The 72,089-nt window shown below is 42.9% G+C and overlaps 1 protein-coding gene and 1 long non-coding RNA gene across 2 annotated transcripts; both read right to left on the reverse strand.

Annotated features, from left to right (window-relative positions):
- Positions 1–11,688: 11,688 nt before the first annotated feature.
- Sh3bgrl2 (SH3 domain binding glutamate rich protein like 2) lies at positions 11,689–48,961 on the reverse strand. Its single transcript, XM_090338532.1, has 4 exons — positions 48,755–48,961; positions 24,506–24,691; positions 17,530–17,610; positions 11,689–14,526 (listed from the first exon to the last, which is right to left on the reverse strand). Exons 1-4 carry the CDS (start codon positions 48,797–48,799, stop codon positions 14,515–14,517), a joined length of 324 nt encoding a protein of 107 aa, XP_090194658.1. The 5' UTR covers positions 48,800–48,961; the 3' UTR covers positions 11,689–14,514.
- A 14,314-nt stretch (positions 48,962–63,275) lies between these two features.
- On the reverse strand, positions 63,276–68,637 carry LOC150060047 (uncharacterized). Its single transcript, XR_016536428.1, has 3 exons — positions 68,429–68,637; positions 63,936–63,952; positions 63,276–63,820 (listed from the first exon to the last, which is right to left on the reverse strand). It is a non-coding gene; the product is annotated as an uncharacterized LOC150060047 (long non-coding RNA).
- Between the last annotated feature and the right edge of the window lie 3,452 nt (positions 68,638–72,089).

Below are 72,089 nucleotides of genomic sequence, written 5' to 3' on the forward strand. Positions count from 1 at the left end.
CTGCAGTCTTCCTCACATCATCTCCCCGCCCCACGCTCCATCTCCCTGCCCCACGCTCCATCTCCCCTCTGACAACCAAACCCAGGGATTTCCTCAACAAACAAATACAAGATTTGACACTCTTACTTTTTTTGTTGTTTGTGTTGCCTGTGACGGAATCATTGTAAATACTTGCTGCAAGTTTGTTGATGTTTTTTTTAATGGTTGGTTATTCCTGGTCTTTTAAATTTTTTCTTAAAGTCTGGTACTCTTGCTCTTGCTCATTGGCTAGCACGCTACCAACTGAGCCATCCTCTGAACACTGCATTCATTGTGGGTTGTTTTGTTTTGTTTGTGCCAGTCCTGGGGCTTGAACTCAGGGTCTGGGCACTGTCTGAGCTTTCTTAAGGCTAGTGCTCTATCACTTGAGACACAACACCACTTCCAGCTTTTTTCTGTGTATATGGTACAAAGGAATTGAACCAGGGTTTTGTGCATGCTAGGTAAGCACTCTACCACTAGGCCACACTCCCAGCCCATGACATTGGTTTTATTAGCATAAATTGCATAAGGGAATTTCATTTTTGGTAAGTCCTTATTTATGTCTGCAGTGTACTTTGATCAGATTCACCTCCTCTGTCACCAGATTTGATACTTACACTTTAAATGTTTTTTAATGTCAACAGTAAGGCTTTTCAGATCTTAACATGACCAAATCACATGTGGAATGTGTTAAGAGGACTTGGAATAGGATTGTGACAAGGGTAGAAATCCTGGTAGGATGTTCATGGTTATGGACTTGTTTATCACCTGATGTCCATCCAAATTTCATAGCATTAGATATGTCAGGTCTTCAATCATCTAGTTCAATGGACCTGAATATACCCATTATATCTAATTGTTGCCAACTTTTCATCCACCCCAGTCCCTTGAACATGCAATTGCCTCTGACTGGTAGGCCCTTCTCAGGAAATACTGTTGCATCGATTGACCAACCAGCCATGGGTTTTAGCCTGTACATGACCTCCACTTACAAGACTTTTCTGGCAGACTGTCCAAGATTGAATTAGATTAAGTGGCCCTCTACTCTACTGACGTACTGTTTTTCACTCTGGCCATCTTCCAGTTAAACCATTAAATACATACATATATAAAATAACAGATCCATTTGCATATATTTGTCCCCACAAGCATTTCAGGCAAAGGGTTGGAAAAGGTCAGGAGTCTCAGTTCTGAGACTCATCATTTTCTTGTCAGAATTCTTGTAGCTTTTGTGAGACAGGGAAATAGATACCAGCTATGGAGTAGAGTCAAGATAAGAATCAAATAGAATTTCCATAATTGTGGGGAAATAGATGTTCTACAAGCTCTGCTGTGTGAAATAGTTTAATAATATTACATTTGTTTCATATTACTTAACAATTCACCTTTGGGTCTTTACCATAAAGATCTTCTTTTTTTTCTTAATGAAAATCTAACTAAAAATTACATGAGGCTGCAGGTGAGAGAAGAGGACTATATCAAAAGGCTTATGAAAAATATACATGGTTCTCAAGAAATTATCTTAATATTTTCATTGGCTCATCAACTGCTTATCTTCATTCTACATTGATAGCTCCTTTTATCATTAGAAGTGGCTAAGCAAAAGGTAAGTTGAAATACATTTGGATGTTTGATCAGTTTGGCACATACTTTCCTCTATTACTGGAAAGCCATGTTTTGTTTTGCTTTTCCAACAATAGATATCATTGTAGAAACCTTTAGCTAAGTCACTGTGAACAGCCTCGCATCCTGAGCAACCCAACCCCACATCTGTCTTATCCCAACTGCTGAGCTGTGTTAAACACTTACGAGCTTTACATGTGCCTTTTGCTCTGCTTACATTACACCAGAGGTTGGCACCTGTCATTCTAGCCACTCAGAAGGCTGACATCTGGGGTTGTCAGTTTGAAACCAGCCCAAGCAGGAAACTCTGTGAGACTCTTATGTCCAACTAAACAATGAGAAGCTGGGAGTAGAGGTGTGGCTGAAGTAGTAGAGCAGGAACCTTGAGCAGAAAAACAAAAAGACAGCTCCCTGGACCTGAGTTCAAGCCCCAGGAGGGGGACAAAAGAAAACAAAACAGCTTCGGCTTTCAGACATCTGTATGACTCTTCCTGATTATATCCAGGTCACCTGTCACCTGCTTAGCCCCCTGGCCCCACTGCTTGTGCTGAGTTACCTAACATTACAATCTTGTACTTCCAGAATCTGGTTTCTTTGCATGACCTATGAAACATTCATTCTACAGCTGACTGATGGGATTGGTTCATACAATGCTTGTGGCAGGAAGAACAGTACCCCACCACCACCACCTCCCCAATGAGGTCCTGTGAACATGCTGCCTTACACTAATGGAATCACTTGCTTTTCCTGGATTACTGGGCAGGAACCCAGTGTCTGAGGAGACAGGAGACATCAGATACATTCAGCAAGCGATGAGCCTGGAGCCAAGGAATGCACGGGACTGGGATTTTTGGGTTTGAACTCAGGGCTTCATGTCTTGCTTGGCTTTTTCACTCAAATCTAGTGCTCTTCTATCACGTGAGCCATGCCTCTACTTTCTGATTTTTGTTGATTAACTGTAATTAGGAGTTTCCTGTCTGAGCTGGCTTTGAACCTTGATTCTCAGATCTCAAGCTTCCCAATTAGGATTATAGGGGTGAGCTACCGGGGCCTGACCTCACCTTTAAAATTTCATTTCAGGTCATACAGAACGATCATTATGGGCAGATGGGCCGAACGGGAAGAATATGCGTCTACACCATCATACACTGAATCATGGGACTTTCTCCAGGCCTGCAGCTGATGCAAGTGAGCAGATGCGAGGCTGCCTGGTGGAGCCAGCGGAAAACAGACAAAACCTTACCAACCCCTGATGCTACTTTGTGAGGCCCATCTTGGACTGCTGGTTTCCGGAACTCTAAGATGTGTTTGTTTGTGTTGTTTCAGACTACCAAGCCAGAGTACTTGCTTTATCAGCAACAAGAAGCCATTAGGGTGTTACGTTCCCAAGCAGAGAGCATGATAGAGAGCCCTCCTGGCCTCATTTGCCCTGTTTTTCCTCATCTCTCCCCCCCCCTGCTGCCAGCAGCAAGGACAGCCACAGGCAAAGGCCCTAAGCCTGACCTCCAGGGTGAGCTGTCCCCCAAGTTCTGGGCTCCCGGCCAACACAGCAGCAGGCCCCACCCCACACAGCCACTTCAGCAAAGAATGTCTTTCTTTCTCTTTTCTTCTTTGGCAATTACTGTGGTTTGAACTCGGAGCTTTTCACTGGCCAGGCAGGTACCCTACCACATTAGCCACGACCCCCAGCTCACCCTATCCCTGCACCTTCAATTACTTTTGAGATAGAGAGGGTCTTGCCTTTGGTCTATGCCATCCCATTTTGTTCAGGTGATTCTATTTAAGCTTCTCTCCATAGCTGGGATGACAGACACCCTCCCACACAGTTACCATTTGAGATGGGGTCTCCCAAGCTAGCGACCCCAGCTACCATCCTCAACTCCTCCCGAGTAGCAAGAATGATGGCTGTGAGCCACAGACACCTGGCAACTTCACTTCTATTGACAAACAGTGTAGGGACCTGTTGGTGCCATGGGAAATCTCTGATTCTATGATTTACTTTAGAAATTTCTAGAGTTCTCCAAGCATGGCAGTGAGCTAAGTGTGTGCATGATGTTTTCAGTGTGTGTTCCTGACCTCTACACGAGCAACAGACAACTCCTTCTGGAACCAGGTTTCCCAGTCTGAGGTGATCTAAATCCCTGCACACTGTAAAGGACTTCTTAAAAGGCAGACTTCACTTTCGAAGCCATCTTCACACACGTTTAGCTTCTGGGACAATGGTTCGATGTCATCATGCAGCAGGCCACTAGGTGTCGCCATCACACAAGTCCTATTACCAGGGCTCCCATCCCTGTACCCACCAGCCGTGTTGGGCTATTTATTCGAGATTATTCAGTAAACATGTATATATTAGTCACAGAACATTGCCATTTTCCTTTATTCTAGCCTGGTTCGTATTCTGTATAAAACTCAAAGGGAGTAAATCATGAGCCTACTTTTCTTATAAATTTTTCTCGCTTGTTCTTTATATGTTTTTATTTTTATTTATTATGTTTTTGACATTAGCACTACAGGCTGCATTTCTTCCACTGTTTTCACCTGAGATTAGTGCCAGCCCCAGACTACTTATCTTTCTCCTCCTTCACCTCCCAAGTAGCCAGTATTATAGGTGTGTACCACCATACCGCCACAACTATCCTTTAAAAGAAAAAAAAAAACTATTCATAAAACCTGCACATACCATAGAGATATTTTTTTTGCCAGTATGGGGCTTGAACTCAGGGCCTGAGCGCTGTCCTTGGACTTTCTCAAGGCTAGAGCTCTACCACTTGAGCCACAGCACCACTTACAGCTTTTTTCTATGTATGTGGTACTGAGGAATTGAACCTGGGTCTTCACACATGCTAGGCAAGCACTCTACCACTAGGCCAAACTCCTGCCCCCATAGAGATCTTTTTTTCAAGTGTTTTCCTTACACACCACCATTTCAGTATTTTCCCTTCCGACTAAATTTGTTTGAATTTTTAGAAACCATTTTCAGTGTGGGTTTTAATGCAAGTGGAAAGAAGCAAGCATTGGAAGGCAAATACATGGAAATCCTGAAAGCTGGCTAGCCATTCGCTAACATTGGGGCTTCTCTCCCTGAAGAATTTTGGAACTCACACATGCATGATGTCTTGCCTAATATGAGCAGTGAGCTCATATTAAGGACTATATCTAGTCAATAATAAGCTATCCGACTTCAGTGAAGCTTCTAGAACCAATTCTTATTGATTTCTGACTTCACAGCAAAAATTAAGAAGCCCAAGGTTGTCTGTAAGAGCAATAACCAAAGGTTGTTAATGACGGCATGCATGGTACGAGTTAAGGGCTCATAAACGTGCATGAAAATGAGAACATCAATCATAGTGGAAAAAAAAAGCAGGTAGTTGCAAAGTAAGACAAGTTATTATCAGTTCTTGGCATGCTCTCATCATAAACCAGCAGTACCGCTTCCCTTTGGCTATTGGGGAAAGTAGATGGTTGAGTAATTGTCTCAAAGTTCCTGGCACACATCAAAACACCTGACAAATTCTGGGCTTAGAGCTGAGAGCGGCTCATTCGCAGATCTGGCAGTGTTGTTAAGCTAGCACTGACTTACAGACATCTGTAAAGTGGATGCTACAGGGCCTGAGGACAGACAGGATGCAGAGGCCGGTAGTCCACCCTCCTGATCAACACAGCCTCTTCTCTGCAGGTGAACTGTGCCTCACCCATCCACAGACACCAGAGCAGGAAGTCTCCGAAAGCTTGAGTGACATCACCACTCTGATTTTCTATCTGCTACCTCACATGTCTCTATGGTACTGAAGTCCCGAGGCAGTGAAGAAGACAGACAGGTGGGTCACTCCAGGGCAGCTTCACCAGCAGGCAGTGTGATTCCCTCAATGGGGAAGGACTTTCCTGCTACTGTGGAGCTGGCCTCAGTTTCAAACTGTGGCCCTTTCACCTGAAGAACATGTCACTGCTAAAAACCATCCCGTCACTTTATGACTAGGCTAGAAATCCTATCTGAATTCAGCCCCTCATTTATAATGAGAAGATAGTGCAGGAACAACTCCTCAGGTAGAGAACCAAAGGTGGTGGCCTGGTGGGTCCCAGCCTTGGGAAAAGAAATGCAGCCGAGAGCCCCACTTCTCTTTTCCTTACTAGTTGGTTCTGACATGGCCTAGAATGGCATAGGAGTGGTTAACTATAAAGACAAGAGAGAAAGGACGGAGAAACTGGGTGAGGGTAACAAAACTAGTTCTGACCAGTTCCGTTCCCTACGCCAGCCACTGAGCCACACTCCCACATTCCAGATCTTGAGGTCAACCTGGTGATTTCATTAATGCAGTGACACCACACAGATGGACAGGGAGGAAAAATGAGAACTAAAACGAATGGGCTAGTAATCAACTAAATTATATTAGCATGAAGAATGTCTCTATATCTAATTTGGACAGGTTGTCCCACCCCTCCTCAAGAGCTAGGTGTGTCATTCATTAGAGGGACAAAGTGGCAGGCTGAGCAGCTGCAGGGAATGCAGATGGCTGGCTGTGATTCCATTACTCTTATTTCAGAGAAGATCTACAAACAAAATAATACCCCCAACCTTCTTTCTCTTCATAATATTGTTACTGTCAAATTAATTCCTGCAAAAAATAATGTTTTCTCTCCAACTTATTATTCCAAAAGAATAGTAAACTGGATAAAAATTCTGGCCAAGGAAAAGAAGAACTTTTCCATAACACAACACACTGTTGTAATTTTTGGCAGGGAGACCAGGAAGAAAACATTTTTAAAGGGCAGATTATTCATATATTCTCATGAGCTCAGATGAGTCTTACAGAGAAATCTAGGCGTGTCATTAATATTCAGCACACTTCTGCAGATTAAAGACTATTTGTGTGGCTCATTAATTCTCTTTAAAAAAAAAACTGCTAAGACTTAGTTCCCAGATATATAGGCTAATTGAACAGGAGATGATGGAAAAACAACACACTGGACACGCTGAGATGCCACACAAGAGGACAACCCATATTACTCTCTCAATTCTGTTTTTCCAGTAGGAAAGAACCTCTTATTTCCCAATACAAGCTAGAAAGCTTCAAGCTAGAAAGGCAAAAAGCAAGATGACAGAAATACATTCTGGCAGCAAGATCAGAAAACTTTTTTTTTTTTTGCCAGTCCTGGAGCTTGGGGCTTGAACTCAGGGCCTGGGCACTATCGTTGGACACTTTTTGCTCAAGGCTGGTGCTCTGCCACTTGAGCCACAGGCCCACTTCTGGGTTTTTCTGTGTATGTGGTACTGAGGAATCGAACCTAACACGAGCAACTCTACCAGTAGGCTACACTCCCGGCCTCAAAATTTGTTTTCAGAGATGTTCACATTTCTTTTCTGTATTACAGTGAAGGAGCTATTTTGTCAGAATCTAAGAAATATCTTAAAGACTTATGTTGCCTATAAATTTAAGACATTGGTACAGGATCCTGCTGTCCAGTAAAAATGTAATGTAAGCCAAAAGTTATAGGTGCCTGAGTCATTCCTGTAGTCCTAGCTACTCAGGAGGATGAAATTTAAGGATTGTGGTTTGATGCCAGCCTGGGCAGGAAAGTCCCTGAGATTCTTAATTCCAATTAACCACTAAAAAAGCCATAAGTGGGTGTGTGGCTCAAGTGGTAGTATATTAGCCTTAAGCAAAAGCTAAGTGACTACACTCAGGCCCTGAGTTCAAACTCAGGGACCTATGTATGTATGTATGTGTTATGACGTATATGTGCATATAGTAAGCCATATATGTAATGAATTTTTTTTTTTACCAGTCCTGGGCTTGGGCTCAGGGCCTGAGCACTGTCCCTGGATTTTTCTCAAGGCTAGGGCTCTACCACTTGAGCCAAAGCACCACTTCTGGCTTTTTGCTACGTATGTGGTACTGAGGAATCAAACCCAGGTCTTCGTGCATGCTAGGCAAGCACCCTACCACTAGGCCAAACTCCCAGCCCGCAATGAATTTTTTTAGTGCTACAGCTAGAAGGAAAAAGGTGAAAATGTGAATATGTAACTCGGTATATTCAAAAAATGTTATCACTTGAATATGTCATAAATATACAAGGAATTAATGAGACTTTTTTCTTTTTGGTTGTGGGGCTTAGACTCTGGGCCTAGACGCTGTCCCTGAGCTCTTCAGCTCAAGGCTAGTGCTCTACCCCTGGAGTCACAGTGCCACTTCCAATTTTATAGTGGTTAACTGAAGATAAGAATCTTACGACTTTAGTGCCTGGGCTGGCTTTGAACCTCGATCCTCTCAGCTCTTAGCCTCTTGAGTAGCTAGTATGACAAGTGTGAGACATTCTTTCACACTAAGTCTGAAAACCCTGGGATGTATCTATCCTTTTAACACATCACAGATTCACCTGGGCACGTTCCAAGTACCCTTGCTGTGAGGTTTGTTGGTACCAAACTGAGGAGTACTGTGTTCTATGAAAGCTTTTGTTCCTGTAAGACTGGATATGTTCACGTGTTGTGTGCGTGCGTTTGTGTGTGTGTGTGTGTGTGTGTGTGTGTGTGTGTGTGTGCGTGTGTGTGCGCACGCGCACACACACCAGTCCTGGGGCTTGACCTTGGGGCCTGGACGCTGTCCCTAAAGCTCTTTTTGCTCAAAGCTAGCAGTCTACCACTTGAGCCATAGTTCCACTTCCAGCTTTATGTGGTTAATTGGAGGTAAGAATTTCAAGGACTTCTTATGCGCCAAACCATCGTCCTCAGAGCCCAGCCTCCTGAGTAGCCTGGTGCCGGGCTCATATATTTTTTTAGTTAAAAGTTTGATTGTAGCTGGGTGCAGTGGCTCATGCCTGAAATCCTAGTTATTCAGGAGGCTGAAACCTGAGGATCAAGGTTCAAAGCCAGTCTGGCTCAAAAGGACCTGAGACTCTTATCTCCAATTAACCTGTAGAAAATGGGAAGTGGGGGTTGGTCCAAGGGTAGGGCAGTAGCTCAGGGACAGTGCCCAGGTGGAGTTCAAGGCCCACAAAAAAAAAATTGATAGTAGTGAAATTTATTTTTGCAAACAGGGCCCAAATGATTGTGAACTGCCATGGTGTGGAGTACTGTTTTTTATAAGAAGGTCTAAATGATTTCTCTATACACTATTCAGTTTTTAGCCAATCCACCCTTAAGCACCCGAGTCCTCGCTCTAGGAGAAATGTCTCAGCAGAGCCCTCAGTTTTGGAGTCTGGGCACTTGTGCTAACCACTGGTCAGTTCCCAATGTGAGCACACTGCCATGGTACCCTGGGTGGCACCAGAACCCCAGATCCACAAATCCACAGCACTCAGCCTTGGGGCTAATCAGGTGCAAATGTCACATCCAGAACATTCTTTCTCTGCCTAACCTATTGCTATGGGGCTGTTATATTTTACATCCATATATTTAGGCATACTGAAAAAATATCTACATATGCACACAAAGTCCTTGGGGCTGAGAGTGTAGCCTAGAGGTAGAGTGCTTGCCTAGCATGCACAAAGACCAGGGTTCAATTCCTTGGTACCACAAATGTAGAAAAAGCCTTAAGTGGTACTGTGGCTCAAGGGGTAGAGCTAGCCTTGAGAAAGCCCAAGGAAAGTGCTCAGGCCTTGAGTTCAAGCCCCAGTACTGGCATCAACAACAACAAAAAGGTTTTTAGTGAAACTTGTAACAGAAAAACAAATCTTAATATTAATGGTAATCACTTCCTGCTAAATAATTCAAACTAATTAGCCTTAAAATAGTTTCATAGAAGAGATCTTTCTAGAAGAGATAGGTTCCCAAAGTCCACCATCTCTTGGCTGATGGACAAACTAAAAGTTAGCACAAAAGAAACTGTATCACATTAGGCCAGGCACTGGTAGCTCACTCTTGTAATCCTAGCTACTCAGCAGGAGGAGATCTGAGGATCAAAGTGTAAAACCAGACAAGACAGGAAAGTCTGTGAGCCCCTTATTGCCAATTTACTACAAAAAAAAAAAAAGCCCGAAGTGGCACTGTGACTCAAGTGGCAGAACGTTAGCCTTGAGGAAAAAAGTTCAGGAACAACAAACAGGTCCTGAGGTCCCTAGGACAGACACAAAAAAGAAAAAAAGAAAACTAAAATATATAACATATATACATAACACAGATTATATAATATATATATGACATATGAAATATATGATACATCCACTTGTTTTCTCCAAGCAGATTAAAGACTTATGGAAAAAGCTTCAGAGGGTTTTTACATTCTGAATCTGGTCATTCTGTGTTTGCCAGTACTGGGGTTTAAACTCAGGGGTTAGATGCAGTCCTTTAGCTTTTCTTTTTTTTTTTTTTTTAAGGCTGGTACTCTATTGCTTGAGCCACAGCTCCACTTTTGGTGCTTTGCTGGTTAGAAATAAGTTTCATGAACTTTTCTGCCCAGGCTGGCTTTGAACCATCATCCTCAGAGTTCAGTCTCCTGAGTAGCTAGGTGGGAGCCACCAGTGGCCAGTTCTCTTCATTTTACCAGTCAATTCATGGGATGGGGGGAATCAGAGGAGCACTGCCTGGCAGGTTCAAAGCATGGGCCCTTGATCTTCAACACCATAAAAAGAAAAAAAAAAGTTAAATCAGGTACTACCGTGATGTAATCTGAAAGTACAAAGAAATTCTCTAAGTTAATCACCAAAAACTCCCAACAGAAAAAAAATGGTAAAAGACACGATGAATGAAACAAATCTTGTAACTAAACAAGTTCACTTTATTTTGATTAAAATATACCAAACAAGCCAATGAGATTCTCCCCAGCTTGGCAGAGATCTGGCTCTGGCAATCCCACATGCTGGCTGGGATTGGTGTCCACACACGCAGAGAGATGTGTGGGCCTCATGCTCTGGAAAGCAGTCTGACCTCTATAAAAGCAGACCGTGGTGCACACCCACTATCATGGACATGTAGCAGAAGCCACCAGCAGAATGGCTTTTTCTCTTCCCAACAAAGATTCAGTTCCCTTACCAACACCTGGGGAAGGAAAAATGGTGACATTCACAGTGAATAGTTACCAGTGAAAACTCCCACTGCAATGAACAGACACAAGAAGGGACAGAAGAACATCTTTAATTCCATTTATTGTTCTTTAAGGACACATACATGGAGGCAAAGAGAACGAAGGGGAAGTCTACGCTAGCCAAGAACGTGGGACAGGGAGCAGGTTCAGGAAGAGTGCACGGGCTCTAACAGGAAAGGCAATCAGGTGGGAGGCAGGCACACAGGATTCTATTATTATTGTCATTACTCGTCATACTTGAGTATATATACTTATATTAAATGTGCACACAAGCGTATATATGTATTCCAGCGCATGTAAGAAAATGTACAAATCGGGATGGTTTTAACAAAGAAAAGACTACAAGTCCTAATTCAGACTGTGGCTTGTAGTCTGGAGTGCTGAGAACTTAAATTAACTATCACTTACCACTGGCTATCACTGCTGCCCCTCATGCTTGTGGGTGGAGTCTTCTGTCCTGCTCAGAGAGGACAGGGCATGGTAAAGGCCCAGTGCATGTCGACAAGAGATGACAGAACTAGGAAAACTCTGGCTACTTGGGTGCTAGGCAGGCAGGGCCTATCTGCTAATCTGGTTTCATGGCTGAGCACATTCCTGCAAACTTACAGCTCGCTCCCTCCTCCTTTCCTCCACGTTTCCTTAGAGTCAGCAATGAAACTGGCCTCAGACACTGCCTTCAGAATTGACTGTCTGCCTCAAGGGGACCCTCAGCATATGCCACCTTGTCTGTTCCCTGTGAGTACTAGGGAACCGGGCCCATAAAGTCCATCTGAACCCAGCCAGCGCATGAGCAGATGGTTCCACCCTCCGCCCCGTCTCTGTGCGAGGTGACTCTGTGATCCCAGGTGCCTGCCTCAGATGGACACATCCGCGAGGAACCTGCAGCTCTGTGTGTGTACTGCATGGATGGGGCAGAAAGACAGCTTCCAACTCAGTGGAAAAGATTCCTTGTCAAATGCATAGCTGAAACTAGGAGTGACACACGAGGTGATTTAAAAAAAAAAAAAACAAAACACTTTCTGAATGCACGTTATCTGCAATTTATTCTCTTTTAATTCTGAGCACGAAATCTGATAGAAATATAGAAAACTAAAATCTAAAAACAATAATGACCCAGATTGAAGTGGACCCTGTTACTTAAGGAAAACTGCTAAATAATGCCATAATTTTGCAAAAAGAAAAACCCTACAATAAAGGCAAACAAAATAAAATTTAAAAATAAAACAAAACATCCCAAAATGACTCTTTGGTACCTTTCAGTAACAAAACTTGGAACTATTTAGTTCATTATCAAACTGATGCAATATAGAAACATCTACATGTGAATGCTGAATCAAAATACAAAATCAGAAACAAATCTAAAATATATTAGAGTTTGAGAACAAAGTATTTTCCTTTTTTCCTTTTTGATTTCAATGAAACCCTGGTGTTTGGAAGAGCAAGTGTTTTCTGAAATGAATTTTTCATAGTCCGCATACAACTAACCAGGAGTGTGGCACCTAACATTATAGCTAATTTTAAAATGACAGCAAACTTTTTGTTCCAACAAGCCTATCACAGGAAATTAAAGTTCTGCCTTGAAAAACCCTTGATATCCTATCTGTGCCTGCAAGTCCATCTCCTTCCTAGATCTGAGCAACTGCGATGATCAACAGCTCAAGGCAGCTGATTAAACAGACTCAGAGCATTGCTTCCACTTGGAACTCAGCTGGTAACAGTACAGGGAAGGACCCAGCACACTCAGAACACAATATGGTTGCAGAGCAGGGTGTGGGTTCACTGTGGAGCCTGGGTATTGTGGTAAAGACCCTACATGGTGCTTCTAGCCCACTGTGACAAGGACAATGCCACCTGAGATTGGTCCCCTGTGTATCTTTGCTGACATCTCATCTCCTAAAAACTGGCAAGAAAACCTCATGCAACTGTGGTAGTAATTTAGCACTACCACCCATCTGGTAGGTGTAATATAATTATGCTAAGTATATTATGGCTAATCCAAAAGATACATGACAAACACAAGTAGCTTTCTGTTTCTTCACAAGCACAACACTGACCTCAGGAATTAGAATTTGCAGAGCCTCCACCTTACCAGCTTGATTGGCACTCTGTACAACACAGTCTTCAAGTTGCTGTATCTTAAAAAAAGAACTTACAAGAAGACTCACAAGTACCCCAAAACATTCCTAGACAGTCCCTGGGGGCTTATCAACTGGAATCTGACCTAGATCAACCAATCAGTAAGTGCCATGCTCTGACAAGCTTTCCTCAGACAAAAGAAACTTGTGGATCATGAGTGTTACAGCCAAGAAGAATCTGCCCACACTCTTCCTCTCGCCTGTGCTGTCATCCTTAGGCCTACAATTTTAGCTTTACAATTCTAAACATTCTTTACAGTTGTTTACATGTTGCAAGATATGGGGTAGAGGAGATTACATTCATTTGTTACTTTAATTTCTTATACATTTCCTTTGTAGAATAAGAGATCCAGCATGAAGACTTGAAATAATCAAGGATTTCATTCAGTTCTCTCAGAGTTTGTTCTATTCAAAGCTGTTCCTATGTTTGGCAATTAAAAATGCTAAAGTTATTAGGATACAAAAAAAAGTAGTCTTTGCCCTAATGACACTGACAGGGTCAGTGTTTATCAGAACCACTCCAACTGTTTTTCTCACTAAGTACAATTTGGAGTACTCTAAACAGCCCTTTCTTATACACATTGCTCTGATGCCACTTGTGCTTATACATGGAATGAAAACATGTGTCTGTCTTACTCTGAAAAGACTGAGATTGTGCACTGGCCATGGAGATATACAAAGAATGTTAGGAAACACTGAAACATTAACACAGAACAAAAATAAATTATACAGCAGTACTGGTATCTTTACATGTACGTGGTACTGTAGATGGAACCCAGGGACTCATGTATGCTAGGTTAGAACTCTACCATGGAGCCACAAACTCAGCAGCACAGATAGCTCTTAATATGCTTCATTAAGGATTCACAAAATATACCTGACTGAGATTTTCCTCTCTCAAAAAAATAGAATTCCTTCACAAAATAGAGTAAGTAGCTGCTAAGGAAGCTGCATTTAAAAATCTACATGCACTTATGTACAAGTAAATTGCTAGAGCTGAGAAGGCGTTCAGATACTAGTCAGACAATTGTTCCTATTAACTTACTATTTAATTAGTGCACCACTTAGAATATGTTTTTCAAGGAGTCTTATGCATTTAGGTGAATCTTTCCCCACACAAGAGGAAAAGCACATCTTCCCAAATAGCATTTATTTTCAGCCCTGTAATTTGGTTGCAATCACACATAATATTGCAACGGTGATCTCTAGAAACATCTGTAGGAGCTTCAGAGGATTTGGGACAGGGGCGGGCGAGGGCAGTCTAGAACACCTCACTTTATTACAAAGCACTAGAGCAGTGACATGTGTGATTCAACAGTAAAAATCTTCAACACTCTTTGTCCATTAACATTGCTCTTTATCTTCCTTTCTGATTCCAACCTTGAGTGGTCTGGCAGACTAATCTCGAGGTACAATGCAGGCAGCTTAAAGAGGAAGCAGGTTTATGCAACAGTCTGAAGCAGATCCAGCACGGTGGCTCTGCTGGCCCAGGCATTACAGAAGCACCCTGTAACAGGTGACGTCCGCTCAGCTCAGCGAGACTGCAGGCAAATCTGAAACTAAGAAGAACACCGTCCCACACGGTCCAATTCGGTCTGGAACAATCACGCAACCCTAGGTCCACATCCTCCAAGAGCGCCTCTCGGGAGTCGGGGAGGTTCCCGGGGTCCAAGGGCCCGGCTCCAGCGTGCCACCGCTGCCTCTGCTTACTTGCGCTACGGCTCAGCCTGTTCCAAGAGGGAAGAAAGAGAGCTCCGGTTACCGTGTGGCATGGAGAAGATGAGATGAGAAGATGTGCCCGGCAGCGGTCTCGGTGGTCGCCGTCGTGGCTTGTGTTGAAATGTCAAGAACGCAGATCTTGGAAACCATAATGAGGTCCGCCCTGTGTGAGTGACCAGGCCAATCCTGCGTTTCAGGGTCACAGGCACGGCCCCCGCGTACCCAGCCCATGCCCGTGGTTAGCCCACAGGCCTCCCACCTGCCGGTTCCCTGTGGAGCGGCACGGGGCGGCAGGGGAGCCAGGCGACCCGGTGGTCACTGCCCCCAAACATCTTCCCAGGCCAACCTGAGGGCTTCCACCTGACAATTCTGGCGGGCCTCTAGTGAGGCAGGCACACGGTGAGTGGCTGGCCATGACCAGTGCCCACAGGGAAATGCTCCTCCACCAACGTTCAAGCCCATCCAAGCTTATAAGAAGGGGAAAATCTACTTTAAACATCAGCAACCTGGGTTACTTTCACATGCTTCCCAGCCAGTGTGGTCTGCAGACCACCATCTGCTGGTCCAGTCTCTCCCCTCTGTCTGCTTGGAGGGTGGTCCTACAGCCAGAGGGTAATTACAAATGCCAGCAGCCATCTGTGCTTCCTGGCTGGCTGTCCAGCCTTGAATGTTAGGTGTGTGCAGTGCAGCAGGAACAGGGAAAGGAGAACAGAGATCAGTGCACCTGGCACTGGTGACTCATGACTGTAATCCTAGCTACTTAGGAGGCTGAGATCTGAGAATCGGGGTTCAAGACCAGCCTGGGTAAGAAAGTCCGTGAGACTCATCTCTAATTAGCCATTAGAAACTTGGAAGTGGCACTGTTTCTCAAAGTAGTAAAGTGCTAGCCTTAAATGCAAAAGCTCTAGGACAGTGCCCAGGTCCTGAGTTCAAGCACCACAACCAACAAACAGCAAAAGAAAGCAGTGGGCTCATCTTTCCGTACATTAAATCTGTGAACATTCCATAAATGCCTCAAACTGTAGACTGTATAATGAATCACTACCAAGGTTAAAACACAGCCTCTAGGAAGGGGAGGCGCACTCCATGGCTCTGAACTATTCTCAGTTCCCTCCTGCCAGGGAGGCACATGGACTGCCATTCACCTCTCAGGCCTTGAGTGGCTCCAGAGAGCGGGTGGGGACCCTGGGCCACCACCACTGTGCTGCATGGTCCTGCTCCAGAGGGCCTCAGGCCTTGTTACCCTTGCCAAGGCTGGTGTTAGGGCCACCCCCTCCCAAGTAATTCCGCCACCAAAGGCCACATTCAAATGCACTCTCTGTCCATTCCAGATGTCTAGAGATTTCTGAGGGAATAAATTATAAAAAGAATAAAAATATCGGCCCACAGAATGCCTAGGGAATGGGTTGGGGGAGAACAATGAGGACACACACACATACACACTCAGTTTTTAAAAAGGTTTCTACATAGCCAGAAAGGCCTTGTGGGGTTTTGCATTCATTAGACCACCCCTATCCCAGTTTTCTTTTTCAATCCTTCAAAGACAAATTTGATTGCATAATATCTTTAGATGAAATGGGTTATACAAATACTCTAATTTTTCCAACAAGTATGCAAACGTTCTGTCTTTATAAAAATAGCTTGAAGAACCTGTAAATACTTTATGTGTGGGTTCTGCCTCTGCTTAAAACATGCGCACAGAAGCCACCCACCACCATCTGTGGACTTTTCTTGCAGTAGAAACAAAGCAAGCATTGACAGTGCTCAGCAGGGCAGTGGCAGCAGTGCTGCTTTGTCATTTGTGTCACTGATGGTGGCCTCCCTCTTCTCACAGGTGAGCCAGGACAGTCTCCATTCCAGGAGCCCCTAGAGACCTATTACTCTCAGCAGCCAGGCTCCTGGGATGCATGCCACTTCACCTGAGTTAAACACACACATGCTGGACTCAATTTGAAATACTGACAAAACTTCAATTACTAAAAACACAAAGACTGCGAAGAAATACATAAAAATGTCCATGTGGTGAGCTCTGAGCCTTGCTTTCTATGTTCTACTTTATAGTTTCCTTCTGTTTTTTTTCCTCAGTTTTTCTATAGGAGCCTAGCCTACTTTCATAATAAGAAATAGTGTACATTTAAAAAAGTGAAATAATCAAAATGTTACCTTCCTTAATAAAGAAACTTTTTTGTTGTTTAAGAGTGAATCCATGTGTTTGACAAAGTGAAACCCACACCATGGCTAAACATGAAGCACACTAAGTCCTTTGTGTTTGCCAAAAGATATGACTTAATGAAGAAGCTTACAGAAGTACTGTGATTGGCATTTCCCCAAGTCTGTTCTTGTATACCACCTTTTCTTCCACAAAAAGTTAAGCCTACAAAAGTTCTTTCAAAGTGTTTTTCAAACTTTTGAAGTGCAGTTCTTTCCAGCGTGTGGGGGATGGTTCCAGGACCCTCCTCGGGGCAGGGGATGGTTAGGTCTTTTAAACAATATGCCAGAGCAGTTGCATATGGTCCATGCACACATATGCTTCTAATCATCTCTAGATTACTTATGAAACATAGCATGATTTAATGCTATATAAATAGGTGTCATGTGGTATTATTTGAGAAACAATGACACATAGTATCTGCATGTGTTTATACAGATGTACTTTTTTTTTTCAAATATTTTCAATCTATGATAGGATGAATTAATCCACAATGTGGTGCCTACAGACCCACAGAGGTTAACTGTAACATAAATTAACAATTTAAAATAGAAGTTGTTGCCTATTTTAATAAGTAGAATTTAATCATTCTTGATGAAAGAATAGGGTGTAAGTTACAAACTAATACTCTAATATGTGACAACAATTGAACATTAGAAAAGAAGTAGGCTTAACATAATTAATGCACTGGAGAAAGCAGGCACTAAAAGCTTAGGGAGACTTTATAGGTGTCCCTTTGACCATAACCCCTAGGACAATTCAAGAAAGATGAACTCTAAAGAATAAAACATAATTAACCTACCTTTGAGGCCAATCGTGGTTTCAGGCCTAGGAATGAAAAGACTGTGTTGCTTTCCTTTGATTCAAAAAAACTGTCATAATCCTAGGGGAAAAAAAAGATGATTGGACAAAGTCCACAAATAGAAGCAAACAATTACTTTTATAGCTGGGTGCTTTTGAGAAATTCTTTATGGAAATAAACATATCATTGCTCTGAAGCGATTTAGAAAGAGCTTCATACACTTACTAGGATTAATCTATTACAATATAAAATCTTCTTTGTAATAACAATTGAAACAAGTTTTCCATCTAAAACCTGACGCATCATTAAAATTTGTCAACAGATATGAAATAGGAACTTCCTCCATTTTTTCTTCATATGCCAGACTAATTATATATTGTGGAAACTCTGACCTAAGATTTTACATGAAGTCTCCAATCTAGAAGGTTGCCTCACAATTTCACTTCATATTTTGCTATCCACAGCTTAAAAAACAAAAAGGCTGTATAAACAACAGCTGACAGGGCTCTAGGTGTCAACACAAGTTGCTTCCATTCTGCTTTGAAGTCTTCCACATTCTTTTGAGACTATATCTTCAAAGAGAATAAAAAGATCAAATAAAAATGAAAGGAAACTATATTTGTTATAACATTTATCTTTACCTCAATCACAGAATCAATTTTTTTTCCTTTTCTTACTTTTACAAGTTCAGCCTTAAAGAAATTCTGGTCAATGTGTACATCCATTCTTTCTTTTCAAAAGTTTATATACATATCCTATGACTCTTAAAATGGGCCCCACATCTAAAACCAAAGCACTTCAGGACTCTTCTCATCCCTCAACTGCTTTTTTGTTGGTTTTTGTCAGTGGTGGAGCTTGAACTCAAGGGCCTGGGCTGATCACCTATAGCTCATGGTAACATCTAGAACAGTAAGAGGGGGTAAAAGTCTCTCCTACAAGGCTGTTAAGGACATTATCCAGAAACTCCATAGGCTAGTGCAGACAAAGCAAGTACTGGAGATGATGTTTTTAAGATTTTTATTGTAAAAGTGGTATACAGAGAGGTTATGGTCACATAAGTCAGGTACTGAGTCCATTCCTTTTCAAACAGTGTCACCTCCTCCCTCATTTTCTCCCCGGATTTTCCCTCCCAACTTCCCTCCCCACAAAGTTGTACAGTTCATTTCCAACATAGTGTCTGGTGAAGAAGATCTTTCCCTTCTTTGCCCTTTCAATGTTCCCTAGGAGAGCAGCTGGACCATGGCAGCCAGAAACACCTGTGCTTCATGAAACTGAGGTAACAATAAGGTGACAGGGCATAACCAAACAGGAGGTCACAGGAACACAAGTGACACGTGGACAGCAAGGGAATGGTGGCTAACACCAATCTAAATGAGTCAAGGGAAGGCTGGCTCACCCCAAAGAATACAAAAAGCAAAATGAGATAAAAGACAACTTTCTAAACATCACGGGAGCTGTCCCTGCGGATGCTGTTGACATGGGGCGAGAGGCTCCTGCTGCAACTCCCCTCAAGCCTAAGGGCAGCCGCTGAGCAGAACTTCAAAAAAAAAACCCAAATAGTACACACTACTAGTATGGGGGGGTGTCATTTTGAAAATTCCACAGATGTGTACAGGGTACCTTGGTTTTATGGGTAAAGTCTATGATGCTCTCTTGTGTTTTGTGAAATCTTCCAATCAGGTAAGACGCATTACCTGTAAGCCCCCAACACCTGGCTTAATACTTTTTTAGTACTAGAGAGTTTACCACAACATGATAACAGAATACTTTTTTCAGTACATAGTCAATAAAATCTAGTAAAGAAAAGGTACAGGAGATGAGCATGGCTAGAGTTAAAGGTCATGAAGAGACTCCCTGGATATTGACACATGTCAATATCGCTCTTAGGCCAAAAGGATTTAATAGAACAGGATTAGGTGCCCTCCTCTGGGGCTGCTCAAAACTTTTGCAGGAACCAGTGTTTGTACACGATATCAGTAAGAACATAACATGGACCTATTTATACATACAAAAGGAAGTGTGATATAACTTCAGTAATATTGTGTGCATTAGTATGTCAAACATAAGCATGGAAAGAAGCTACAATTTCTTCTTTTAAGAAAAGAGTAAATAGCATGCAGATTATTAATATCTATGCTTCTTGATTTTAAAAAGCACAGAGTGGAAGTAACTTAGAACTGACCAGACAGAACTTCCTGAGGGGGTGTATCAAATAACTGGTGGGGGGGTCACAGGAAGAAGGCAGGGAAGGCCCTCTGTTTACTGAGCTTTGCTGTGGGGACCTTGATATTAATGTGGCCTTCTTGTCTCACAATGTTTTGCTTTTCACTCCCTTAACTGCAGACAGCCCTGGAAAATAAAAACTCTGTAGAAAAAACTACCTCCAGCTCAGTACCAGTGCAGGTGTCCTGCTAGCTGTGCAACTGGGGTGGCCTCAAAGTGTCTGCATGAAGCTTTTCAATATTCACAGCACAAGCCACGGTTTTCATGACAGTCACGTCCCGGCATTCATCACTGTGGAATATTGAGGCAAACAGCTCAGTCCGGTGAAAATGGGAGATTAAACATTTATAGATGGAAGCATAAAAACCAGGGCTATTCTGAAGAGACAGAGTGTACACACTGCCTAGCTGAGCTGCTGGACTTCCAGGCACACAGGGGTGAGCCAGGGCAATGTGGGCAACTGTGCCCTCTGCTCCACTCTCCCCAGCTTTGCCCTTCCTCACAAATGCAACCATGTCACCAAGAATAGCAAACCACTGGGTGGAAAGGATTCTCCTTCATCTATGAGCTCGACAGATCATTTATACACACAGCCTTGGACACAACAGATTTTCAAGTTCAGATGCGAAGTCTCCTGTGGAGAGACAGGTATGCTTCTATGTGAGGGCCTGCCAGATTCCAGCATGGCGGTTTAGGAGAAGGCTCATGAAGCTCACATTTGATCAGTTTGACTTTGGCTTTATTGTAGTGGGAACACAATACAGAAAAGCAAAGTACAGGGATGTTTACTTTTAAACAGCCTGATTCCCACCCACAGGAAAACCTTGCTCATAGTGGAGAGCACTACAGTGGACTGGTTAAAATAAAAATAATAATGATAATAATAGCTTATGCTAGTGTAGTTTTTCTACCTATCCATCCATCTCCAATTAACCACAAAAAGTCAGAATTGGAGCTGTGGCACAAGTGGAAGAGCAGGAACTAGCTTTGAACACAAAAGCTCTGAGACTGCAGCGTAGGCCCAGAGTACAAGCACCAGGACTGGCAAAAGAAAAAGAAAAGGAAAAGGTGCAGTCTGTATAGAACTTGTCATTTGCAGTGTGACAGGATTCCATAGGTTAGCCAGCAGATGAAACCCCCAAACTATGTCTGGGTAAAGCAGTACACAGGAGCAGGGAGATGAACAAGGTCTATGAATGGTTGCCCTCAAAAGCTTTTTGTCAAGGTCATTATACTTGACCTTGATAAGAGCAGACACTGTCCTTAGCACTGTAGAACAGAGTCAGATGACAGGATACACTCCAGCAGCGGCTGTCACCATCATCCCCAGGGACAAGCTGCTGAAGCAGGGAAGATGCCATTTATCTGGGAAAGATCCATGGACTCCACAGAGCGAAGATACAGAATGAGGCAAGAGTGGTAAATGGAGCAGGCTGCAAGGGCCCAGCCAAGGCCAGTGAAGATAATGGTGGAGGTGAAGGGGTGAGGGGGCCACAGCAGAAAACTGCTCGTCCCAAAGGGGCTGGAAGCAAAGTGAAACCCTTCCTAAGCACACACGTGGGGGAGAGCCAGAGAAACGGCAGGCCTCCCTATAGGTCCATGGCCAAGAGACTGACCAGTCATTCTCTTAAAAAATTAAAACATCCCCTGAGAAAAGACCTACAGACATTATTGGACCCCACAGCAAGAACACTAAGGGCTCCTCAGGAAACAGGCCCAGTTTCACATCTGGAACACACCTGGCTTCCTATAAGGCTCTTAGTGCCTCAGCTCTTAAACAAAAGACAAAGGTCACCAGAAATCTAAAGAAAGTCCTCTAAGCACGAGAAAAGACCCAAACATGTCAGACTTGGGGAACAGCTCACAGTACCCAATGTGTGAAGCCTTGCATTCAATTCTTGGCACCCAAACAAAATGATAGCGAGAGAAAGGGGGGGAGGGAGGGAGGGAGGAGGAGAAGGAGGGAAGGAGGGAGGGAGAGAAAGGATTAAAGGTTCATGAGCTAGGCAGGGTAGGGCCTGATAAGTACTTAAATGGAAGAAAAAAAATCAGTAGAAATAGGAACAGTACTGATAACAGAAGACCAAAGAAATGATATTTAATACGATCATTAAGATCTCACATTCATATGTTAACACAATGTTATTTAAAAAAGGAAAAATGAGACAGCAACTAAAGGGGTGAAAGATGACAGAAAGACTCAATGAAAGAGCTGGTAGCTGGTGACTCACACCTGCAATCCTATCTACTCAAGAGGCTAAGGTCTGAGGATCACCATTCAAAGCTAGCCTGGGCAGGAAAATCTGTGAAACTCTCATTTCCAATTAACTAGCAGAAAACCAGAAGTGATGCTGTGATTCAAAGTGACAGATCACTAGGCTTGATCCTAAGAGTTCAGGGACAGCACCCAGGCCCAGAGTTCAAGCCCCACGACCACCAACAACAACACTAAGAGCTGGATGTAAGGGCTTACCCCTGCAATCCCAGCTATTTGGGAAGTGGAGACTGGGATGGTGGGATCTGAGGTCAGCTCAGGGCCAAACAGGAGACCGAATGTTAACCAATAAGCTAGGTACCACTAGTACAAACAGAATTACTCAGGGTCCAAGGCTGAACCTTTCTTGCTGGGTACAGCAAGAAAGCATGTGATCCCATTGAAAGATATCTAAAACAATATGTGAGAAAATAGCATAATGAAACGCACAAAAAAATTGTTAGAAAGGGAGGAGGAGGAAGGAGATGAGTTAAGGAAAAGCAATAAAGATGAAATGAATTAGAGCAACACACGTTATATAAATGCTGTAAATATCGTGTTATGCTAAGTAAAACACTTTTACACATGTTACTTACACTAGTAACTTTTTTTTAAAAAGCAACTGAAAGTACAAAGGGCTGGGAATATAGCTCAAGTGGTTTAGTACCTATCAGCAAATATGAGTCTTGGAGTTCAAATTCTGGTACAGACCCCAGTATAAAATTCAGTGAAAAGACAGAGGTATAAAGAAATCAAAAAGATCACAAGTGGAACAGAGATGATAGGGAAAAGATGAAGTATTAGAAAAGTTAGTATAAAAAGGGAAATGGTGTGAGACATTCCAATCGCAGCACTGGGGTCACAAGATAACAAGGTATCCTCATCTGCATTCCTTCCAACCCAGAATTCCACACCATTCACTCTCCTCAATCCACAAAGTCAGGGTAAAGGCATTTTCAGACCAGCAAAGTGCAAAGTCCAAAGGAAAGAAAACTGCCGCAGTTTTGGATTACACATTATAGCATTGTTTTGTTGGATTTTTTTTTTTTTGGTTGGTTGTGGGGCTTGAACTCTGAGCCCTGGCACTGTCACTGAGCTCTTCAGCTCAAGGCTAGTGCTCTATGATTTGAGCCACAGCACCACTTTTGACAGCTTTATTTTAAAATGTGCAGTTTACAAACATTTTCAACCATTATTTTAGTCAGCAAGCTAATAGTGCATTCTGCATTTAAAAATAGAATATGTCCTTGGTCACAAGTACTTTCCTCCAGTAAAACAGAATAGCAGGATATAAATCCATAAAATAATGACCTTTACTTCTATATAAAATGCACTTGAGGATGGCTTTAGAAAATTACAGTGCCCAGAGCAGTAAGACAGATACTGGAAGGTGAAAAGCTGAGGCTCAAGGAGGAATGTTCCAAAGATGTTCAGCCAACACTAGGGAAAGCCAGGTTATGTCCAGTGACACGTGCAGGAGTATCCTCTTGACGCCACCAGTCAGATGGCTGTGTATCTTCTGCTCGGGGCTCCATGCTCTACAGTTGCTCTTTTACACATCTGGAGGTGATACCTCTGAAGCCACTGAAAGCCTTTGTCTATGCCACTCCTTTCCCTCCCAAGGCCACACAGCTATTTATTTCCTCTCAAGCATCTCAGCACTACAGTCCCCTCTCCTTAAAAATCACTGCATCCCCCAACATCAACACTGATGCATAGACTTTAAGAGTCAAAACAAAAGGCAAATCCTAACTTACTCACCAGTAGAAGGATATTCAACACTTTTTTCTTTCCAATACGGAATAAAACCAGGTACAGAGCTCACAGCTATAATCCTAACTACTCAAGAGGCTGAGATCTGAGAATCATAGTTCAAAGCCAGCTTGGACTGAAAAGTCTGTGAGATTCCTTATCTCCAATAAACTACCAAAAAATTACTAGCAGTGGCACTGCAGTCCAAGGGATGGAATGCTAGCCTTGATCACAAAAGCTCAGGGATAGTGCTTAGGCCCTGAATTCAAGACCCACAACTGGCACGCACACATACGTACAAAAAGATAAGGAATAAGAAACAAACAAAACTGACTTCATCTAGAATATTTCAGATGCTCATAGTGAGCTCTCTGACTCACAGGAAAAGATCTCTGGCTTATCATCAGCTGCCAATAGTACTTTATATACCCCAGAGGAAGAGATTATTTGAGAATAATTTATATTGCTCCACACATCTTCTCCCACCTGAAAGGTAAGTTTCTAAATATGGAACTTAATAAACATATTCTACTTCCCTCCTCACCTCCTTTCCAGTCTAGGAAGACTGGCAAGCACATTTGCACATCACAGGCCACTCACATGGTCTGTGTCACTGGATTCATATCCTCTAGCAACCTCATTCTGCTAGACCTGAACAGACACTGAGAAAGCACTGAGTGAAGAGATCAGGCATTCAACTGTACTCCAGGTATAAGGAAATGGTGTGAAAACAACCCAGCCACTTACCCCACAGTAGCGGTCGCCGTTAAATATCTGCGGAGGCAACGGGTTGCCCTGAGTAGGTTTCTTCTCTGGGGGCACGTTTTTGTACATCCACTGCCTTTGTTCTTCTGACATTGTGATATCCACCTCCTCAAACTCTATCTTGTTGGCTTCCAGAAATCTAACCACATCCTGCTGCTTCTTCTTTATCTGGAGAGGACAAATAAGTAAAAAGTACTGCTAATCTGAAACAAGGAGTATATATGACCAAAATGGAACAGTCTAAAGTTCACATTGTCAGAGCTGATTGGTTCGGAGGGAGAAAAGAGAGGAGAGGAGGAAAAGAACAGAGGGGTTGGATGTTTCCATAGAAGTCATCACTGGATTCCAGAAAAGGAGTAGACAAGCTGTAATTCAGTGATTTCACATCTCATCTGCCCAGAGCACAGGGCTCAGTTAGGATAGATGGAACAGATGAAGTGAGAGACGGACCTAGCTCCCCAGGCCCCGAGCCCCTCCACTCTTACCCCGCACCTTTACCTCAGGAAAGCTCCCTGGTCCTACACCCTTGAAACCCAGAAGATCCCACCTGAGACATCAACACTTCACTGATTCGTAGGAGCAGCATTGGTTTTACTCCTCTCAGCAGCCATGGCCTGATGTTCCATAACCATAATTACAACCATGAAAGAATCCTGTCCTCAGTCCACAAGAGGAAAATGTTCCCTACTCCTATGGCGAGAGGACTTTGTGAGCGTCATCTTACTGTGAGCGGTTTTTCATTTCCCATGGTCGGGTGAGGCTTCAGTCACTAGGGGTCAAGTGTGCTCTTGAGTTGCCAAAGCCTCTACAGGCCTTCAAAATGTCCCCTCTCTTCATTTACCAGCTGTGTATGCATTAATTTACACAGGTCAACCATGTCCAATGACTCCATCACAGCATGTAAAGCTTACTATGACAAGCTTACCTGTGGCAAGTGATTTTGGGTAATCTGCATACAGAGCAAAGCTCTTCACATACTAGAAAGGATGGGACAGGCCCTGCCTTATCACCTGCCAACAGTGTACCTCCCAATTCCAGAGCACAGGGATTTGATTTCCATGTAAGTTTGAGGGATACCAACATTCAGACTAAAGCAGCATCTTTAATTTATGAGCCTTGACTATATCTCCCAATACTTCTGTACATGAAAGCCACATGAATCAAACCCAAATGGCAAACAGCAAAACTCCTTCCTCAGGCTCCTGCTGGATCTGTGCTGACCTGATTTCAGCAGGGCCAAACAACCCTGCTGTGGCCAGTATCTGTGTGCTAACTTGAATCACAGTCATTAACACTAACTACCTTCAAAAGCCAGGAACGGTTCTCTACCAACCTGGTGATAACTGACACAGTACTGCAATGAGTGAAATGTAAATAATAACATCTCTTATTTTAAACGAGGGAGGCATGGTGTTCAAAGAGAACACTTCAGTCCTGTGCAGTTCAGAAAGGAAAAAAGGGAGATACTTGCAATGTACTGCTAACACTGTAATGAAAAGTTCTCCAAGACACATCAGTATATTTTACATACACTGTAAAATATAAATATATATATACTACACTGTAAAATATAAATATATATATATACTGTAAAATATAGAGAGCTCTCTAACGAGCTGTCTATCTCTACAGAGACAGATTAGGTTCCCTTTGGGGGGGGGGAATGAAAAGAACTGAGAATCAATTTATATCTGTGTTTTAAAAAATTCTCAAGGTATAATACATCAGACAAATGCTTAGTATCCAATATCTACAGGGAACTCAAGAAACTAATCCCCCCCGCCCCAAACCCAACAAATCACTAAATGGGCAACTGAACTAAAGAGAGACCTATCAAAAGAAGAGATTAAAATGACAGAGATTAATAGGACAAAATGCTCATCATCCATGGTTATAAAGGAAATGCAAGTAAAAACAACCCTAAGATAACACCTTACCCCAATCAGAATGGCCAATATTCTGAACTCAGACAATGACAAATGCTGGCAGAGATGTGGAGAAAGAGGAACCCTACTGTACTGCTGGTGGGAATATAAACTAGTACAACCACTCTGGAAGGCAGTTTGGAGGTTCCTCAAAAAACTAAAAAGACCTTCCCTACGACCCCACCATACCACTCCTGGGCATCTACCCTGAACATCATAACCCAGGATATGATAAGGACACCTGCACAGTCATGTTCATCTCTGCACTATTCACAATAGCCATGGGATGGAAACAACCCAGATGTCCTACTACAGATAGATACTAAAAATGTGGTACATATATAAAATGGAATTCTACACAGCCAAAAGACAAGATTAAAAAAATGGCATTCACTGGAAAGTGAATGAAACTAGAGCAAATCATGTTGCAGTAAGTGAAGACCAAAGGAAAAAATGGCGCATGGTCTCCTTGATATGTGGATATCAGATCCAAACAGTACAAGAGCAATGACTCAGTACTTGGATACTCAAGGTCTCTGACATGATCTTGAAGCTATAACTACATAGACATAAAAGATGGGATATATACTCTACAGACATAATGTTATATAGAGTGGTATGTATCTGACATAGATAATTTTGTTTTGGGCCAGGAGTTAGGCCTAGTCGTAGCGTGCTTGCCTAGCATGCATGAAGACCCAGGTTCCATTCCTTGGTACTACATACATAGAAAAAAAAAGCCAGAAGTGGTACTGTGGCTCAAGGGGTAGAGCCCTACCCTTGAGAAAGTCTAAGAACAGGGCTCAGGTCCTAAGCTCAAGCCCAGGACTGGCAAAAAAAAAAAAAAGAAAAACTAACAAAAGAGGCTGAGAATAATAATTGGGTAAGGGAACAAAGCAGGAACAATAGTTTTCAAAAAATTTTGACATGTTGTCTTTTTAAGTGATTGACAAAGAGACTGGTAGCTTCCAAGGTTCCCAGAGTACAGCCATAGGGGGCAGTCCAGGACAGAGTTCATATCCATTGAATGCTATATATATGTTGTTGGTTTACACTGAGTTTTTACTCAGTTCCTCTACAGTGACACTGCACAACCCAGGGCAGTTCCTTGCTAGCCTCTACAATGTCTTACATGTATTAAGACATGTAAGAAATTTAACTAAGAGAAGCAAGTTTTCCAATGGAATTGTGTCATGAGCACTGGGAAGGAAGATGAATCATGCCATTGCGAGCTGTTTTTAAGCTCTGCAGAAGGGGGTATATGCTGGACCCCAAGGGCCCAAGCAGGAAGTCAGGGAGGACCCAGGTAACAGAAAGGCTTCCGGGTGGGTACAGGAAACTGCCAAGAGTGCTTTATGTGCTCAGTATGACCTCAGAGTCCAAATAACAATGACAGGTACAATCAGTTCCTTTATACACATTCTTTTTTCCTCACATTTCAATCTGTCTGAAATAAAATGCATCTTACAATGAGCAGTTTATCATTTTGTTGAGCAAATACAAAAAGAGTAAATTGTGTATCAATTGATCCACAGGTGGAAGGTACTAACATCTCAGGCTGGTTTTTGTTTAAATATACTTAGAAACCACAAGGGACAATAGTTCCTTGTCTAGTAACCAGCTTCCCTTGCTTAACAAGAGTCTGCTTTGTTTTGGAGAGCAATGTACTCAGCTATGCAAATTTGTTGTTTACCCAGTTGTCTCAGAGTTGGAGGGGATCCTCTGACACTTTTGGCCAGAGATGGAAGGAAAAGGGTCCTTGGGAAGTCTACTGTTCATGAATTAAAAGACAAAGTCTGAAAGCCAGCACTGGTGGCTCAAGCCTGTCATCCTAACTCCTCAGGAGGCTGAGATCATGGTTCAAAGCGCCAGCTCAGCAGAAAAGTGTGTGAGACTCTTATGCCTAATAACAGAAGAAAAAAAGCTGGAAGTGGTACTGTGGCTCAAGTGGTAGAGCACTAGCCTTGAGCAAAGGGAGCCCAGGGACAGTACCTAGGTTCAGCGTTTAAGTCTCACAACTAGCAAGGAAAAAAAAAGAAAGACAAAGCCTAAGCCAGCACCAATGGGTCACACTTGTCATCTTAGCTACTCAGGAGGCTGAGACCATGGCTCAAAGCCAGCTAGGCAGGAAAGTCTTTGATCCGCTGATCTCTCATTAAGCATTAAAAATGCTAGAAGTGGAGGAATGGCTAGCCTTGAGCAAAAAAAGCTCAGAGTCTGAGTTCAAGCCTTAGTGACTAGCAGGCAATGACAAGCCCCTTTGCCTTTGCCCTTTTCCTTCCTTCTCTGCAGAACTGTAGACACACAAATAATTTCACAAATATGAAAACAAACAGCATATGCTAAGGCTGCTGAGCAGATAACAGGAGTCTGGGCCTTCAACCATATTCTGCAGCTGCCACCCTCTCTTTCCTTGAACAGCCTGCTCTAAAATTCCCTGTATTGGACAAATAAAAAGCCTCTAATATGTTAAGCTACTTTTTTTGGAGCCAGTACTAAGGCTTGAGCTCAGGCTCTGCACACTGTCTCTTAGCTCTTTCACTCAAAGCTAGAGCTCCACCATTTGAGCCATAGCCCTACTTCTGGCTTTTTGATGGCTAATTAGAGCTAAAAAGGTCAGGACTTATCTGCCTGGTCTTCAGGCTATGAACCTCAGATCTCAGAACAGCATGAGCACTACAGCCTGGCTAAAGAAAGCTACTCTTTTTCCAGATCTCTATAGCTTGTACCCAAATGCAATTCCACCTGGTAAAAAAAATTCTTGTCATTTAATATGTTCAGGGAAATTCTGTGTTATGGTGAAAGTTTTTCAATAAGAGTGTTTACTGCATAGTAGAGTAGAAATAAAAGCTGGATATCATTAATTTAATCACTGACAAAGTTTGTCACTGGTTAAACAATTTTTGTTATTTTCTTTAAGAAGCAAAAAAGATGTTGGACCTAAAACAATAAAGAACCTACTAAAGGGTGAACAATGCATTTTGTTTTATCATTCAAATGTGAATGCATAGTTCTACTGGCCAGGGCTACCCAGAAAGTTGCCTCTGTCTCTCTCTCCCGTCCCTGTCCTTCTACCTCCCACTTTTTTTTTTTTTTTTTTTTTTTTTTGCCAGTTCTGGGGCTTGGACTCAGAGCCTGAGCACTGTCCTTGGGCTTTCTCAAGGCTAGAGCTCTACCACTTGATCCACAGCACCACTTCCAGCTTTTTTTCTACATATATGGTGCCAAGGAATCAAACTCAGGTCATGGTGCATGCTAGGCAAGCACTCTACTACTAGGCCAAACTTCTGCTCCTTTCCCCACCTTTTAAAGATGTTGTCTCTTTAGATTTAAAAAAAAAAAAAAAAAAAAAAGCTTGTCCAATTTTGGTCTAGATCACAGATCTTTATTGTTAATCAGGTTCAAAGTTTATTTCCCTAGATGCCACTTATGAACTCTCTACTCTCCTTCAATGCATCCCTCATGCTTTCTGACTATGTCCATCTTGGTAGAATATACACTGCCTGAGGGCAGGGAGCAGTGTTGGTGCACAGTCTTATCACTGGAAAGCCTGGCCCTCAGTAAGCACAATGCCACATGTGCTAAAGAGCAGACAATGTTTTCACAAGCATAAGAGCAGCAAGAAGCTCGTAGAGGCATTTATTCTATCATTTGAGCATCTCAGAGACCCACTCTGACCAAGTCACTACTTTAATTGCCCAAACTTACTATAATTTTTTTAAATACAATAATATACTTCATGTAATATTATAAATGAAATTAATTCTGTATTTCTAATCATAGATGCTTTTTTTCTGTGTCATTACAGTAAATGAAGGAGGTATCAAGACAACTTCCAATTTATGCCCAGATCCAGGAGAACCTTTTATGAAGATGAGTATAAATTATATACTTGTATATAAAATATAGATGATAATGTGACACAGATCCCTAGGAGGAAGTCAAAGCATAAATGTAGATTCTCAGATGACTTTGAGGAAGAAGGATCAAGAATTTCAGGTCAATCTGGGCTATGTAGCAAGGCTGTTTTACCCATTCCAGGCAAATTTGTGGAATATGTATCTCTGCAATGCAGCACATTGTGTTTTTAGGAGGAAGATAGATTTGTGCTCCTCAAGTCTTACCAAGTCCAGGCAACTATCTGTGACATTTGTCATCTTTGCACATTGCATGCCTTCACAGTCTGATCATGCTGGTCTTTCTCAGAATCATGGCCATTTTTCAAGTAGATTTTTTTTTCATTTTTGAGGGGGTGCTCACTTGGCTTATTATTTTATCAGTACTACTGTCATTCCCATGATGCCAAACTTACTACAATTTTACTTAGTATATGCTTCCTTGCTTTCCTACTCACCTCTTATCACAAAGCCAGTTCTGCAAGTGTAGTGACGGGTACACTGAGATGACTTCAGTAAATACTAACTGAATGAACACTCTAGATTATATGTATACATGTGTACAAACCACAATCAACCCCCCTGTACAATTCATATATTCTAACAAGAATAATTTCTGAAAAAAATATCTCTCTAGCATTGAACATCACTAATTTCTCCTTTTTTTTTTGCCAGTCCTGGGGCTTGAACTCAGGGCCTGGGCACTGTCCTTGGACACTTTTGCTTAAGGCTAGAGCTCTGCCACTTGAGCCACAGCTGCATTTCCAGCTTTTTCTGAGTATGTAGTACCAAGGAATGGAGCCTAGGGCTTCTTGCATGCTAGGCTAACACTCTACCACTAGGCTACCATGCCAGCCCCACATCACTGATTTCTATGGGAACTTCAAGAGAAGCTATTCTAACTGACTTGGAAATCTAATTCAGGAGCCAACCTAACTAAAGGTTAAATGGTCAGGAACGTAAACCAGACAGCAGTTATTGCTTAATCCTGAGGGTATATCAATGTAAAAAACAGTGTCTAGGATCCTATATCTAACTGAAAATAGTCAAGTTGCTTCAGAAGAACCCAGACACTAAATATGAAAAAAACACTTGGCTTCAAACTTTCACAGTGACTGACAAAATCTGTGTGTGATTGCATGTTTGAGGTCTTCAGTTGATTACTTTTTAAAAACAAATGAATGTGATGTAATATTTTGTTCAGAATACTGTGATTGCATTATTAAATTCCATTCTCAATTTAAAAATTACAAGAACATAAGGCAGTGTTTTGTTCAAATGATTTTATTAAATTGTTGGTTAACTTGCAAATTAATAGCAACTGGGAATGAAGCAAATATATCGGTTATCTGCCTGATTCTGCTTCTTATTGCTACTGTAGGACCCTATTACCCCCCCCACATACCCATACACACACACACACACACACACACACACACACACACACACACACACACATACATACATAGAAACACACCACCACCACCACCACCACCACAATGTCAGGAACTTGCAACCAAGTCCTTCAAAGGGGCCTCCTTGGCCACTAAACCTCCTAGGCCAGATAAACCTTTTCCTATGCACGCTAGACCCCTGGGCAGTAGCTGTCTATGCTGTGCTGCAGAGTTGGCTGACAGTGTGGACACTCAATGACCCATGGAAATCCTAGGAAAGACACTGATAGCTTTTCCTGGCAACCTCCTGGCCTCAGCAGTCCCCAGAGAGCGGGTAAGGAAACAAGCTAAATAAATTACATCCCACTTGATTTAGCCTTAGCCTCCTACTTGCAGCAATGACCCCCTAAGGACAACCTGCATGCCTCTACCAGCTCTTATACAATCACTTCTCTCCCAGGAGGCTGCCAGTTAACTTATATAATTAAGCAGCCCCTGCCAGAATCCTACCATAGGCTTCCAGACATGTCTCTTCATGTCTGCATTCCAAGTGTGCACAGCTGATGTGACGCCTTGGGGTCCTTTGGACTCACTAGAAAAGGGGGAGGCAAAATCAGCTGGAGGGAGATAGGCTTCTTGAAAAAGCTGAACCTGAGTATGAGTTAGCTGTGGGAAAGCAAGCTTAATTACAGACAATGAGGCGCTGAGAGGACAAAATGGAAAACGGGGTTGAGCTGGCTTTAAAAAAGGTCCTGCAGGTGAGTAGCCTTGGGAAATTACTTCTCTCCCAGCCTCAGTTTCTGAATGGGTGAAATGATCCCAGTACCTTTTTCTCAGTTGCACAAGGGAATTAAATAAGAAAAAAGACAAAGCAGTGAACCATTTGTTCGATTACTTCATTCTTTACAACACTATTCTTTCTCTGTCTCATATGTGTTACATATGACAGGCAGACAGACACACACATTGACTTCTAGGTACTTTAAAATACTATGTACTTGATTGCAACAAGGTCTATATTTCACACTTTTCCACTTCAAACATCAGCTTCTTTTCTGTCATGAGGTAGAATATGCCACTGGTAGGGTCTTTTATGTATCTCAAATGGAAAAATATCAAAAGACCAGAGGAAAGAAAACAGAAAAGATCATTTTCTTATGAACTGATAAACTATACAAAGAGAGATGAACTGGAGCAGAGAAGGCAGGGGTCTGGAAACAAGTCCACTTTTCAAGTAAAAAGATCTTTCCCTTGTCAAAGAACCAGAAACTTTCTAGCCCTTGAGTACGTAGCTCAAAGATGGCTGATTTCATGATTTCTTTATATAATACTTCCTTCGTGGACTTGGTAGGCCAGGACACTTTCACGCAGCAGATGCAAGTGACAGAAAGTTCCACGGCAGGAAGTGAACTACTTACCCCAAATGCTGAATGCCTATAAATATGAAAAATAAACACTTCAGGGAGAGCTGAAAAATTAAAGCTCAGCTCTTTCCTGATCATCCATGCAGCTGCCACAGACCTGTGACCCCATTCAGGCCAGCGAGGTGTGGTCCACAGCAGACCCATGATGACACCAGAGCCCCGGACCATCTGTCCTGCCCACCTTGCTGGAACGTAGTGCCAGGGTGAGAGGTGAAGGACAGCATTTGCATCTGGCAAACCGGCATGAGAAAAAGAAGAGAATCCAAGAAACACCCGCCCTGAAAGAAGCCCAGCCTCCGGACTCAAAAAGAACCCACAGCTGGAGAAAACCAATGCAAGTTTTCAAAGAACCCTTATTATATGTTGTAAATTAAAACAATTGTACTTAAATGGTTTTAAGTGGGAGGAAAGGCTGTGGCTTTCTCCTATATATTAAGAGCACAGCTGTTAGTACTTGCCAGACATGCAAGTTTGTGTTCAATATTACTGAGCTTCAATAAATACTTGTAAGTTTTCATTTTATTCAACCAACATTTTTCATCCTGTTCTCTCAATTGACTTGCACTTGTTTCTTTTCTCCACATTTCTAACACCAAATCATCCTTTCACCTTGAATATTTTTAATTAAAAGAAAATTTCATCACCCTGAAGTGTTTTATTATTACTTTCTAGGCATTCAATGTTTAGAAGTACACTTCATAAAGTTGCTATAATAAACCATTCTGTGGGAAGGGATGTTTCACTATATTACAAGTATTTTCTGTTTTTATCATCATCATAATTGTATTTGTGTTAATGTACTTAAATACCTTATCACTGGAATCCGTGTGTTTTAAGTACATTTCTGTTATTTAAAAAGTGTTCCAAATTTCCTGCATTTTTGTGTGTGTCTGGAATTTTAAATGGTTATTAGCAATAGGCTACATAGCAGTTATTGAAAATATACACAGACTTTTCTGTTTTATTTGTTCAAGGAAAAGATAATATCTTGTCAAATCATTTTCCTATTCATGATAAGCATTTTGCAAAGTAGTCTCTTTTTAATGTTTGCTATTATGTTATTACTGAAAACAATACTGTCATCTACAAAAACTGTCACCGCGAATATTTCCCAAAAGTCTTTCAGATGAATTATTTCGCTGTTTGTCTTTTAGTGTAAAAATGCAATATTCTTCAGTTGACATACTGGAATAGCTGACACACACCAGGGAACATAATATAGTTTTAACCATCAATATCAAGGCCACCATTTCATGACTGCTTAATGGAGATCAGAAATGATTGTTATTGTTCTTTGATTCTAATGATGCCCTTCTTATTTGCATCTATGTAGTTTTGTAAATTTTTTTCAGCAATGACAACAATTAAAAGTAAACCTTCATGGCTGGCACTGAAGCACTCTAGTGGTAGAGTTCTTGCAACCCTGAGTTTGAGACCTTGGTACCACATACTCAGAAAAGGCCAGAAGTGGCACTGTGGGTAAAGTGGCAGAGCTCTAGTCTTGAGCAAAAAAAAAATGTCCAAGGACAGTGCTCAGGCCCTGAGTTCAAGTCCCAGGACTGGCAAAAAAAAAGAAGCAAAACAAAACTTTCAAATTATAATACCCATCATTATCTCACATTGTTCTCACTAAAAATACTTGTTGATGAGGAAAAAAAGGGGACCCTTTATCATCAAAACATAAAACTAATGATACTGTTTCAACTTTATTCCATCACTATAATTGCTATTTTGTCCCATCTTAAATGAACATGTTATATCAGTACAATAAACTGGGCATACTTTTGTGTCATCAGGAGAGCTATTACAACTGGGAGTATTAAAGCAACAATATTGATTGTCCCAACTTTAAATTCTGTGAGTATGGGGAAGACACTATAATCTTTGAGACTTTCTTTTCCATCCAGGCTTAGCTAACTGGCCACACATCCAACTCAGTCAGACAGCAGGCCAAGTGGGTTAGAAGGAATGAAGACAGAGAAGAGGTCCTTAAAGTGTGTGGATCCAAACTCCCTCACACAGGACTGCCATTAGAATGCAATTCATCTGCTTCCTCTAGGTGTTTCCCCACCCTCACCCCACTCCCCCACCAAACCCAGGGCCAGACAGATGCTGTTCATTTTTGCAACCCTTTTCACACTCCCATCTCTGTCTCATACAGCTTGAGAAAAGGAGTCCTCAAGTGCAGATGAGAAATAAAACAAGAACAAGACAACAGTTTTCAGTAACAACTAACAATAGAGAACTCAGCAGGTAATTAAGGATTTTCCACAAATGCCCCAGTGCAGTACCCAGGGTCTAGGAAAGTCTACCCTGTTATTTTTAAAGTCAGAGCTGCTTCAGGTCAACACCTCTTATATTTTTAGTTACACCCCATTGTCTCCTTTCAATACTACAGATTAAAATCAACAAGATGTAATAAAACCCAATCAATTCTTGTTGAAACTTGGGTCAGTTATGGTCATGTTTGAGTTTAAAAGGAATATTTCTGAACACACCAAAGACTCATGAGTCACCCTTGCCAGTGGCTGAATGTTTCTCCTTGTGAACTCAACTCCCATCGACCACTAATGGAAATATCTCCTGTCTATATTTTCTGACTTGGAATCAGTGTTGTCCCATTTCAGATCACAAATGATAGGAACAGTATTTGCTTCTAATTCTTTGTGTGTGTGTGTGTGTGTGTGTGTGTGTGTGTGTGTGTGTGTGTGTGTATCATGGGGCTTGAACTCTGGACCTGGGAGTTGTCCCTGAGCTCTTCAGCTCAAGGCTACTGCCTTACCCCTTGAGCCACAGCCCCACTTCCCCTTTTCTGGTGATTAATTGGAGATAAGGGTCTCAAGGTCTTTAGTGCCCTGGCTGGCTTTGAATGGCGCTCCTCAGATCTCAGCCTCCAGAGTATCTAGGATTACAGGTGGGAGCCACTGTGCCCGTGAGAGCCACTGTGCACCGCTTTGCTTCTAATTCTTGGGTGTGACTTAAAAACAGGCTGGAGAACACTGGAACTGAATTAAAATTTAAAACATAAACAAGGTTTTTGTTTTTGAAAGTATACTTCATTGTCTAATTTCACATAATTGCTTGATCACAGCATTGTGACCAAACCAAGCTTTTCTGCTTTCAGAATATCTGTTGTGGTGTGACATGGGTTAGTTTCAGGGAAGATGGAGAAACATGGATGGGCTCTTCCTCAAACCATTCACTCCTCTGGTTGGTAACCACCTGAGCATGTAGTCTGCATACCCACACAGCACCATCAGAAGAGCTGTCCATTAAGTCCCTGGCGGGAGATCTCCTTTCCCACCTGTGTCACGCCATGTATGGCTCTAACTGCTTCCTCCACCAAGAGGTATAGTAACTACTTTTAGTGTGTGTTTCTTAAAAATAAAAGCTTGTATTACTTTACTATGTGAAGCCACAATAAGACATTAGCAGGACCACAGAAGGGAAGATGTGGATGGGTGGATCTTTTTATACCATTTTTACATTTTCTGTCAAGATTATATGTTTACTTCCTTAAAAAAAAAAAAGTCAGCCAAGCATAAAATACGAATTTAGAATGTTTCTTTGCTGGCATTTCCTCTGCAGATTATATACAACTCCGTACACATGTGTTTCCTGTTAATTAGAGGATAGTTGGTGGGAGAGCTGCTCCCACAAGGCTTGCTATCCGAGCCAAACCCCTGCAGCAAGGGGAAAGTCCGGCTGAGGCAGCACTTCCTGCAAACCCCAGGGACAGGCCTCCTGCCTCAGGCTAGGCTTGGCGGTCAGAGGGCTCCTCCTCCACAGCAGTGTTTGGTAAAATGTTGGTCCCAACTGTGTGAAAAGTGACTTAGAACATGCTTGACAACTGCTAGTTACACTTGAAAAATGATTCTGAGAAGAGCAGATCATAACTGATATAATATATAATTATATAGTATAATTAGGTTATGTCTGCAGCAGCATAGTAATGATTAGGAGCAAGTCTGGATGCTCTTACTTGCTTTCTATACACCAGAGTCCTGTCTTGAGTTGACCACAGCATTAGCTTTCTCCTCCCCTACCTGAACTGCTGTGCAATGCCAGTGTAATGTCATCTTCTGCTTCTTCTTTCTTCTTCCTTCCCTCTCCCTCCTCTTCCCTACCCTTTTCCTCTTCCTTTTCCACTTCTTCCTCTTCTTCCCCTTCCTCCTCCTCTCTTCTCCTTATCCTTTTCCTCTTCCTCTCCTTCCTCTTCCTCTTATTTCTCCTCTTTCTCTTCTTTCCAGCCACAGTCTCCTTGTCCTCCCTTCCTTCTCACTTTGCAGCCCTGGAAGTCTTGGACTGATGCTAATTGGAAGTAAGAGTCTCATGAACTTTCCTGCCCATCTGGCCTCAAAGCATGATCCTCAGATCTCACCCTCTTGATTAAAAAGGATAGCAGACATGGGCCAATGGTGCCAGCTGAAATTATCTTGATAACACATACGCAGTAATCACAGCCATTCTGTTTCTAAAGCAGACCAACTCCATTCCTATTCTTCTTGTTCCTTTGTGGTATGCTCAGAAACTCAAGAGTGTGTGTGTAAGAGAGAAAGAGACAGAGAAACTCAATAAAATAGTACATGTCAAAGTATCTATAAACAGAGCCATCCCTGACCTCAAAGAACTTAGAGCTTCGGCTTCCACAGGTGGAAGGAAGAGAGAGAGAGCAACAGAGAGGGGAAGAGAAGAGAACCTCCCAGGGACATGGTGACCTCTGGGCTTTGAGGAGGGCCAGGATGGAACTGGTCACAGTGCAGGGAAGCTCAGACAAAGCAAAGGTCAGGGCATGCGAGAAAGCACCAGAAGCAGAGCCAAAACCAAAAGCACAGAGAGAGAATGCTACAGAGAGGCATGCCAGAGGCAGGTCACACAAGGCCCCAATGCCAAGCCTGCCAGGGCTGCAGCTAAAGCTAGGGGCTCTAAAAGGCCCACATACATGCTTTGCTCTTGTTAACTCAGTGGTGGGCTCTCTCTCTTTTCTTTTGAAAAAAACAATAACAAAAGTAAATTATTCATCATGTCTTCACTGTTAATTATCTCCCAGAACCAAGCTCACTACTAAAACATTACTATGGTACTAAACATTGAGTATCTATTTGTCTTGTTCTCAAACTATAGAAATAGGTGAAAGTGAACACAGGAGTCTCACCTGGCCTAGGGCATGACAGAAACTTCCTCTCAAGGTTTTCAGGGCAGTTCTGACCTGAATATAATGACCTCAGAGGGGCAGCTGTGAGATTAAAACGACTGGGGGGCTAGCACTTAATCAGTACCAAGCACACAGGAAATACTCACTTTTACCCCCATAAAACTAAGCCTCACAGAAAGTGGAAAGTTCAAATGTCCCCAGGAGACAACCGGCATAGAGCAGTAAAACCAACGCACACTCATAACCATTAGGATTATTACTGCTTCCTTCCACACGATGACTTCTCCCAGCGTCCCATCCTTGCTGAAGCACACACATCACTCTAGAGAGACATTACAGGCCCAAACCACTTTTGATTATCAAGAAAAGTACATGAGCAATAAAAATAGCTGCCAGTTGGAAAAATGGGGACCAAGAGAACCCCCAAGGTATAAGCTCTTAGAAAGGGAGTACTGACCCACCAGGGCTCAGGTCTGGTGGTCTGTGCTATGCTCCACGGTAGAGGAAGGTACAGAAACATCTCAGAAGAGGGGAACCAGATTATGTTTGTGTACGAGATAGGTATCTTCCATGACTGGAAACAGATTTGCTCAAAAACTCTAAAACATTATGCTTGTTCAAAGAAAGAGGGGAGGTAAGGAGGGAGGGAGAAAGAAAGGGAGGGAGGAAAAAGGAAGGAGGAAGACAGGGAGAGAGAAGGAGAGAGAAAAGAAGAGAAAGGTTGTTCAGACTCTACAATCAGATTGTGACTTCTTGTCTAAGCTAATTTTCAAAAACAATGTTAGCTTGGATCTTCCTAAGCCTGTGTTCCATCTGACTCAGAATCTATTATTTGATTATCAGAACAAGTTTTTCTTAATTGAATCTAATGGCTCTTTTAAAATTGAAAAATTACCAAGACCAGAAAATGACAGCTCTTAACAGCTGCCATGTCATGGAGCTTCAATACCTCTGCAAATGGGGATTGTGGGATGCAGAGAGTACAGGACTTGCCAAGCCTCCTTGGGCATTAAGGAGACGTAATGTGAAGCCATGTCTTCTTTCTACGGAAGGCATCACATCCAGTCCTTCTATCTCCCAAGTTTATGAGGCTCTGAGGGGAAACTGCACATACAAGAATCAAATGTAAGAAAGGGAGATGGTGGACAACACACAAAGTCAATGGTCTCACAGCTGTGTCTCCAGACCGGAGTTGGTAAAGCTCTGCTGATCACTCCTGTGATCTCCCTGCCCTGGTACCCACGTGTGTTAGCTGTGTCCCTTCACAGGCTGTCTACACTCTGCTGGGCCCTCAATTTGCCCACAGCTTGCTCCCCACATCTTACCCCTCTCCCTTGAGCTCCTGGAGTGGGTGGCAGGACACTGAGAAACTCCTTCTACCCCCACCACACAGCACTTGTTTTGTGAAATAGAAAATGGGACAACCAGCCCATGGAGATCAGAGCTTTCTCCCAGGAATCCAGGGGTTCAATGTGGAAGTGCCATCTTCTGTGGTCCCAGGGTCTCTGTCCTTGACCTCATCCTGGCTCCCAGCCATCAGGCTCACCATGTCTGTCACTCCCTCCATACCCTGCTGCCCTCCCAGCCCATGCACTTCCCACAGTTTAACTCATCAGGTCAGTTCCGCCCAACCTGACTGCACACACATAACACAGTCCTTCAGAGCACCTACAATCATTTCCCTTTCCTCTCTCATTGCCCCTCAGCCACACAGCTGATAGAAAGAGGAGCTGATAGAAAGGAAGGGCAGCAATCTGGGCACCTGGACCTTGTGGGTTCTATGATGAGGCAAATTATTTGAAGTTTTAGCTTCTGACTCTCTAATACAGGCAGAGGAAATAAGAACAGCTACTGTACTCAATTTCTTTGAGGAATACGAGTAGAAACAAAATGCAGGTGACACAAGTGTAATCCTATTCATTTCTTATTATTAAGTATTAGCTTTTCATTTCAAACCATGTCATCTTTTGTTATTTACTAGTCTCTGCAAAAGCAAAGCCTCTGCTTTCACCCACCCCAAGGGGACAGTGCCTACAATGAATTACTTGCTCAGTAGGCCAATGGGAACTAGAAGTGCTCCTTGACAATCCTGACCCATCCCCCTTTTGTAACTTGGTGTGCTGTCATTCTGGCCTGCTTGATGGGTCAACATAACCCAAGTTCTCATTGGTTTTTGGGTCAGGGGCCTCTTTGACAGGCAGTGTGGGATAATGGAAAAGCACAGGACACAAGATTAAATGACAAGGGTTAGAATTCAGGTTCCACCTGTAACGTGAATGATGCCTACATGATATGTAGTCATGCTGTGCCTTAAAACTCTCATTGTAAGGATTAAACAATGGGCTGGAAAATTCCTACCACATTCCTGGGCACAGGCAACCACAGTGTACCAAGGCTCAATGCCTGTTGGAGTCATTCTTGTGTCCTGTGGGCCTCCTCTGGGAACCCTCCATCTCTTATACCCTCATATCTGAAAGCAGTCAAATTTCCCTGGAGGAATTCTGAGAACTGCCACTTATCTTCACTAAATACAGAATCCTGGCCCTCTCCAGCACCCCAAACCTTCCGACTAGGCTACGACACAGAGTGAGTGAGTTTGCAGAGGACATTACCCATCAGTTCAGCTTAAAGAGTCTCATATCCCCTGACCCTGTCACTTAAAGACTCTAAATATTCTACATTCAGTTCCACAAATCTCAAGATGGTCAAAGACTGGAATGACAAATAGGCATAGGCCTCTGGTGCCTGAGCAGGCACAAGTAATCAATCACAGTTTTCCTGCTTATCCCAGACAAGCTCCAGATCTCTCTCTCTCCACTCTCCAGGCATCAACTGCCCATCAGCTAAAACTGTCATCTGGACGAAATCTATCTGTAAGTTTAGAAAACCTTAAATCAAGCCAGAACTCCAAAACCAGACACTGTGTACAGCAAAGGATATGACTGTTTACATGGTATTAAGCACACCACAGGCACGGTATAACCACAATCAGAATGACTCACAACCAACCTGCTGGTACTTACAAAACAGCCAAAAACTACAGTAGAATTCTAAGTGGTATGTTCAGGGAATGATGTGTTCAACTTGTAGCGTTCTTAAATCCGATTTCAATTTTAAAATTTCCACATTTACTAAAATCGCTCCTAAAATTACACCACAATACATGCTCGGTGAATTAGTTTTAGGCACTGTAATCAGTTTTTGCATAAAAATTTCACACAGTTCAAGGCCATGTTGTTTTATTATTGCTATTCCAAGTAATTACTACTGAAGATAAAGATAATATGATAGGAATACGGTGCCTGGAGCTGTTAAAAGCACCATTTACTCAAGTCTCATAGCAATGTATACGTAAGGTACCATTCTGACTCCTTTTACAGCTGAGGAGGCCTGCTATGGTACTGCCTTCATCAGCGGACCTGGGATTCGAACTCAGCCCCTGCCTTAACCAGGACATGCATTAACCTCCAATATGGTCACCTCATAACTGGAACACAAGTACAGGAGGTGAACATAAGCCTTCTCCAGATTTAAATAAACCAGCCCACACTTGACCCAAACGCCTGTCTGCTTGTTTTAATGTACAGGGGAATGTCATGAATAAGGAAGACCACAAAAGAAAAACAAACCAAACCAAGTTATAACTGCTGCTGCTGTTGATTTGGGTTTTCTGTTTTTCTTTGTTCTGCTTTTAATACTGGTTTGGTATGCAGCACTAGCGGCTGCCTTGTCTGGCATTTACCAAATGCCACTGGCTGGACACGTCCAGCACCTTGTCTATATGGGCCTCTTCCTCTCCGTCCTGTGCTCCTAGAGCCTCAAGATCCATCCAGGGTGACAAAAAGCCATTTCCCTGTTTTAACCATCACCCAGCAGGAAATGGACAGTACATCCGGATGCAGTGAGAATCCTCTGTATCAACCAATATTCTACTTGAGCTTTGGACACTCTAGCAGAGCTGGCAGAGAGCCCTCTGAGCTCCAGGGCGAAGCTGACACACCCCAGTGCTCACCTCACCTTGCTGCTTCCCTTTGGAGGTCAGCTCCAAGAAACCACCGCCTGCATTCTGCCAAATGCTAAGCATGCCGGTAGAGATAGAGGAGGGCTCACCAAAGGGTAAATCTTCCAGGGGCTGCAGGAGCTACCAGCCTGCCCCTGCACCCAAGTTCAGCTTTCTGTCCTAGAGCAAAGCTGTCCTGAGTCCAGAAAGGAAATATTCAACTGAATGCTTTCACTATATCATTTTTTTTAAGTTTAGAGGAAGACTAATAAAATACACAAAAATATATAAATATATACAATAACCCTCCAATTACCACAGTCCAGTTTCTGAACAATGAGCTATGCTGATAGATAAGCTCAGATAAGCCTATTAAGGGCAGGAGACAGAAGAGAAGCCATAATGCCTGAGACTGTTCATGTCTGTAAGAGCATGTGACAGCAAAGATCTACTGAGTGAAAGATCCAAAAGACCACTGCAATCCTCAGTTCAAACAAAATACTGATAAGGACAAAAGGAGAGGAAGAAGGGGGTGGAGAGAGGAGGGCAGAGAGATTTAAAAACAGAAAAGAGAAAAGAAGGTTCATGACTCACAGAGTCACATATTCCTGCTTGCAGTGTGGAAATCACCTTGCATTTCATGTCATAAATATGTCAAAACTTATTTTCTCCAAATGGATTAAAATACCTACTATTTAAAGGGCCCGAATGTAAATGGTTAAAAAAAAAAAACCCTGATTTTATAAAGGAATCCACACTCTCTGTTATATTTACACTCACAGTTGTAAATGTCACTGTAGAATGAGGGGAAAAAAATCAAATTTGGGAAACATGGAAGTGCATTAGAGACACAGAGGCAAGCCCTGATAAATCTATCTATGTAGCACAGATCTAATGCTATATAATTTACGATCTAGCTGCTGACTTCAAGATTTAAGAAGCCTGCCCTGTGTTTTTACAAAGGTGGGAATTTCCATCAATTAGGCCTTTTGATGGCAACCCAGATGCTTCATGCTGATATGGGTTCAATTATGGCCTCCAGAAGGTAAAGGCATCCCAACACTCAATATTTATGAATGTGACCTTATTTAGAAACAGAATCTTTAAAGAGGACCTAGGGGAGATGAGATCTTAAGGACAGGCTCTTCTTCAATAGATTGTGTTCTCATAAATAGTACTCGCATGGGCAGAGAGACACAGTTCTGCACACACAAAGGGAGACAACAATCAATCAAGGTCCAGTCAACATCCAGTAGGGCACCAGCAGCTAGCAGATGTTGTTGGAACATATTCACCCCCATGACCTTCACAGGACACAACCTGGTCCACTCCTTGACTTGGAATAGCTTCCACAGGCAGGAGACACATTTTTGTTATTTAAGAATCACCATGTATAGGTACTTTGTTGACAGCAGCTCTAAGACACGATATGTATGCCCTCTCCACCTCCGCTCCATCATATCTGCATCCTTTACTCTGACCTGGCCCGGTCACCTCCTGAATGAGCTGACTGCACAGCTCCACATTTCTCTTCCCATACCCTAGCCAGGAGAAGCGCTGGGCTGGTTGCTCTCTGTGTGAACTGACCTGCACACTGCAAGACCTCAGGCACCAAATGGTGTCATTTCCCCAAGGATCCAACTCTGCTCCAGGGAAGAACTAGTGCTCTAAAAGCTCTGGAGCCACAGGTTAGTTCCCTTCAGCCTCCCCTTCATGAAAAGGCAGGAAGTCACTTCCTTGTATGATAGTACAGATTCTTCTCTCATAGTTGCTTGTGGCATTAGACATCTAAGGAAATAATCCTATTTTTACACACTCAGATCCCGACCTTAACTGCAATGGAATTTTTCCTGGCATCCTTACTCAGAAATTTACTGTATAGAGAAGCAACAGCTTGACTGGTAATTTCATGCTTAAAATAACAATGAAAGCGGTAAGCATCCATTTCACAGCTGCAAAGAGCAGAACAACTTTACGCCCAGTTTGTAATGCTTTCCCTTACTCACAAGCCTAAACAAGCTCCACATTTTCTGTCGCTTACTCCCAATGACAATGGCTCTCCAACATCCAAGATATGTTTCTGCCCAATGGTGTCCTTGACCCAGGACAGAGTCTCTCAAGGCAGCATCAGTCCTTCAACTTCCCTGATTCAACGGTCTGTGAGGGAAGGAGTCAACACTGCTCTGTGCCAGGAGACAGAGTCATGATCAATCGGTATTCCTTACCATCTAGACACCTAGCCCCCAATATCACAATCATGACCACCCCAGTACTTAGCTTCCAATGACTGGAAAACATATGAATCGATCACCTACGCAAACGAGTTCATGGATGAAGGAACTCATGAATGCATGTATGCAGGAATCTGGATTCTAATGATACCATAGCTCTCCACTGACTGCATAAATGAGCTAAGGGTGAGCCATTTAACCTCTGTACGCAACTTTCCTTCCTATAAAACTGGGCGGTTAGATTTCACTGAGAGATTGAGAGAGACAGAGTGAGTGCCAGGAGATACCACACATATACACATGTAGGCAGCGCTCACCTATAATCCTAGGAACTTGAATGAAAGTTAAAAGACTTCATTATTTGGCTGAGAAATTTTAGTTGGAATAAGTAGGAAGGAGAAAACTCTTCTGAAATCCATACCAGGCATCCTCCTCTTTCACCTTGGTTGGTGAATAAAACAGTGAAGGTAAGTTGCAGATAGGGGAAGACAACTCTTCCATCATGTGCTTCCTGCGTCCTAGAACCTCCCCACATCCCATCCCACCTGCCCTCCCTACTTCCCACACTGCAAAAAACGGTTCATGAACTCTCCCAGGCTCAAATCTATCTCAGTCCTCCTCCCTGCCCTCTGCCTAAGGCTCCTGCTTGCATGTCTGATGACTTTGCACATACTCCCTCCTCATTTGACAGCCAGCAAAGTCAATGCACCCCGCCTCTGCTGCCTACATTCTTTTTTTTTTTTTTTTGCCAGTCCTGGGGCTTGAACTCAGGGCTTGAGCACTGTCCTTGGACACTTTTTGCTCAAGGCTAGCACTCTGCCATTTGTGGATTTTTCTGTGTATGTGATACAAAGAAAACAAATCCAGGGCTTTATGCATGCTAGGTGAGCACTCTACCACTAGGCTACACTCCAGGGCCAGCCTACATTCTTTCTAGGGCTAGTAAGAATGTCACAGAAAGAGGTACGTGTCCTTGGGTTACACCTTGACTTTTAAACCATTACTGATTGGTTTTATCTTTCCTCCTTCCTCCCCACCCATACCCCTAACATCCCCCGCCAACTCTTGAGGAATTCCTTAAGGAACCACACTCTCCAATCTCTCCAGGTTTTCCCTAAGACCAAGAACAGAGCTAGGAAAAGGCAGAGGATTAGAAAATGCTATTGAATGAATAAATGAATGAAACAGAATGAATGTCCAATTCTCAGGTACTGGTGGCTCATGCCTGCAATTTTAGCTACTCACGAAGCTGAGATCTGAGGATCACAATTTGGAGGCAGTCCAGGCAGGAAAGTCTATGGAATTCTTATCTCCACTATACTACCAAAAAAGCTGAAAGTGGAATCATGGCTCAAGTGGCAGGGTGCTAGCCTTGTACAAAAGCACAGGGACAGCACCCAGGCTGAGTTCAAGCCCCAGGCAGGCACACACAAACAAGAAAAACAAAACTGCAAGGTAACTTTCACATATTTCCTGGACAAAGTTATCAAGGCTTCCACTTTTAGGTACTGATTCAGAAGTAAATTTCAATTATTTTAAACTCACTAGACTACCTGCTTAGAGCAAGAACAATATGTCTGTTACTACACATGAATGGTAGGCACAAGGCCATGTGATTTTCAAGCTGGTGAAAGCCTGGAGAAGGAAGCTCTGAAGCTCCAGAGCTCAAGGGAATCAAACAGGACATGAAGATATTCTCTAACCAGGAGGTTTCAATGCACCACTGGCTGGAGATGAGCATCTCTGTGGAAACCCTCGGACTTACTTAGCTAAGCCTAACTCTAGTCATACTCGTTCCTTATGGTTTAAAAAACTTCAGCTAAAACCAAACTGAACTGGAAACACAATTGTTCTCACTCACACTTGATGGTCACTGCTTGGTATTGAGTGAAACAGTGCCAAGTCAACCTAACACTGCTAGAGAAAAACCACAGCATTCCCGTGACAGCTTAATGTGGCTAATGCTCCAAGTCCCATTAGCTAACACAACCCAAGAGCTACCAAAGCACCTTCATACTGCTAAGATATCACTTCCTGAATATGAGCATAAGTATCAATACTGCAGAAAAACCACGTACTGAGAAAGGAGACAATACTACAGCTAGGGAAAATCAATAGATGAGCATTGACTAGGTCTTTAAACAGGAGACCTTTAAAGCAATTAGTATTTGTCAGTATGTATATGTGTATGTATGTATGTGTGCATGTGTGTGTGTATGTGTCTGTGTAGTAATTATGCGTGTTTCAAAGTAAACCACATCAGAACACCTGCTACCAGCAGCTGTGTGTCCTTCAGTGAGACATCCCAGTAAAACACCCAAGAATAAATGTGCTTTGAGATTAATAGGTATATTGTTCAAGTAATGGGCGCTCCTACTGGGAATTCACCCACAGTTACTCACCCACTGAAATCAAAGCATTGTAAAATTAGAACATAGTTCTGAGTTATTTATCTGCCTTCTTCACGAAACAGAAGGGAAACTGAGCACTGATCCAAACCTGCAATACTTAGTGGCTGAACTAAAACCGGTTTCTTAATTCCACATACAAAACATGTAACATCAAACTTATACTTTTACAAAGTGCATAGAAGGCAAACAAACATTTGTTAATGGAATTGTCCAACTAGGAATGCAGGGTTCAGGAAGTATCTTAATATACTACCTACCAACAGGATAAGCCAAGTAATTATCTTGCTTTAGGCTACCAGTCGTTGAAGGTAGTTGTAATACTATAAAGCATATAAAACAATAAAATATGACTGGGACAATTATTGAAGCAGGCAAGTTTGTTGTGAAAACCAAATGTCTCACGGTTAAGGAGATCATGTAAATAGACCAAGCCATGAAACAGGACAGGTTTTCACACACATCAAGGACAGCTTCCATGGGTAAATCTACAAAAGGCAGGGATGACTAAGCAAGCACAGGACCAGGAAACCTCAGAAAGTGAGGAGGTGGGGAACCAGGGTGAGCCTGCACACAGAGATAAAGGTTCTCCATCTAGACCTTCTAGTGCTGACAGGCTCCTTGTACTACAAAGGTGGTTTCTTTTTAAATAAAAAGCATCTATAAGCTTTACAAGGATGTTCAAACACTATTTCATCCTATCTCCACCCCACCCACTGTAGAAATAAATTCCAGGACATTCTAATTGGGCAGACAATTGGCCAAATTTAAACAATCAAGACTGTAATTTTCTCTTAGGTTTTGGTGCCAGTACTAGAGCTTGAACTTGGGGTCTGAGATACTGTCCCTTAGCTTTTATGCTCAAAGCTAGCATGCTACCACTTGAGCCACAGCTCCACTTTCAGTTTTTTGGTGGTTAATTGGTGATAGTTTCCCAGACTTTCTTGCTCAGGATTGGCTTGGATGTGATGTTCAGATCTTAGCCTCCTGAGTAGCTAGGATTACAGGCATGAGCCACTCACGCTGGTTGGTAATATTTGGTATATGTGATTGTGAATCTCTCAAAGGAGACTCCCAATTCTAATTTAATTCGTGAAGACAACCAAGTCTCAATAAACATAGCTTCCATCACATGTCTCACTCAATGTTAAATATATTGATCTTTTTTCCATAAAATCTGACGTCTCTGCTATTTAACTTTTCTCATAAAAAGTCTAAAAAACCAACACTCAGTATCTTCCAAACAGAACAGCTAACAATAATTTAGAAAATATCACTTATACATTTCCAAGATGAAACTTATCACACCGTTTCAGGGTGAATAGAAAATACACACACACACCTTTACAAAAACAAACGATCAAACATCAGCAGAGCAGCCTGCACAGCCGGACAAACCTGGTCAGGGCTCGCGAATGACAACTAAGAGCACCTGGGGCCAGCGCCCCATTAAACCACCTAGCTCGAGCGGTTAGTGACCCCCGCTGGGAAAAGCTAGGGGAGGGGAGGGGGGAGGAGAGGGGGAGCCCCCGAGCTGTCAGGAGAGAGGAGGGGAGGGGAGGGCAGAAGGGCGCCCGAAGCCGTCGGGGGAGGGAAGGGGAGGGAGCTGCCCTCCCCAGCCCCGCCGCGGAAGCAGGGCCTCCCCCTGCCCTCCGCCAGGGGGGCGCGGGTGGGCTCGGGGATGGCCGGGACCCCGCTCCCCGCCCCCCCGGGGCGCCGCAGCCCGGGCGGCACGCTTCCTGCGGGCGCCCGAGACCCCCGCCCGGGACCCGGGACCCCGACCCCCCGCCCAGCTCACCGCCACGAAGCCCGAGGACGAGGCGACGAACACGCGGACGACCATCCTCTCACGCCGCGAGCTCCGAGCTGAGGCGGACGCGGAAGCCAAGCCCGGCTGCAGCCGCCGCCGTCGGGGAAGCTCGCGGGGATCCGGCTCCCCCGCCCAGTCCGCCGAGAAAACCCGCCGCCGGCGTCTGGGGAGGGGAGGGGGCAGCTGGCCGCGGCGCCTGATGGGAGTTGTAGTTCCCGACTCTCCCCTGCGGGCTCCGGCCGGGCACCGCTACAGACCCGCCCTCCCAGGCCCCTCCTTCCCTTCCAGAACCCTCCCTCCGTCCCTCCCTCCCTCCCAAACACTTCCCTCCTAGACCCCTCCTTCGAGACCCCTCCCTCCCAAATTCCTCTCCCAAACTCCTCCCCTCCAGAGCCCTCTAGAAACCCTCCCTCCCAAGTCCCTCCATCCAGAACCCCCCTCCCACACTCTTCCCGCCCCCCTCCCTCCCTCCCAAGTCCCTCCATCCAGAACCCCCCTCCCACACTCTTCCCTCCATCCAAAACCCCCCTTCCACATTCTTCCCTCCCCCCTACCTCCCTCCCAAGTCCCTCCATCCAGAGCCCTCCCTCCCAGGCTCCTCCTTCCAAAGCCCCTTCCGTTCAGACCCCTGCATTCTAGGCCCTCACTCCCAGACCCCTCCCTTTAAGGCACCTCTTGTAGACCCCGCCCCTTTTCCAGCTCCTCCCTCTGCACCAGCCCCTGCTAGGCACCCTGGTGACTGGCCAAAGAGCTAGAATGGTAAGGATCCTGCGATTCAAGGGCAGGAGCAAACTGAGTGGGAAGATCGTGGTTCTGAGCCTGCAGGGCAGGCCAGGAGGAGGAGACCCGGGTACTCTGGGGGCGGGGGAGGGGCTGGTGGCAGTGGGGCTGGCAATGGGGCTGGCAATGGGCTGGCAGTGGGGCTGGCAGTGGGGCTGGCAGTGGGACTCCCGTGGCTCCCGGGGAAAAGCAAGGTGCTTTTAATGTATTTCTTTTCTGACATTGTCTCACTATGTAGCCAAACCCAGTCTTGAATTTATAATCCTCCCGCCTCAGCTTCCCAGAGGCTGGGATTACAGGCATAGGCCACCATACTTGAATTGAAAGGCGATTCTTTTAGATAAAATGATAATCCTTTTTTTTTCTCGCAGATCCTTAAAATTGGAAACCCACATGAGAAGATAAGCAATATTTTATTTTTCTTAACAAAACTGTAATTGTAGCAGAAAAAAATAAATAGCAAGCGAAATGAGAAACCCTCTATCAACACTAGACATAGGGATCCCACCCGGCCCACTCCCTACCTCACACAATGACACTGCTGCTCTGCCCTTCAACTGTTAGATTTGAGCCCAGTCTGTACCCTTTTCCAAAACGGCTCCACATTCCAAGGCAGTCTCCCAGGAGAGTAAAAGCTTTGATGTATTTGCTAAAAGTTTAGGAGGAACCTTTCTTTAGCAAGTGTTTTCTGTTTGACAGAAGCTCCAGAGTCTCACGGTTCTGTGGACATGAACCAGTTTTCCCTGCACTTCTGTATTTACTTCTTTCCTTTTAGCAGGGGAGTTTCACCTAGTTGTAAGAACAGTGTTAATTAATAGTTCCAGAAAGAACGAAATTAGATGATGAGGTCTCCAACTCTGGTGTATTTTTTCCCCCAAATACAACTCATTTGGATTGATTTTTTAAGAGTGATTTTGACTACATTTAATTTCTATTGCTTACTGTAAACCCTTTCTATAGTAGTCCTTTTTTTTAAATTGAGTACAATAAGGGATACACAATCCTTTTTCTTTTAGTGACAAAATAATTAAAAATTAGCTGAGTGTGCCTGTGACCTATGCTTGTAATCCTAGCTGCTCAGAAGACTACCATATAAGGATCCAGTTTGAAGCCTGCCAGTCTACAAGACTCTTATTTCCAATTAATCGCCAAAAAGCTGAAAGTGGAGCTGTGTCTTAAGTAATAGAGTGCCAGTCTTGAATGAAAAAGATAAAAGACAGCTCCCAGGCCCTGAGGCCAAGCCCCAGTACTAGCACACAGTAAGTTTTTTAAAATTATGTATTAGTTTAGCTATAGTTAAAAATCACTCTGCAAATGTTTTCCTGTTACAAATGTGGAAGCAAACATTTATAAAATACAGATGACTTTCATAAAAGTAGATATAGTCTTTCCTCTATGAATGCATGTCTGTACAAGAGTCAACAGTTTTAACCTGTATCAAGTCTGGGCTATCTGCTTTATAAATAAAGTTTTATTGCAGAATATTCCTTTTCATATGACTTACAGGCTGTATGGATCTCAACGCTGACCACATATACTAGCTGGTCCTTTATCTAAAGTATCTGCCCTCAGTCCCTGTTTCTGGTTTCACCTGTTTCCATATCTCTTTTTCTGGAAATCTGTGTCATAGCCGTGTACCATATCATAGTTTTCATGTCTTGCTAAAGCCATCATAAGTAAGGTGCATTTTGTGCAAACAAAAGTTCCCAAACTCACAATTTTCTAGGTAATTTGTAAGCATTTTAAGGGCTATCTTTGAAAAAAAAAAGATTATTCTGGTAGTAATTCTGTCTTTATACCCTGTATTTATACCCTATATTCTGTCTTGTTCCCCTGAATGAAACAAAGTAATTTCTAGAGTTTACCTGAAGGCTTAATATGTTACTTCAGAAACCCAGCAGCCTGGCCATTGGTGTCTCATGACTATAATCCTAGCTACTCAGGAGGCTGAGATCTGAGGATCACTGTTCAAAGCCAGCCCAGGCAGAAAAGTCCCCATGAGACTTCTATCTCTAATTATCCACTCAAAAACTGAAGGTGAAGCTGTAGCTTAAAGTGGTAGAGCACTAGTTAGTGATGAGCGAAAGAGCTCAGGGACAGTCCCCAGGCCCTGAGTTCAAGCCCCAAAACAGGGCAAAACAAAAAAAAACCAGAAACCCAGCAAGCAAATAGGATATGGAGACCTATGGGGAATACATTAAGTAAAAAATGACTGAAACTTAAAGCAATCTGGGATATAAGCCAAAGGTCTAAGGCAAGGTATTAGTACCACTGATAGCAATCTGACAAGCGAGACTGCTGATAGAGCAGGCGGCTGAAACTTAGATGGGAATCAGAAAACTGAGTAGGTCATTAGACTTTAGAAAGGTTGGCTACCTAAGGCATGATGGTTTTCACAAGTCTTTGGGCCATCTGGCAAAGATGCTTTAAAGTAGGGGTCCCTCACCTTTTGTGGGGGCTTGAGGGGAGTGTCAAGGAAAGTTGAGCAGTCTGTTGAAGTCTATGGATCTCTTCTAAAAAGAAAAAGTGTTTCTAATACTGTTCAGGAAATGAAATTTCAAGATTGCAACAGAAACTAATATTGCAAATTAGTCATTAAAATAACAAACATGTATATATTTTATATGCTTCCTTATTAATGCATTATATGTAAAGTTCAGGTGGATAGATCAAATGTCCACCACGATTTTGAAGTAGTAATGGGAAAATGTTTTGAGATATTTGCAAGAATTGAAAATTGAAATTAAACCTAATTTCTGTTGATAATGAAGTCAGATACTTTGCTATTACAGTGACTTGTTGCCTACATTCATAATTGAGAGAATTAGTAACTTTTGGTTGACATTTAGTGAAAAGGTCAAGATGTGATTTTTGTCTTTTCTTATTCAAGAGATGTCAGCGCTGTGTGGGCGGAAACTAGCTGGGGAGTTGCAGTGTCTGACTATATCCAAACGTACAGAATTCTATGGGGTTTTTTGTTTAATTGTCGGGCTAATATATAGGGGGGTTACAGTTACATCACTAGGTATTAGGTGCATTACTTCTCACACCTTGATACCCCTTCTCATATTTTTGTCCCAATTTCCCTACCCCCACCCCCTCCCAATCATCTTGTTTCCCCTTCCCTTTCCTATTTCAAATAAACAAATAAACGTATATACAATATACCAGGTAACAAAGTAAGATAGAGTAGCAAAATGAGATTAACCAAAGGACAAAAAAAGAGAAGAGAAATAACCTAGTATATTAAGAACAACAATCACAAATATAAACCTCTTGTTTCCATATCCTAGAGTTCATTTCATTTAGTCTCAGCCTATATGGCCTTATGTATGTAGGTTTTGTGCTATTGTAATCCTCTGCTAGGAAAGTCCTAGATATGTACTAATTATTACAAATGAGGGAAACCATGGGCCTGGCTTACTTCACTTAAAGTGATTTTTTCCAAGTCTTTCCATTTCCTTACAAATGGGGCAATGTCATTCTTTCTGATGGCAACATAGAATTCTATTGTGTATAAGTACCACATCTTCTTAATCCAATCATCTACTGAGGAACATCTGGGTACATTCCATATCTTTGCTAAATAGTGCTGCAATGAACATTGTTGTGCTAATGGCTTTAGTATGTCCTTGTTTCTGAACATTTGGGTAAATGCCAAGTAATGGAATTGCTGGGTCATAGGAGAGTCTTTTGAGGAATGGCCATACTGCTTTCCATAGTGGTTGAACGAGTTTGCACTCCCATTAACAGTGTAGTAGTGATCTCTCCTGGCCACAACCCCTCCAGCATCTGTTGTTATTAGATTTCTTGATCATGGCCATTCTAGCTGGAGTGAGGTGGAATCTCAAAGTTGTTTTGATTTGCATTTCTTTTATGGCCAGAGATGTCTTGTCATACATTGGTATCCCCTCCCTGGATTTTTTTCCTATTTTCCCCCCTCCAGGCTCTCCCTCCCTCAAGTCTATGGTTTTTGCATGAGATTCAAATACCCACAAGACTAAGCCAGGAAGATAGCAGAAGATGACCCCAGATAGCAGAGATAGCTTAAAATGTTGTCTTCCCATACTCTCATTTCTGTTCTAATAAACTTACCTGTTGTCTTTATTTCTTCTTAAGAAGTATGAGAAAGTACAAATATGGTCAAAATATCTTATGTGCATGAGTGAAAATAGACCCCCAGGGCCAGTCAAGATTGTTTGGGAGGAGGGAAGTGAAAACTTGACAGAGCAGGCCAGACTAATCACGGCAGGCTGTATACACAGCATGTATGGTTATATTGTAATCAAATCCTCTTGTACAATCAATTGGTGATCATTTAAAATGTGAGAAACAGGAAGAAAGTATATAAAGAGAAAAGGGAGCAGAATACCCAATGGCTCAGGCATGTAACCTTAGCTACTCTGGAGGCTGAGATCTCAGGATCAGCCTTTGAAGGGGGACGGAGAGAGGGGGAGAGGGAGGAAGGAAAGGGAGAGACAATTGGAAGGTGAACAAGGAATTAAAAGACGTGGAGTATTAAAAAAAAAAAAAAGATGTGGAGTAATGCTGGGTTCTGGTGGCTCACGCCTATAATCCTACCTACTTAGGAGGCTGAGATCTGAGGGTGGAAATTGGAAGCCAGCCAGGACAGGCAAGTCCATGAGACTTTCCAATCAACTACTTAGGAAAATCCAGAAGTGGCACTTTGGCTTAAACAGTAGAGGGCTAGCGCCTTGAGCAGAAGAAGCTCAGAGACAATGCCCAGGCTCTGAGTTCAAGCCCCAAGATGGGAGGGAGGGAGGGGAGCCTGCTGGAAGAACTATCAGAAAAATCCAAGAGAGTGAAGTAGCCGGAAACCAAAATGAGAGTTTTACGTTTCAGAAAGTAGCTAAGTGGCCAGAGGAAGCAAAGTCAAGCTGGAGTCACTAATGGCAACCCCTTGCACTCACAGGTGTTTAGAACCTGGCTTTGTTTTGGCTACAGCATGACCTATTGCAGCTTGAAATTAATGGCATATATTTGAAAACAAATGCTAGTCCATCACATTCCTCTTTTAGGAGTTCTTCAATGGCCCAGTGAAAGATAGTGCAGTGGTACTGGAAGTATGAAGGGTTTCAATTCAATGTGTCAAGCTATGAGTATACTTCCTGATTCTTCATAGTCTGATTTCAATTCAACATGTCAAGTTATGAGTATACTTCATGTCACCTCTTCCCATCCGTCACTACCCCCCACCCATCCTCTCAGATCTGGAGTTGTTTGAAACAGCCAGAAATCTCAGCAGTCTCAGTTTTACTTTACAAATGCAGTGGAATCTGATTGAGAACTGTTTTACCAGGGCTATTCTGTCCTTAGCTGCACTTAAGCAGATACTTTAAAGAAGTTCATTTTTTAGGGAACTTGAAACTCATCATATTGCAGCACAATCCTGCCTTGATCCAAAGCTATAGCACCTCTGAAAGCAAGGAGGTGCTTTTGGTTGTTAGTGAATGGCAGATTGGTAGATCAGAGGGGTTAAGGAATTGCCCTGAATTAGTATCTTATGTCTGACTACATAAAGTTGACTTATCTTCCTTAGTTTTTTGGTATGCTTAATGGATTATATATGTAAAGGATTCTCACAGCGGTGAGAGGGTGTCAAGGTTCTGAATTCAAGCTCCAGTACCAGCAACTGAACAATTAAGGTTCTAAATGGATTATGGTTTATATAATTCCAGTCAAAACAGACACTAAAAATACCTAATAATTGACATTTGTTATTAGTTTACTACAATTACTATGCTAGAGTAAACATGACATTTGCATTTTGGTTCTTGTAGAATTCAGAATCTATTTTCCTTCCTCTTAAATATGCTGCTAATGAGTTTTCAACATTCATTATAATCTCTCATGTTCTAGGCAGAACTGCCATTTTGAATAATTGCAACAGAGAATGTATATAAGAAAATTTTCATATGCAGAGCCAATTAGAGAAAATGGAAAAGCTGAGTCAAACAAATATAAAATGCAGCATTATTATAGCAATTACATTCCTGGGTTGTTGTTTTTTTCTGTGTTAAGTCCTAAATGGAACATTTGTTTTCAGTGCTTATAAACACCTTAAGCCATAAGATTTTGAAAAAAAATAACACTAAGGTCTTTCCCTGTTAATCTTTAAATGTGTTCCTAAGTATAAAATCAAAAGGATACAAGAATATGGACACCTTCCCTTCAAAATGTCATCTTTCCCTCAGTTCTTGCCCCATCTTTATCTACTTCATCCAGAGGCAACTTGCATCGCTCAGCCCTACCCACACTGCACTGGGAGCCCTTGGATTTAAATGGCATCTTTCAAGAGCAAATTTTGGTAGCCTCAGTGTGGCCTTGTTTCTGTTCTATTGGATAAATGCTGAGGAGTGGAATTAGTGGATACTAGTGAAGCTCAATATTTAGTCATTGGAGCAACCTCCATATTGCTTTCCAGAGTGGTTGAACAAGTTTACATTGCCTCCCACTGTGTCATAGAGTTCCTTTCAAGCCACATCTCTACCAGCATCCTTTTTTTCCAGTCCTGGGGCTTGAACTCAGCACCTACTCACTGTCCTTGGACTTTCTCAAGGCAAGCATTATACCACTTGAGCCAGAACACCACTTTAGGCTTTTTCTGTGTATATGGTACTGAGGAATCAAACCTAGGACTTCATGCATGCTAGGCAAGCACTGTACCACTAGGCCACATTCCTAGCCCTGCTTTGCATTTCTTTTAGGTCCAGATTTATTTACTATAGGCAAGATATGGAACCAACCCAGATGCCCCTCGGTGGATGAATGGATCTAGAAAATGGGGTATATATACACAATGGAATTCTACTTACCATTCATAAGGAAATGGGAAGACTTGGAAAAAATTATATTAAGTGAAATAAGACAGACCAAAAAAAAAAACAAAAAACAAAACATATGTTATGTGATTCCCCTCATTTGTGGTAACTAGAATGTGCCTGTAAATCTACATGTAAACACATTGGATGGTTAAAAAAAAATCATGAAGACAGGATAAATTAGACAGTTCTTGAGGCATTCACACAGTGAAACCAAATGGGGATATTCTTAGGGAGGAACACAAAGATGCAACAGTGATAAGTATCTTATAGAATAATATTCATTGAAATGAACTCCAAGTAATGGAAGCAAGAGGTGTTTTCCTTTGTTGCTATTTTCTAAAATGGAGTGACAAAGGATTCAGAAAATGAACTGCACAATTATGGATGGGGACTAGAGGGAAAAACTGGGAGAGAGGGAAGGGGTGACAGTGTCTAAAGGAAATGTACTCTTTGTGTAACTTATATAACTGCAACTCCTCTGTACATCACTTTTATAATAACAATAAAATGCATGAAGAGAAAAAAGGGAATTCTGTTCACATTATATAAAATCCCATTTAGCCCCCGAGAAAAAGACTTCCTCTGAATACAGCTTACCTACACCCAGAAGTCCCCATCTCACCCAGCTATTATTAACTTGATGACAAAATGTAGCACTCAGTAATGGAATTTAGGCCTTCCTGTGTTAAATTGCTTCCTGGCTGTAAGTCAGACATATTTGAAAAGTTCATTAAGCACTTCTTGTCCTAAAAACAACACAGTGAAGTGTCCTAAAATTTTAATCACCATTTACATTTGCCTGGAACACATAGCTTTTTTTTTTCAAGGCCTATCTGTCTTACTTCAATTCATTTATTGATGCCAATTCCCCATCAGTAACTCATCTAACTTTATCTCTTCAGTGATTTGAATTTAAGTTGTTAATAATTATTTTAAAATCATTTCTTATGGTTAGAAAAGATGTTAGTCTATCTTTCTGACTTGTTAAGATGCCTGTGCTTTCGTTAGCTTTTCAACAGAAGGGGTATTATGTTATTTTAATTTCATACCACTCACATTTATTGTGCTCCTACTAAGCAGCAGGCACTATCCTAGCTGTGGGAAATAGGTAATCATGAAGACAGGAGATGAGTGGTGGGGAAGAGGTGTGCAAGCATATGCACACCTGAGTAGAAGAACCAGCAGAAGCAAGGGAGAGCTGGAAAACAATCAAAAGAAACTTGGGATATGGGACTTTTGATCCAAAATATCCTTATAATAAGTTTCACATTCCTTCGTATTTTAGATACTAAGGCAGAATATGAATAGTCAGCTAAACTCTCACCAGTGTCTATGTTCCTCATATTTGTAATGCTTTGCCCTTCTCCTTTGTAAAAAGTATACCTGTGAGTGAAATCAAGGCTGGAGGGTGGGAAGAGCTGGAGGAGATAGAATTCCTCAGCACTGAACCCGCATGGTGGACATGCGACAGGCGCCTTGTTCCCGGTCCTCTTCCTGTTCCAGGTCAATTAATACATGCCCAGATGCATCTTTGGGCAAGCCAGACACATTTCTAGGCAGTCCTGCAGCGAGACACTCTGGGTCCAAGTTTGTTGCCTCCTGGTTGCAAGGCAGATGCTACAGCCTCATCAACTATGGCATCTTTTTATTTTGGTTTGGTTTTTGGTTTTTTTGGCAAGTCTTGGGCCAAACTCAGGGTCTGGGCACTGTCCCTGAGCTCATTTTGCTCAAGGCTAGCACTCTGCCATTTGAGCCACAGCACTACTTCCAGCTTTTTCTGTTTATGCAGAACTGAGAAATCAAACCCAGGGTTCTAGGCAAGCACTCTACCTCTAAGCCACATTCCCAAGCCCCAACTGGGAAGAAAGATGAGAACAAGCATAAAATGAACTTCCCTCTTGGCTGGAAGGAAAATCTAGTGAGGAGGAAGGCCTCCTAGCCAAAGTCCTTGGTCCAAATTGAGTCCCATGGGTTCCTTCAAGGGAGGCTGGGAAATGCATATTAGAAAAAGGAGATCAAGATAGGTTTGAGTCTGTTGTCATTCATCCTTGGGGCCTTTTCCCAGGAGCAATCAATAGTAACTGCTTTGCATCAATAGTCATTGCTTTGCATGACCTTAGGAAAATGACGCAGCATTTGGGTTGAGATATGCATACACACACACACACACACCCTTATAAACACACAGAACTTTCTCACCATTCTAGAGCCTGAAAGGAAAGAAAAGTCAAGACACTGCTGGATGCTGATGGCTCATGTTATTCAGGAGGTTGATATCAGAGGATCATGATTGGAAATCAGCCTGGGCAGAATACTGTGAAACTCTTATATCCCATTTAACTGCCAAGAAATGGTAGAAGTGGAGCTATGGCTCAAGTGATAGAGCACTAGCTACTTTTGAGCACAAAAGCTCATGGACAGAGCCCGGGCCCCAAGGTCAAACCCCAGTGCCAACACACACACACACACACACACACACACCCCAAAACCCCAGCAGATTCAGTATCTGGCTCCAGTTCACATCTAGTTCATGGCTGGCACCTTTGCCCCATGGCCTCCACAGTGGAAGAACTTCGTAGAAGATCATTTGCCTCATTCTTAGGTCACCTCCTAAAACTCCAGCCTCCTAATACATCACAATTGTGATTAGATTTCAGGATGGATTGGGGGACACACACTGAGACCATAGTGGCATCTCTGCCTCAGTTTCCACCTCTGTTGAATGATGATTATGATAAAATTGACTTCCTAGGCTTGAGGGAACAATGACGTAAGTGACTGGGAAGATGACTGGTGCATAAGTTCTTATAAATATTAGCTACTGTTCAAAAGAGACACAATCTGTTTCCCACAGGGTTTGAGTTGTGACTGGATTCCTCCAGTTCCCGAGCAGCACAAGCAAAGAGAACAGAACTAGGGAACTTTGCACACATCTGTGTCCTAGCGTAGACCCCCCTCTATTCTTCCTGACCTCCTCCCCCTTTCTCTCCTCTCCTTTCCCACTTTTTTTTTTTTTTGCATATAGCCAACTTTCATCTTTGTTAATGATTCTCTCTTAGGGACCCCTTCTCTTTGAAGCCACAGAATTATCATTACTCTACCCTGAATCTAACTTTAATGCTGAAAATATTCTGACCCTTACCCCAGTCTCACCCTTCTTCGCCAGAAGAAAAGACAAGATGAAGGGGAGAGAGAGAGATTTATGACATGGCATGAGCAGGCCACAGGAAGATGGCACTAAAGTCCACCATATTTTGGGGTACGGGTATGAGCCTTAGGTTTAAATAGAGGAAGAATTGGGCCCCAGGGGGATAAAGGAATGCATCAAGTCTCCAAAGTTCTACAGAAGTCCTTATCATTGTCTTCATTTCCGATTCCCATGAGGAGATTCTGGCTCCAAGGGCAGCCTCTTCCTTCTAGACCATTATGCTCATTTGGGGCTGAGCTGTCTGGCAAGGCTCCTCTTACTCCTTAGGGAACTTTCAGCCCCATGTTACAAAAGGTGTTATTGATCGCCAAATGACTGAAGAGACAGCTGCTTCCAGCCATGACGAAAATAACACTGAGGCAGAGATGCCAGACTTTTCTCCTTTTAGTGAATTTCTGGGTCCAAGTACAGAGTCAGTGCTTTTCAGCAAATCAGTTGAAGGATCTGTTTCAAATATACCTTCATGAAACTGAAAATGGAGTTGTTTCCGGGGTGAGAAGCCCAGCATTGGCCTCTGGGCTTTGAGTACTTACTAAGATTGCTTGCAAAAACTTCCCATTTCAACATCCAACCTACGGTCCAACCCCTGGGGCTGAGGTTTAGCCTTGAGCCCAGAAGTTTCTATCACAGAGTTCTTGTGATTTCTTCCTGCCCTTATCACACTCAGATTTCTCTGCTGTTTAACATTTCCCCCTTAAGGACTCAAGGCCTTGAAGAATTTTCCATTTTCTTGGCACATTCCTATTACCCATGGCTAGCTTCTTCTTATCTATGGCATGATATTGGCTAATTATACTTTGTGCTATTCCTGAGGTTTGAAGCCAGGGCCTGGGCACTGTCCTTGAACATTTTTGTTCAAGGTTGGCAGTCTACCACTTGAACCACACCTCTACTTTCAGCACTTTGGTGGTTAATTAAGGAGTCTCACAGGCTTTCTTGTGCAGGCTGACTTCAAACTGTACTCTCAAATCTAAGCCTCTCCAGTACCTGATTACAAGAGTGAGCCGCTATCGTCCAGCTCAATTTCTTCTTATAAGAACCCAGAAACGAGCCTACCTTCACAACCTTATTTTAAACTGATCTCCACTCTAATCTCTAAACATTCCTTTCTAAGATCTTGGAGGTTAGAGCTTCGGTATACAAATGGGGATGTGTGCAAATGAATTCATATCTGTGTCTATGATAAATCATTCATGTAGTGTATTAGTTCATTTGTTTGATTACTACATGGAGATACTTGAAGTTCTGCAACTTTGTAAACCTGAAGCTTTGCCATGAACTTTGTCACATATAAAGCTTACAGGTATGGCAGCTCAAGCAAATGGTGCCAGGCCAGTTCCAGCCCTCCTCTGGTGAAGGCCTCACAGGAAATGGGACAACACCATGGCAGAAAAGACTGTGGGAGCAAGAGATCACACTGCAAAGCAGGAAGTCCGGGGGGGCTTTGGCCCACCATCCCCCCTGGAGACCTGTCCCCAGGGAACTGAGGGCTACCCAGTGGACTCTAGGGTTGTTCTTCCTTTCCTCCCTCCTTCCTTTCTCCCTTCCTTCCTTCCTTCCTCCTTTCCTTCCTCCTTATTCCTTCCTTCCTTCCTCCCATTCTCCCTCCCTTCCTTTCTTTCCTCCTTCCCTTCTTCCTTTCTTTATTCTTTCCAGTCTCCTTTCCTTCCTTTGTTTCTCCCTCCCTCCCCTCGCCCCTCCCTTTCCCTTTTTTCCCCTCTTTACCTTTCTTCTTTTTCTCCCTTGTACAAGCTGGTTAAACCCTCTATCCTTCACTGGGATATACCTCAAGCTAGTCTCCATGTCCTTAACCCCAGCACACTGAGGTCCCAGGCCCTGAACACACGCACCATTATGAGGATAAAGCACATGGACAACATGGCAGAGAAGGAGTGATGAGCCAACAGTTGTGGAGTGTTGATGAGCATGGGCTCTAGATGGTCTGCTTCAAGTTCCCTGTTTGTCATCATTTGCGAATATCACTGCCTATAAGCCATGTGGCCTTGGGTAGGTTATAATATCTCACCAAACATCCATTTCTTTTTCGTTTTTCTTTTTTCTTTTGCCAGTCCTGGAACTTGAACTGAGGGTCTGAGCAATGTACTTGGACACTTTTTGCTCAAGGCTAGTGCTCTGCCACTTCTGGCTTTTTCTGTGTATGTGGTACGAAGGAATCAAACCCACGGCTTCATGCATGCTAGGTGAGCACTCCACCACTAGGCCACTCTCCCAACATCAATTTCTTGTCTGTAATAAGGCCATACCAAGATCCCATGAGAGCGCTGAATAGAACACAACAGGAAAAGAAAATGGGGGCCAAGAGTGCGGCCTATTGGTAGAGCACTTGCCTAGCATGCATGAAGTCTTAGGTTCAATTTTTCGCTACCACATACACAGAAAAAGCTGGAAGTGGTGCTGTGGCTCAAATGGTAGAACAGTAGCTTAGAAAGCCCAAGGACAGTGCTGCCTGAGTTCAAGCCCCAGGAAGAGAAAGAAAGAAAGAAAGAAAGAAAGAAAGAAAGAAAGAAAGAAAGAAAGAAAGAAAGAAAGAAAGAAAGAGAAAGAGAGAACGAAAGAAAGAAAGAGAAAGAAAGAAAGAAAGGAAGGAAGGAAAAGATGAGTAATATTGTGTGTTATAAGCATTTGAAATGAGCAGGGGGATAATTCTGGCACACAGAGAACTCACATACATGTACTTAAAACTATTCTGAGATGTTGGGCACTGGTAGTTCACACTTGTATTTATTCTTGGCTATTCAGGAGACTGAGATATGAGTATTATGTTTCAAAGCCAGCTGGAACAGAAAAGTCCATTAGACTCTTACCTCCAATTTACCAAAAAGAGAGAGGGGAGTGGGAGGGGGAAAAGAGGAAGAAAGGAAGGAAGGAACTAGGGAAGAAGGGGGAAAAAAAGAAAGAAAAAGAGAGAGAAAGGAATGAAGGAAGGAAGAAAGAAGAAAAATAGGAACGAGAGAGAGAGCGCATGCTAGAAAGCTGAAGTGAGCTGTGGCTCAAGTTGCAGAGTGCTACCCATGAGCACAGTGAAAAAGCTCAGGGACAGTGCCCAGGCCCTGAGTTCAAGCCCCTGGAACAGCACCAAGAAGAACAATAGCAAAACAAAAACCCAAAACATTTGTTTTTGAGAATGAAAGTTTTAGTTTCATTGCACAATAAAATATGTCCTCGCTTTCCATTAAAACCAAATGCCATTTATGTAGGACAGGCCTAACTCATTCTCCAAGAAATAATGCAAACAAACTTTTTCAAGAGATGTCAAGTGCCAATTCCTTTTCAAATATAAAGATTAGGGATGTTCATGAATGATGTAAAACACACACACACACAAAAAAACAACAACAACAAAAAAACAACCAAATGCCATGACTTCTGAATGTTAGTAAAATCCTGTGGTTCTTTTTTCTTTGTTATAAATAGCCTTTAAATTAGCCCCAAAGGGAAAAGTCTCCTGCTTGTGCTTTTGAGACAAGGAAAACTGGAGGGGGCCATTAAAGCCAGACCACTCCACTCATTCCTCCCCTGTCGGGAGCCAAGCTAATTGCATGCCGGGGGTGTCTACGGTTTTGGGGGCTTGAGGGTTTTGTGGATCCTGGGATTTTTTATTTACTTGGCCCTTGTTTTTAGGTTTTTTAGATTTGCTTGGTTTTCAGTCGCGAGCAGGTTTAACCGTGACATTGGGTCCTGTGACTACTGGGGGGCGATCAGGCACCTTAACGACCTGCAGGGTTAGCAATATCCCTGAATGTATTCCTCCGGAGCGATATAATCGCAAACCCCATGATTTACCTAATTCCCATCCTTCTGCCCGTTTCCCAGCATCCGTGAACTGTATCTTAATTTTGGAATCCTGGCTGTTGGGTTTGAAAAAAATAGCCAAATCTTTCCCAGAGCCTCTCCACCAGGTGGAGGTGCTGGTTTCACATCCCCATGCTTTACAATAATATTCCTTAGGGCCCCCGCATCGGTCAGTCTGTTTTTCCCCCGGGCACATGTACCAACTGCGCCATCTGCATTCTGGATAAGAGTCCTGTTTAGTCCAGCTAGTTTGGACCCAAGATCCTTCGGCCAGCTGGCATAAATCAAAGCGGAGTTCAGGAAACTCTGGCAGGGGTCCCTGTGTCGTGGTTAGGATTATTCTTTTTCCTGTCTCGGGGTTGCGGATTACCCACGTCCAGTTGGATGGTCTTTGAGGGTTTGCAGCATCTGAGCACAGGGGTAGGTAGAGAAAAAAATAAAGGCATAGGACAAACATAATTCCCGTTCCTTGAGACATCTTTTCGCTGCAAATCAGATAAGGCTTGGCTTCGGGGGGACGTACCAGCTGGTCAATTCAATCTGAAAGCATAAAGAGAGGAAAAAAGGTTCTCAGGGTTGCATATTTTCCCTGGAAGGAGGGTTATCAACAGGCTTAAAAAGTCGTTCTGGGAGCCAATCAGCCACTCCTTTATTATCAAGTATACAGGCTGGTCCTCTTTCCCAGACCAACATTGGGTCAGACCCTTCCATTGGGAGGTCAGAGGATCCTTCCACACAATAGTGGCATAATTATTAATGGTTTGTGGGTGCCAAAGGTGATCAGCTGCAGATTTTTCCTTAACATCCAGAGTTAACAAATAGGACATGATGAAGAATATTTTTGGAGTTCCCTTCGTAGGATAAAAGGTCTGTGTTTTTAACTTTTGAAAAGTATTTTTAAGGGTCTGATGGGCTTGTTCAACAATTCCTTGGCCTTGAGGATTATAGGGAATACCAGTGATGTGTTTTATTTGCATCTGACGGCAGAAATGTTGAAAAATTTTGCCAATATATCCGGGGCCATTATCGGTCTTAATAGTCTTAGGCTTTCCCATAACTGCCATGCACTTAAGTACATGGGCGATAACATTTTTGGAGGCCTCACCAAAGTGTGGTGTAGCAAAAATAAATCCACTGAAGGTATCAACAGTAACATGAAGATATTTAAGAGTACCAAAAAAAGGGACATTGGTAACATCCATTTGCCACGGTTCATTAGGAACCAATCCTCGGGGATTAACTCCCAAATGGGGTATTGGCAACAGGGTAACACAATTTTGGCACTGTTTGACAATTTGCCGTGCCTGTTCTCTGGTGATTTTAAAAAGGAGATGAAGGGGGCCGGGACTTTGGCCTTTAAGAATATCAAACAAAGGTTTAAGCTCACCCGTAGTCAATTTAAGATAGAGGTGGAGCCAGTTAATGTCACCTAAGAGTATTTGAAAATCATTTAAAGTTTTAAGATGATCAGTCCTAAGTTGAATTTTTTGGGACAATATTTTGTTGGCAAAAAGTTCAAAGCCTAAAAATAAATAGGGAGGTTTTAACTGAATCTTATCCGGTGCAATTTGAAGACCTGTGCTGGTAGGAGCATTTGAGAGTTGCTGAGAGAAATGGAGAAAGCAATAAGCATTCGGTCCAGCAAGAAGAATATCATCCATATAATGAATTATATATAGAGAGAGGGATCCTTTAACCTAAACGGGTCTATAATTTGAGCAACAAATTTTTGACACAACGTAGGGCTATTGGCCATCCCCGGGGGCAAAACTTTCCACTGAAACCTAGGCATGGGGCCTTTAAAATTTACTACTGGTAGACTAAATGCAAAGTATTCTTGATCCTCCAGGGATGGAGACGGATGGTGAAAAACCAATCCTTTAAATCAATAAGAATTTTATAATATCCCTTGGGAATAGCAACCGGAATAGGAAGGCCAGGTTGAAGGGCACCCATAGGAATCATGGCCTTATTAATTTCCCCTAAGATCTTGAAGAAGTCTCCACTTTCCTGATTTCTTTTTTATTACTAAAATGGGTGTGTTCCAAGGGGAAGTGGTAGATTCAAGGCAGCCTGCAGCAAGCTGTTCCTGTACTAACGCTGTGGCTGCGGCCAGCTTTTCAACTGTTAGAGGCCACTGATCACCCACACAGGCTCTGTCCTTTTCCAAGAAATTTTGTCTGTGTGGAGTACAGGCATGTCATTGGCCACTCAGGAACATTTTTATAGCAAATGTCGGCGCGATCAGCCTTAGCATCGACCTGAATGGGCGACGTAAGTCCCTGAGAATTCTTTCCCAGCCCTTGGCCTGGACGATATCCCTGATTAAGCATCGGTTGAGTAATTAATTCATTGGGGCTACACATAATAAGTCCCAGTGAGAAAGAATGTCTCTGCCCCATAAATTAATGGGGAGGCCGGTGACCACATAAGGCTGTACCATGCCTTTGTGTCCTTCCTCATCTTCCCACAAAATACTTTTAGAACTTTGAAGAGGGTTAGAAGTCTGTCCTATTCCTTTTAAATGAGTCATAGAAGGGTTAAGGGGCCAGCCTGAAGGCCAATCCCTATTGGAAATAATAGTAGCATCTGCTCCTGTATCAACAAGGCCCTCAAAAATCCTTCCATCTAATTTTAACTTTAGTAAAGGTCTTTTATGTGTAATTTCCTGTACCCAATAAGTATCTGAGGAGCCAAAGTTATTAGAGCCTCTCTAGTGTTTGTAGCTGGGGTTATTAGCAATGAGAGGTAGCAGTGCCAGTTGGACAATCCTTTGGCCAGGGAAAGTAGTTATAGGTCCTTGAGAAGCAGTCGCCACTATTTTGATTTCCCCAGTATAATCACTATCAATGATGCCTGGCGAAATATTAAGACCCTGGATGGTGGAGCTTCCGCGTCCCAAAATTTAGCCAAATGTATTTGGGGGCAGAGGGCCAAAAATTCCAGTGTAAAGGATCTGAGTCCTGGAATCAGGGGTTAATATTGATTGGGAGGTGGCACAGAGGTCCAGTCCTGCACTACCTGGCATTGCTCGCATGAGGGAGATGACATTAGATAGCTGGAGATTGGGGGAGGAACCTGACAGCCCCAGGGTTCGACCCCATTGTTGGCTTGGGGCCCTGGGGTGGGCCCCTCATCAAGTTTCCCTGCTTCGGATTTCTCTGGTTATCAGTCTTTGATCAGCATTCCGAGGCCCAATGTTTCCCTCTTTTGCATCAGGGGCAAAGGGGGCGGGGGGGGGGGGGGGGGGGGGGGGAGGCGGGAGGCCTCTTTGCCTTAGGGACTGGGCATTCCCTCAAAAAATGGCCAGGCTGTTTACAATTAAAACGTCTTAGCCTTGGGCCCCTGAGTAAAATCTCTCAGGGCAGCTCCAATAGCCAATCCAATACTACGGGAGGCTGGATCAACATCAGCACAAAGTCTGATATAATCAGAAAGAGTTTTGCCACAGTGATGAGGACTGAGCACGTATTGCGGCTTGACAGTCAGAGTTGGCATTTTCAAAGGCAAGATGTTTAATGAACTCATTATCTGTCTCCTCGTGCCCCATAAAACATTCTGCAGCCTCAGTAAGGCGTCCCACAAATTCGCTGAACGGCTCTTGAGACCCTTGGCGAATTTTTGCAATGGAAGAAACAGCCCACCCCTGAGAGGGAAGGCTCTTCCAGGCTTGGAGAGCTGTATGTTGAATCTGAACAAGTAATCCTGGGGAAAATTTGGCCTGTGTCTCATTACTATCATAGGGACTCTGGCCTAGCAGTTTATTCAGGGCCCAGGTTTTAGATGGACCCGGGCAATGACATTGCAACGTGCAATGTCCTGACACCTCTCTCAGTATAATCAGCTTTCCGGGAACTAAGCGTTGCTTTAGCTAGCATTCCCCAGTCATTTATGGTAAGCCAATCTTCGCTCAAGGACTCCAAAAGAGAAAGTGTAAAAGGGGCAATTGGGCCTTACGTAGAGACGGCGCTCTTAAGTTCCTTTATATATTTAAGTCTATATTTTTGAGTCTTAATAACTAGAGGATTACCTCCATCTTTCTCATCAGAGGATTCTAATTTTTTAGGGTCTGGCTCCTTTTCCTCTACATCCTCCTCTCCCTCTTCTTCACTATCTTTCTGGGCCTTCATACTATGGGGTGGGGGGGGGGGTGAAGATTTAATTTGGGATCTGGTTACCCAGAAGGCATGAAGAGTCTTCCTATCTTTTGTCTTGCTTTTTTTGGACAGGGCATTAGAAGGGGGATTTAGTTCCAGGTCTAGTTCTCGAAGTTGTTGGAGTAAATCGAATTTTTCTTTTTTGATTTGGAGAAGGGTTTTTAAGGACTGAGCTTCTCTGGTGATTTTAAACAATAGCCTGCCATGTAACTTCTGTTAGACCATTTACAGGAGGGAAGGCAAGCGCGGGAGAGCAGAAAGGAGGGGAATTTCCATAAGATGGCAGCTGTGTTAGAATCGGCGGCTTCCTCTTCTGCTAAGGTTGCCGCCTCTTCAGGTGAGAAAACATCGTCCCCAGGATTGCCAGAATTTAGGCTTGATAGAACGGGATAAATGGACTGTGGCTTATGAGTTTGGGGAGCATCTGTAGACATTGGGATAGAAACAGAGGGGCAGGGGGACTTAGAAGACTGTTTTAAAAGGGAAGATTGACTCCCTTTGAATTTTTCTTTTAAAAAAGTTTTACTGTCCTTCACCACCTCAGAGACATCTACCTGAAAATGTCGAACCTGTAGGTCTTCATTTATGAGGTTCCAGTAGGAGAAAGCCTGAACAGGCACCTTCTCGGAGTCGAAAATGCGGTGTCTTTAAGACAATCACCTACACGCTGCCATCTGTTCTCGTCTATGGTCCCTTCTTGTGGGAGCCAGGGACAAAGATCTTCCAGAAACATAAAAAAATCTACCAAATCCTTTTTTCTTAACCCGTGCACATCGTGCCTTGAGAGAGGCTTTGAGACCGTGTGTAAAAAGTTCCTGCTTACTAAGCGTTTGTCCCGTAATTGCGTGGCTCTTCTTACCTTCCCGGGCCTGGATGGCAGATGCGTCCTTCTGCGGTGGCGGTATGCGGGTCTTCTCTCACCCAAGGCGGCGACCCAAATAAGACAGCCGGCACACTTCTTCTAGCGACGTGCAGTTCCGCTTCTGTTCCTTGAGCCCCACGTGGCACCACTTGCCCCGGCCTGCAGGGTAGTCAACTAGAGCTCGAGGGGGAGCAGACCTGAATGAGAGACAAAGCAGACACAAGGAGGGAGACCAACACAGGTTTCTGATCAATCTTTATTTTTGCACAGCTGCTCCTATGCGTTCAGCGGGAGGACAATTGATGTAAGCTGGTTACTTGGTAACTATCTTTACATACCATACGCCTATGATACACCTGGGAAGGGGGTCAGGAGGCGGTCAAACTGACCCAGCAGGATATTAGTCAGATGTTTTTCCCTGCCGAGGGGGATATCACGGTTTAGTCATCTGTGGTGGGTGAGGCTTCACAAATTCCAGCTGTTAGATCTTACAGTATGGCGATTAGCTTGGCCCCTAACACTCCTCATATTTTTTTTTCCCACCAAAACAGGACAAGGGGTACCTGGGGCTGGAAATGAAGGTAAATTGTATGGTCCCATTTCCCCTCCTCTCCTCCACGGGCAACTGGACTTGACATGATAAGTCCTCCACCAGTCAGCCATCATGTCTGTTGTTCCTTCTCTGCCCATCGGAGAGCTTTGGTAGAGCTCTGAACTTCAACTGCCTATGAGGATGGGAATGGCATAAACAAAGGCAAGGAAAAGAACTGAACTAAAGCACTGGTTCTGAGACTACAATAGCTACAGAAACAATGTAAAACTGCCGAGGAACATATACAGTAGCAAAAGACAGGCAGAAATTATATATGTTTATTATATATAATACATATGTAGAGGAAAAAGTAAGCCATGAGTCAGTGGATGTTTATTTATGTGTGAGAGGGGAGGGAAGTTATGCATAGAGATATAATTAAATACCTAAACATAAAACATAAGATAACTGTCTATCTAGGGGAGCTCTGATAGTGGGAAGGAAGAAAGAAAGGAGATGTGGATGAATGTCATCTTTTTAAAAATTGTATTTTATACAGTTTTGAACTTAAGCCATGTTATGACTTAGATATAGTTTACCAGCTCAACTATGGGATTTTTGTTACCTAGAAAAATAGAAGCAAACTGATTTTGGAATCAAACTTGAATTCCTCTTACTGTGCATCATATAGGCAACAAAGAACAGCATGGAATATGATTTTCTGAAGTGATTTTGAAGTGCAGGAGTGTTGGAGACTGCCTCGGGGTCTCTTAACTTGTTGCCTAAGACTTTTAATATGATAGGCTTAGTAAAAAAGTTTTAGGCTGATTACTTTGTGCTAAGAGACACCTGGTTGCTTTGCTCTGTGTTTAGAGACATCCGGACTGCTATCTTGACAAGTTAAGCTATAGACTGTTCTGCCTCATGCTAAGGAATGTTTGAATTGTTACCTCCACAGGTTAACTTGCCCCATGTCCTGTTTTCTCAGGCCCCGTTTCCTGCTTACCATGAGATTCTTGCAAAATTTAAAATTCTGCTGCGCTAGCCCCTGCTTTAGAGCCCTATATAAACCCCCTCTGACTTTCAATAAACAGACCTTGATCAGAACACTGTCTTGGTCTCATTTGTTTGTCTGTCCCACTCATTTAGGTACGGTTCCCTCTCGGGACTCAGTTGACTGAACCCCGTGGGCCAGGGCTTATACTTGCTTAGCTATCACCTTACTTGAGCCATGCCCACAGGCTTTAATGCTTCATCTTTAATGAAACATATTCTACAAACAAAGCAAACAACATTAGCAGTAGCCAGATGGCCGTGGCTCACACCTGTAATCCTAGCTACTCAGGAGACTGAGATCCTGAGAATCACAGTTTAAAGCCAGCCCAGACAGGATATTCCATGAGACTTGTATCTCTAACCATCAAAGAGCCAGAAGTTAGAGGTGTGGCTCCAATGGTAGAATGCCAGTTGAAAAAGCTAACGGACAGCACTCAGGCCTTGAATCTAAAATTAACCTCATTTTTCTGGTATTTCTAATGAAATCAGTATATGGAGGGGGTCTTGACTTACACTATATGGTTGACTTACACTATAATAATACATGATTCAAATTGTATGCTTATACACACATGCATGTAGACTATGGCAAAAGTGCTAGGTTAATGTTAGGATCTGGAATTTCCTGTATAAGAAAACAGGAGGGGGCCTGGAGTTAGGCCTAGTGGTAGAATGCTTGCCTAGCATGCATGAAAACCTGGGTTTGATTCCTTGGTACCACTTACATATAAAAAGCTGGAAGTGGTGTTCTAGTTCAAGTGGTAGAGCTCTAGCCTTGCGAAAGCCCAAGGACAGTGCGTAACACTGCTTGGTCGATGTGGAGAAATGCTCAGTCACATGTCGCCATCAGCTGTGTTTAAATTATCCTGTGGTCTGCTGTTTCCTTGCCCTTAATTTTGTAAAATTCTGCTTCCCAAGACACAAATGATGTGTCAAAAGTAAAGTAAAAGTTAATATGCTTTAATTTAAGTGATAATTTTAGGTCTGTTGAATGGGATTGTGCCTTTAGTAGAAGCTGGATAGCATTAGAGAAAAAAAAAAGAATCAAGCATCCATAGTATAGAGCTAAAGCTTACACACCTAAACATGAGTGGGCTTTCCTCAACAGCAGTATCCTTGGAACCAGTGATGAATACGTGCTAAGGGTCTATTATTTTAAGGTTATTTAAGAGAATACCCTTATCCTTAGAGGATTCAGGATGAATTAGGGATGAAGTTTCAAGATAGACATCAATTTAATTTTTAAAAATTTAGGTAGATAATGAAGATGATAAGACACATAGATAGAAGATATATATGTACAGTACACGCCCGAGAGGGGGTAAATAAATGATAGACAATAATCACATAAAAGATAGACAGTAGATGATGATGAAGATAAATGACAGATGCATAGATAAACAGTCACAGAGGAATCAAGTATGATGGAATGTTGGTAATTAATCAACTAATACTTTTTCATAAGCAAAAGTTAGATGGAAAGACACATATGGATTAACTAAGATAAGTATTATCTGACCCCTAGTTAAAAGCAAATTTGTGCATTTTCTTTTTTTCTTTTCTGAGTTGTTGAGCAAAAAAGTTGTTGAGCAGAGCAGCATGTAAACAGTGGGCAGGACTGTGCAAAGCACCTGGCTAGCCTCAGAATGTCACTGTACAGATGAGGAGGTCTGGGCCCTGAGCACAGTGGTGGTGCAGATGCAAGTCCAGCCTTCAGGAGGTTTCATTCTTCCCAGTAAGAGAATGTGTGTCAAAATCAGAATGACCCAACTACAGCGTGTGCCCGTCGTGCTCTTGGGCCAGTCACTTAAGAGATGGATCTTGTTCCTGAGAGTCATTTTGAGGATGGAGTTAGAAAACCATAGGAAAGGCTGAGAAGGGAATTGTCACCAGCCAAGAATCCAGCCAAGACTGGTTCTTATTATGGTTCCCAGGTCCTCATACTTCTCTCTTTAGTTTTCTGCTTCTTGGGCTTTTTCCACAGTGGCCTCTGTGATTGAGGAGCGTCGCTGTTGTTTGGGCACTCAAAGGGAACTGTGCAGGACTGTAAATGAGAAGGAGCTCCCACTT

The sequence above is a fragment of the Megascapheus bottae genome, chromosome 8 (genome assembly GCF_031878675.1).
Source record: "Megascapheus bottae isolate mThoBot1 chromosome 8, mThoBot2.hap1, whole genome shotgun sequence".
Classification (NCBI taxonomy): Eukaryota; Metazoa; Chordata; class Mammalia; order Rodentia; family Geomyidae; genus Megascapheus; species Megascapheus bottae.

Bases quoted from the DNA above. Each gene is read 5' to 3' on its own strand.
- Sh3bgrl2 (XM_090338532.1), bottom strand. From the start codon at position 48,799: ATGGTCGTCCGCGTGTTCGTCGCCTCGTCCTCGGGCTTCGTGGCG. The intron at 24,692-48,754 runs GTGAGCTGGGCG...TGTCCTCTCCAG, and splicing joins CGTCCTCGGGCTTCGTGGCG to ATAAAGAAGAAGCAGCAGGA. The intron at 17,611-24,505 runs GTAAGTGGCTGG...TTTTTCCCCTAG, and splicing joins ACGGCGACCGCTACTGTGGG to GATTATGACAGTTTTTTTGA.